A 66,513-nucleotide genomic window follows, 5' to 3' on the forward strand; every position below is an offset into this window, starting at 1 on the left:
CGTCGGTATTTAGGCACGCGGCAAAGGAGTTTCAGTCGATTGCTCACGAGCAGTTGGGACGGTTTCGTCGTTAAATTTCGTTCGCGGCATGGCGGACAACGAAAAGTGTTTAGTTTCAAATCGGATCGCTCGGGCGAACCGATCGCTTGCCGCGATCTAATAAAAGTCGATACTTAAAGGGGCTGTCGTCACACGAGGCGACTACTCGCTACGACTACGTACCAGCGAGTAAAGTCGCTCCGCCTGACAACGTATTCGCGGCGAATCATTCAAGTCGTAGCTATGAATGGTCGCGGCGAATGGAATAGAACATGTTCGATTCTACTCGCTAGGAACGCGCGACCATGCTGGTCACGTGACCCACTCGCAACTAAAAATCGCAGAGTCGCCCCGTGTGACATCGACACTCGCTGGTCGCTACTAGCTATTTTATCAATATTAATGTTACTATCAACTCCTCTATCTATTGTTATTATATTGATATTATTATATTTCAATGCGTTGCATGAGTTAACTTATTTAATATAATAACATATTATATTTGTCAATTTTTCGTCGACTTATTTTCATTTATTTTCGTATTATGAATAACAAGCAAGAACCGGCCTTAAAATGGTCATCTGATGATGTATGTAGATTTTCACTCGTATACAGAAAATACGAATCGTTATGGGATGCAGCCAATGAAAATTGCATGCGAAAAAATGCACGTCAGAACAACACGACTAGTCTGCGTATGGAATTAATTGAAATGGGTTTTCAAATTTCAAATGATGAGCTTCGGAAAAAAAATAATTAAGAACATTAAAGATGCGTACAGACATGAAGCCAACAAAGTTAAAAAGTCCATGAAAAGTGGCGCTGGAGCTGAAGATGTCTATAAACCCAAACTAAATTGGTTTTATGAATCTGATTGTTTTTTGAGAAACGTCATGACTGGTCGGGAATCTAGCTCAAATCTTGTAAGTACCTTACGGTAATTATTTATTACTTCATGTTATAATAATTATTTTGATTTCAATGATTTATTTTTCTTGTTTACGACTGTTTAAGCCTCGATTACACTGAGCGAGTTTACACGCTAGGCACCGGCGAATTAACCCGCTGCGACTAAAGTCGCTCAATATAATCAGCTTAGTCGCTTACTCGCTACTCGCTCGCGATTAATGTTAACGACCGGGCTACTTTAGTCGCGCTAGTCACTGACGTTTTTACACTCCAACGAGTGAAATCGCTCAATGTAATCGCCCAAGCTGGTGAAATCGCTAGTGTGCCAGCGATTGGTGACTGGTCAAAATGTTGGAAGCTGTAGTTCGCGCGGGAGTTATTGTGATTTCTCATTTATTGCGACAGGAGTTGGAAAAGAAAAAGTATAAAAAGGAAAGGTTATGGATCAGAAGTTGGATTTCAAGGCGAGAGAAATATGGTGCATCCAATACATTATTAAAAGAACTAAAACACGAAGACTTTGCAGCCTATCAAAATATTCTAAGGATGAATTTAATCGCTCAATGTAATCGGACAAGTCGCTACATGCTCACACGCGCGCGACTTTAATCGCTAGTAAAATCGCTCAAAGTAATCGAGGCTTTAGACATGGCTCTCGCGGCGAGTGTCCGGTTTGCCGCGGACGAACATGGCGCGCACCGTAGTCGATAACGCAGAAGTTCCCAACCGGGGTGCCGCGGCACCCCGAGGATACCAACTATCTTATCTCGCGGTACCCCGACCGGGGTACCGCGAGATTAAGTTTAGGGTGCCGCAAAAATATTTGAAATATATATTTATTTTTAAACGACTTCATGAAAAATAAAGCACTGTGAGTAATAAAACAGACTACACTCCATGTCTACAGTATAAAACCTATTGTGTATAATTAATTAGGTGCATGCGATATAATTTAATGAATTAATTATTAACACATATAATTGTTACGCAGTAATACTGAGATGTTCAATCTATTTCAATTTTCATACTGGTTCGATTGCTATCGATATGACGTGAACTGTTTTAAAGCGATTTACGGCGATGTACTTGTGACTTTATCTAATATCTTTATTGTTTTCACTAATGCTAAATAAAACCGTAGCTACAAAATGTAAATTTAAATACACGATACATCAGTATTGCGTATTCAGTATAAACTATAGAGCGCAGGGCATATAGGCTGTAGGGTGCCTCCAAATGTTTAGAAAATAATAAAGGGTGCCGTAAGTCAAAAAAGGTTGGGAATCTCTGCGATGATGACGGATCGAACGGCGCTCGTAATATTCGGCCGCGGACGTCTGGCACCGCTCCCGTCGGACGGGGATGGGCTTTGAAAGGTTACTTATTATTGAGATGAGGTCGCGGAACAAATGAAGTCCGCGTGTGCGCGCAGTGCCGGGCAGTGTTCGAGCGACACGCATACTACGTGTATAAATATTACGTGCGCGATGGCGTTTTCGTCGAAGGTCGGTCCCGGGAGTTTTCCCTTTGCGCGCTCGTACTATTGTTACGCTTATTATTAGGGCCCGGGTTTTCATGCAAATGCACATTCTTCTACAGCCCATCTACAACAGCTTTCAATACAAAATGTCGACGTCCCGCCCTGTACAGATTCCGGTGTATAATCTGTGTTCTCTCGCGTGTCCCGCATATTTGAGTATAAACGAATTGCATATTTTTTATGGAATCGCGTAGAAAAATGCATATTTTATAAATAATAAAATTGTTTTATTTGTGTCCGTTTAAAAACAGGAGGAAATTCCTGCGTACTTTTCTTTTCGCCCCCCCCCTCCACCCTCCCCTCGTGGAATTGAACTGAAGGCGCCTCTGGGAGGAAGTGGCATAGAACTCGCTTAACTTAAACTATCGCAAACATCGTACAAACATCCAGTTGGATATTCTTAAATTGAAACGGTTTATGGTTTATTATTAAGCGGAGAAATAAGTGACGAAAATGAAGGCATTGTAGAATTGTTACCCGAAGACGTATCTTGTCTTAAACATGCGCCAATAGTGTTTCGGAACGTAGAAAGACGTTTTTCTAAGCATAAATTCTATGCTTCGTGACGCTTCCATTTTAAAAATCTCAAATCAAATTTTGTAACTTCGTTTAATATTATATTTATATATTTAATAGTTGGTCCAAAATTAATATTATTTTTTATTAATCCTGAATTTGTGTAATCGATTAATATTTACTTATTCTATTATTTGTAAATAAATATTTTTTTTTTTGCATATTTTTCAATCTTCGTTCGCGCGAATATGTGCGTATTCGAGAATACTTTTCGCATACAAATCCGAGCTTTACTTATTATACTTCTTATAATGTAGAGCATGTGCACACGATTACGTTTACGAACATTTATTGGAAACAAACATTTCCGTTTTATTTGCACAGCCCGCGGCCAACGCGCGCTACACAATGAATATCGATTTTACGAATTCTGAGTGTTTTATATTTTTAAACATCCCCGGCACCCAATGGGTCACATGACGACGGTTCTTTTGTATGTTTGATTTCACACGGAAACATTTTCGCACAACGTAATGTCCCGAACAGTCCTCGGCTATTTTCCGTTATCGCACCGTACGACATTACGGCGTTGGCGATCGAAGGGGTAGAGGGATGTGCACGATTCGGGGGTAGGCGGGTTTTCGGGTGATCGACACGGTCAAGTCTCGTACGGGTTTTTTTTTTTGTTACGTCTCGATTCCGTCTAGAGACGTTTTTTTATCCGTCAGATTGCTACAGTTCAGCGCGCCGGATCGCGTGCCGTTTTCCAAAAGAAACGACGACGGCTGGTCGACTTGTGCGAGCGGAAACTCTGTGCGAGCGGAGCGCACAAACGCAAGCGATCGGAACCGGTATTACGCAGTGGCGTCCTTAGACCGTTTCGTATTGGAGGCGCGAACTTCGTACCGTGAATTTACGTTTGTACGTATTCCTAGGGCGATACGAACAATAAATAATCAGCTTTTGAAGAAAAATAAAAGCCGGGAAGGGGGACGACTGCCCCATTTGCCCACCGGTTTTGCGTAGGGTTACGTGACGAAACCGACTAAACGGTCGTTCGTAAACGCGCGGGTGGATCCATTGAACACTGTCATCGACAATTTATTTATTTGCTCGTACGGCATACAGACTTTTCACCCATTCGATAGCTTCAGGGGTCGCGTTAAAAAATGTCCTCGAGATTTCCTCCGAACTTCCTCTTAGGGCACACTTGTCTGATATGGTCTATGTTTTGATTGGGGGCACGACTATAATGTACGATTACCGTATTTGTTGCTATTGTGTTATACCGGGTCGATGGTATTTCGCATCGTAAGCAAGTCGATCGCGTTGTTTACGAGCATCGGCGGTCGTCGACATTTCGCCTTTTGAACTGCGGACGAACAACTCGCGATGACCACCGGCAAATCGACGGCGGATTCAATCGTAACTCTGGCCGGCGTTCGCGCGTTTTCGCGCAATTATAACACAATGTTGATCGTATTTATACATCGAAAATATTAGTCGAAAAACATGACGCATTTAGAATGCGTTACGATCGAAAGACCATGTTTGTTCTACGTAGCTTAATTTTTACAGAGGTATAGATTTTTTTTTCTTTCATCAAAACGCTCGAAAAAAACCGGTAAATTTATACACACACACACACGCACACGTATTAATTTAGTTAAAATAATTAACATAACATTTACGTTATAAAGTTTTAATGTAGCGTTCTACACAGTTTTACGATTAACACGACCTCATATGCATTTCGCACATTATAACATTGTTTTACGCGTAAACTACTCCGCGGCGTGTGGTCGTTCATCGTGTTATATTATTACTTCACATGACTTATATTATAAATTTTGGGCGGAAGTAATGGGACTGTACCCGCTCGATCCTCGGTTCACACGAAAAAAAAACCTATATTATAAATTATGGTTTACACTGCGCGTTGGTGCCTACTACATACTACCCTTATCGCACTCGACCATCAACGTACGGGACGCAGAACAATTTCCCGTTAAAGTGGTACATCCCCAAGAGCCGTTTAAACATAATACTCACTTAATAAAATCATATTGCAATCCGTTGAATTAAATTTCAAATTAAAATTTTCACCAGCAGATGACGCCATTACTTTGTCGAACAATACGTTTATTGATAATAGTACGACGATAGGTGTATTAGTTAATCACATGTATTTTTTTCATTTAAAATCGTAACGAGGTTTTGTATCAAAAAAAAAAGAATTCTACTGGCATTGTGATCAAACCATGCTCGTACAAGCGTAGCCGTAATTAACGGATGTCCCCAGTGGCATGAAGGCGAACTGTGCCTACGCCATGGACGCGAATTGCAAATGGACGCAAAAGCGTACGAAATTCGTATTTTTACTTTATCTTCGAAACGAAAATTGTCCATTATACTATTTGAAATATGTAGATTTTGTCTAATCGCATATTTTAACGATGAAAATATGAAAATAGCACAAGGGAATTCATATGGGAAATTTCATGTGAAAAAATTATCGATGGATTCACCGTTTATAATGGGAGAACAGCAAATGTCAAATTTTGATTTGGTTGAATTGTGTTTTCTCCTAAGTTTGCCAGGGGTGCTAGCGAGTACGCTAGTCCTTGGAAAACGGCGTGATTATGTGTCTAGCTGTTCCTTAGTCGTAAATAAAATCGAAAATAATATAATAATAAAAAAATGTATATATATATATATTTCTTACATTTCATACGATAAAAAGTATGAGTCAGACGTAAATAATCCGATGCGTCTGAAATTGAAAACAAAACCCGCGAAAACGAAGCGACCCATGCAACGCGGGCGGTGTTCGCACTCATCGCAAGGTTTGAAAAATAAATAGTTTTGTTTTCCGACACGCGTCGGTCGCAGAAAAAAAAAAAAAAACGTATCAACGTTTATTTGATACAACCAGTGGCGTACATACGGGGGGTGGGTGGTCCGGGTTAAAAAGAAAATCGTTTTATTATTGATGACGTGTAATGTATTCGTAGTTTCATTATTACGCTTTGTTCTTAAAACGTACAAATATTATGATGATTAAATAATTGATAGGCGTTTGAAAAGTTTTGTTAACCATGCTGTTTTTATATTCCAATAGCTATTAATTTACTGTAATGTAAAAGTGAATTGCAAACTGTTGTATAAAACAATATCAATTTATAGCGGTTATTTATCTTATTTATCTGTGCAACGAAAAAAAAAAAAAAAAAAAGATAACGATCACTTTTGTTAAACCTTCTCCCCTCCCCCCAGAGCAAGATTGAATGTACGCCATTGGATACAACTAATGCTCATCGGACGATCGCGTTTCCGATTTCCCGAGAACGTACGCGGCGCGTGTGCCAGTCGGCCGTGTCGAGCCGATACGAAGTGCGCGTCGACGCGACTCGGTCGGGTTCTCGGCCGGAACGTTTTTACGCGTTTGCCGCGCGTAGTCCCCGCGGAAAATCACAACGTACCGCACTAATTGAGTTATAATTTAATCACCACCTATAAAATAGGTGTAAACGTATTAATTAGGTAATATAATTAGGTACATCGTTTCTTAGGGCATAAACTGTCGGTGCGACGCGCGTTGCAAATGCTAACGGTCGACAGCGCCACGCCGTTCGTTCGGACCAATAACGTCCCCGAGGCACCCTTTTGTAAGGGCGACGGGGCACGAACACGATCGGCGTACTCGAATTCATGTGTTCTGCCAGTGCGATGCGAACAATAAACGGCAACGGATTTTAAGTGAAAAAAATGACCAATTGTGGAGAAGGGTCGAGAAGTTTTGTTAAAAATAGGGATTCCTTAGAAATTCCTGTTTTTCCGTCACTTTTTCCTTGCGTGTATATTAACTGTTGTAAATAGGCAAAAATCAATAGTTAATGACTTTAAAGTTCAACCCTGGTTCAATTAACTATCAGGAAACGTTTTAAATCCAAAGATGAACGCCAATAACTTCTGGTTCAAAAACTGTCCACAAAAATAACACCATTGACAACCGTTTGGATCGTAGAAAAAATTTAAAAGGAATTGGACCGCGTTTTCTTTTTCACTACAGAAACGAGTTCGTTTTTAAAAAGAACTTTCACAACGCTGACAATATCTAAGCGCGACCGTAGCGGAGGATTATTTATGAGAGACGATCGCCTCCGAGTTTTTCAGCCATTGATGCGCAATTAACTAAGCTACAGTTTTTCTACTACAAAACGTTACGTAGCTATATTAAGCTATTGGTTATAGAACGGACAATTACGTAATGGAATATAGCACGATAAATTACAGTCTGTACTCTACGTTCTAAAATCATTCATAAACCATAGATGTGACACGAGAGAGTTTTGGGTCGGCAACTGGGATGGTCACTTGTCAGTAAAATGTCAGTTGCCGTCCTTTAAGTTCACTGCGCTTCACTATCGTGCACACGTCGTTTTACTGCGAAGAGGTTCCGGAAATTGAACATTAATATCTTCTGCAGGCGTACAAAACAAAATTATCATAAAATATTATTAATAATACGATTTGTCCATGTTCATCATAGTCACACGTTCCACCCTTTTCTTTGGCCACGACCTTTGGGTAAATACAACTTTTTTTTCTATAATCTTAACCGATCACATTGAATATCAAGCGCCGCATCTAAAATGTACCTATTAATTTGTAAGCATAATTATAATTGCTCTCATTTCGTCCGTTTTACGGACAGTATTAAATATTCTTCGATTTAACGGAGTGAAAACGCCGAATATCTACTGACTTTCGCCGAGGTACGTGGATAGGACGAGGACGTCCAGTGGTCCCCCCTTCCCCGTAAATGGACACTCGTTGCAACATGTACAGAACGTGAACGGAAAAATTATTTGTACGCAAGTCGATGTTGTACAATAATTACGGAGCAGAGACGAAAAATTTTATAAAATCGCGTGCTCGGCGATCACGAAATGCCGGCGGTGTGATCCAAAGGAGGCGTTTGGAACCTCAGAAAACGTAGCGAAGAGGACGAAAGGATTTGTGATCGAACGCGTTAATGCATAGAAATAGGTACGTCTTTACAGTGCGAACGGTTCACGTGAAATAACAATCACGACGAAGCTACTGCCCGCGCACTTCTTGGTGAAAATGTTCATCGCCGGAATAACGACAAGGTTCGAGTACCGTTCTACGTCGTTTCAGTCCGAATACACAGATATTTTTTGTACGTATTATTATTTGTTCGTTATTCGTAACATTTTTTTTAAATACATTTCGCTACGTCCATGGACGAGAAGTAAAATAAAAATAAATCACTAATCAAACTGTTGTTGACATTTTTCATAACATGTTCGTAACAGGTATTTAAATTAATACTTACCTACTCGAGGGTTTTTTCGTCAAAATGTAAAACTTTGAAAATCATAAACATTTTGTTATCCTAAAATGTTTAAATTTCATTTTTACAGACATAAAATAATACAAGACATCTCAAGTCAAAATCGCTCATAGTATGATCTAATGATCGAATTCAGGTACACACGTTTCTTTTCTATAATTTATTTTTATATTTGAGCGAAAAAAAGTTGGTAATGCTACATAATGTATAATTTATGTATTTCGGTAAAAATAGGTAATTAAAGATCAACTAAAATAATGCATATATAAGTATGAATTCTAAAATATATATTATAATAATCGTAAAATATTATCACAGTGATAATATCGATTTAACACAATTACAAAATTTCTTTACACTCCTAACACACAAGTACATATCATTATCAACATCAAATGTCAAGGCATACAAATTTTACACAATAATTAACATAATACATTTTAAAAAAAACTGTATAACCAACCCACATCATAATAATATACTCATTAATAATATATGAAAATGTTTTATTGTGCAAGTATAAATATATATGTATATGTATATAGTATATAATATACATATTTATATATATATTATACAAAGATACCATTCAAAAAGCAACATTACAATTTTTTTAAAACTAATTTACAATAATAATCATCTACCGAATTACTTGGACGTAAATTAATTGTGTTTTCAAATATTTAACACATATTATGATTCTAAAAGCAATTTGCAATATACCAAATTTTATATGAATTTATATATATATATATATTATAAATGTATATTTACTTATATAAATATTATATATATATATATATATATATTTATTTATTATATTAATGAAATATTCTTTATTTTTACAATAGTAATGTTTTTTTTTTTGGACAAATTTAATAAAATACATTAACTATGAAATTCAGATACATTTCAACAGAAAAAATTTGAAAAACTGATAGTCCATGTAAATTAATCTAATAATATTTAAAGGCATCTTGTAATAATCATAAAACATGATAATATTAAAATGTAATAATTTAATTTCAAAGAAAAATTGTAATTTGTTTTTAATAGCTACATTTTGATTTGTTTTTATAAAATTAATACTTTAATCATAGTTATGAAAAAAGATGTTTAAAATTAACATAAGTGTCTAATTTAAAAAAAAAAAAATCAAAAACAAGCGAATATTACAAAGGAATAACCATAATTTTTTTTAATGTGTGGAAATGTCATGTATATAATTTATGATATTTAAAACCTATAAATATTATTTATCTTGATTTTATGTGAATAATGTAGAAAATGTGTACATCAAATAAACATTTTGAGCATACACAATTATCATAATAGTGTTTATGGTATTGAATGTTAGTTTTGAATAGTAAATTAGTACCATACATTAAAAGTTATACACAAAATATAAGTACTCCTTGAAAAAAATGTATGTAACAATTGGATATACTTAAGGAATATGTTTTACTAATTGGCTTAACTTTAATCTAAATCAACTTTCTTGTTCAATTGTAATATTTTATATATATAACATATACATACTATAATAGTATATGTATATATTATATATATTTTTTCATATCCAAAATCATAATAATATATTGAATTAAACCAACTTATTTAATTTCATAAAAGATTTAAACGTATTATATGCTTGACTTTTAATTTATATATTGTAAAAATTTTTCATAAGTAGTAAAAATATATGCACTTTCTATTTTAAGTGAAATAATATTAAAATATAAGACTACATAAAATAATAGCATCTAAATTTTAATATATTATTTAGGATGTTTTTGGTATTTAAATTACAAATTTTTAACTGATTTGAAGAACTTAATTTTAATTTCAACCAGTATGTCAGCATGGGAGTAAGTGTTCTCTTTCAAATTTAATTACAGATGATTGCATATTTTTAAGCAAGCCCATGCACCTACTAAACTCGTACTAAACAACAGCAGGTCGTACTTCACATTCACCTTTACTCAACCTGTACTCTGCCATTTTAGTTATGCCATGGTAATGGACAAATGCTGCCAGTATTACAAGTACATGGAATATCTGATGACTTTGGAACTAAATATATAACAAAAAAAAAAAAAAAAATTAATAAAAATATAAATTTATAAATCAATAGCTGAATTTGTAATGGAAAATTGGGCAAGACCTGTTATATTATCACTGATTAAGTAAAATAATTAGATGTTTAATGGACTATCATACAAAACTAGTATAATATGGACAAATATTAAACATGATTGTTACATAGAAGTTTCACTAAATAATAAAATTAAAAAATAAGGTAGGATAAAATAGAGTATAAAATGTAAAAACGCAAATAATTTTGATTTGAAAATTCTGTTTATAAAATATCAAATTTTCTCAATAGTAAAATAAATGTATTAATTAAAATAACTATAAACAAAAATATATTTTCCATATAATATTGAAATTGTGAAATGGCTATCCTTAGTCTGACAAATTTAATTAATTGGCAATATGTTGACTAAAAGTCAATCTACACAATCCCAATAACAATCTTTTAAATCTCCATTCTCAAAATCAACTTGACTATAATCCAAATAATTAAATATAAATATTACATGTAATATGTACATAAACAATTAAACCAATTTTAATATAATTCGTCTAGATTGTCTGCCAATAATATTAAAAATAATATTGAACTTATGTTCTTACCAATAAATCGCATTTTCCAGGGAAAAATCGTTCTGGTACTCGTAACGCATATAATAAAGCACCACATATATATAAAAATCCCATAAGTAACAACCACCCAAGGCTAATTAATGTGAAATTCGAAAAAAATCCTTCGACAGCTCCATAATGAAGTGCTGGTATAACACCAATCAACCCAAAAGTTGTAAAAACACCTGTAAATAAAATGTTGATTGTACACTTATACATATATTAATTATACATTTTAAAAATTTAAAAAACTATTGTCTACATTTATATCTAGGTAGTAATATATTTTCTAAAAGGTATATTTTAAAATAATAAAATAAGCACTGTATAGATTAAAATCAGATAGATATTAAGATAATATAAGGGTGTAAAGGTGGATTTGTGATAGGAAGCATAGATTTTATATTATAAAATCAATATTGAGTAAGTAAATTAATTTTTTTTAATTAATTTTAAAATTTTACAACTAAATGATTTATACTTTTTTAAAGTAACAGAAATAATATATAAAATTTTAATCTAATTTGAAAAGAATTTACAATTATTTTTGTTTACATAATATATAAGAAAAGAAATTTTTAGTTTTATGAAATAATATTTTTTTTTATTTATTAAAAACAATTATTAAATTATTTTAAGTTTTATAAAATGAGTATGATAAAATATACTTTATTAATTTTCTAAGAATAAAATCAAGATAAATTTAACACAAAGGAGGGTTTTCTTTTTATTATAAACATATATCTAAATATTTCCTGAGTATGGACAGTAATTATTTAAATTAAACTATTTACTTAAGTTGTATATTGTATGTAAGATTATTTTAAAATTAATTTACCTGCTCTAAGTGGTCTGAGATTGGGATCACTGAATTTGTCCCATAGCGCTACAATCATTGACACCAATCCCAAGGCAATAATTAGTACTAAATACAGTATCCATGAATAAGGTTCACAGTAAAATCCATAATACAGCCATGGCACAAATGAACCCATAATCAGTATAGCGATTCCACAATAATCCAATCTAATAAATTTGTAATTAATTATGTACCTGTTAAAATAATCAAAATATTTTATTTACTTGCTGAATAACTTTCCAACAGTTTCTGAATGACAATGAACTGTATGAAATACAAATGAAAAACCCATACAAGTAATAGCTCCAATAAAGTAAATAATAAAAACTAATTTATCTTGAAATGATAATTCTTCTTCGGGTCTAGATGCAAAGTAGAGTGTCATAAAAAAAAATGCAATACAACCTATATTAGAATAAAAAAAAAAAAAAAAAAAAAAATAAAAATGTTTACTTATTTTAACAATATAATAAAAATTGTATTAACTTATACAAGTAATATTAATTTAATTACGTTAATTACCTAGCAAATGTGTCCATATATTTCCAGTTTCAGTGTGAATTCGGAAAATAGATTGAAAACAAGCCTGAAAAGAGTTTAATGGAGGTCTGTGTCCCGTGTGCAAGAAATCATTATCCTGAAGCCACTGAGGTAAGTTGTGGAAATGGCATACATTCCACATTTTACGACCAAGATCACGAGCTTGAGCAGCAACATGTTGAAATTCTGCTTGAGCCATAGTACCATATGAATCCATGTTTTCATTTGTTTCATTAGATATATTACATACCATCTGAAAAAAAATTGATGATAACCAATTATTATTTTGTAGACATAATAATCAATAAGTTTGAAAATAAAAATAAATAAAAATAAAGTCCTGTACTACCAAACTTACTAAATGTCATATATATTTTAAATATGTTTTATACAGCAAACAATTTAAACTACCTGAATGTCCCTACATCACTTAGCAATCATCCAAAATCAATTAAATTAATATAAATTAATATAATTTAAATAAACATACAAATATTACAATTAACTATTGATTAAATACTTAATTTATTATCATAACTTCAACATTGTTAAATAAATTATGGTTTATCTTTAATCTTTATGCAAACATAATTATTAAGTTTTTTTCTTGCCACTGCTTGTAAATTAAAGATATCAAAATTATAAAACAATATATACCTCACCGACTTATGTAGCCAAGGATTATTAAATTAATTAAAAATCTAACCATAGTAAAATAATAATATAGCGAATGATGTTTAATGTACTACGCGATAAAAGAATATCCTTACATCATTGTCTTCTTTTGAAGGACCAGATAATAAATCGGTTTTCTCTGCTATTAATTCATCAGACTTCTATAAAACATACACATAAAAATAATATAAACAATTCAACATACATTTTTTTTTTTTGCTATACATATAATTAATAGGAATGGAGCTTGTGAGATCAAGGTAAAAATAAAACTAACTAATATATTGTAACTTTCTAAGATTAAAAGACTTCAAAATGTTAACGGTTAAATATAAATATTATTATTTTAAATGTACTAAAAGAAGAGAATAAAATGTAGGTTTATATTATGTAATTATACATGTAATATAAATCTTTTTATGTTAATTATGTTTATATATGTATATAAAGTAGTATGTTGTTACCACAAACAATCTTTTAAATAAACAATAGTAATAAATAATCTCGTCACCTCATAATTTTTTTTAGATAATAATATTTGACAACATCGTTACATATAATTAAAACCCTTAAATAGCATAGACAAATTTTAAATGAGAATTTTTTAACCATGAAAATAATCAGACATGTATAAAGATAATATATTTTTTAACAAATTAAGATTAAAAATAATAAATTTAAAAAAATCAGAAAAGTAGTCAATTATATAATTATTATAACCATAGAATTATATTAACTAATACATTTTGTTTTGATTCTCTTATATTTGTTTAATTTTTTTTAATAAATATGAATGAATTTAAATTACAGATTACATTTAATTAAATATTTTCGGAAGTGACACTTTAATTTTTTCCACAAATTATAAAACTATAGAGTCTTAGTTAAATCATTATTTAAAATATCCATTAATCATATTAGTAACATTATAAATAAATATTATTTATCTTATATTTAAATGAATCTATAAAATCTGATTCCTAAAGAAATTAATATTCAGTTTTTAAGCCAACATAATATTATGTTAATTTAAACATTATACTATTATTAAAAAATATTAAATAAATCTATTAGTCACTTGAGTATAATATAAAAGAATAATATACATTTTTTTTCCGATAAATAAAAATATACTTACATTATTTAAATCAGTAGAAGGTATTTTACGATGTCTAAGAATACTACTTTTTTTAGCAGTTGAAGGAGTATCGGCAACTTTATTTTCATTTGGTGTTATTGTTTCAGTCTGAACACTTTCTGACATCTTGGTAACCGTTTCTATATCACTCATGAATCTATAATAATCAATATTTTGATTTATGAAGACTTTATTTTTATTAAGTTAAATAAATCTTTATTATGCTGATAACACATTTTGATATTGTAATGTTAAGTCTAACTTGACATTTTGTTAACCTTCAAATTTTTTAAAATCAATTTTCCACTATTAAATCAATATTTATACATGAATTATTACTGAAAGACTGTAAATGTTAACTATAATTTTTAAAACCTTGAAAAAATATGCTCATATTTGTTGGCAAAATATGTACATAACGGGGTACATAATAAAATAGTACAAACATTGTGCCTATCAAAGTTAACATTTAATTTATTAAAACTATAACCATATACTATTATACAAAAAAAAACTAATTTTTAATAATTGAGAATTATAATAAATTTAAAACCTAATATTAACATAATTACAACAATAATTTAATTTAATATTTTTAATTTAAAATCGGGTTAAAGTTTTTATAAATTAATAAAATAGTAAATATACAAAAAAAAAAAAAAAAAAAATTAAAGCAAATTCAATTTTTTGCTTATAGTTAAAGAAATAAAAATACTTTGTTCTGTTGAAATAAAATAAAATCATGTATTTCACATAAATATAATAAATCTGTAAGAAATTAAATTTTGTTTTTAAAAATGTATTATTCTTCAAATATAATTTAAAACTTCTAAAAATAAAAAAAATAATGTTTATTGATATCTGATTAATTTTATGAACAAAAATTATGTAATAATGATACCAACTTAAAGCAATAAAACCTAATTAATTTTATATATTTTATTGCCATTACACATAACATAATTTCAAAAATTATTAAGTTTTTTTTTTTAAAGTAATACTTATTTATAATTATTAAATTAATCAATTACCAATTTTTATAATCATAAAGATTAATAAAATAAACAATATTCAAATATATTTCAATGACTGAGAAATATATTTTGAAATCACTAATATAAAGCATTAGTCACAATACATAAATACAAAAAATGATATAGAAATCAAATTTTACCAATTCATTTACAGCCAATTGTAATTATCAAATCAGTTCTAATTACTTTAAGTGACACTAATTCATTGAATTTAACTAAATAATATGAGAAAAATTGTATGCAATAAATTATTAAAATTAATTTTTTAATTTATAAAAAAAAAATGAGAATCTTGGTGAAAACTGATTCATAATTCATCAAAAATATTTTTTATAATACCATATTTTAATTAATAAAAAATTATAATAGTATCAACTGCAATGATTTAAATAAAACATTCAGTCAGTGGCATAATTGTGGGGGGGGCAAGGGGGCAAGTGCCTCCTCTGACCATTTTTTAAGAGATAAAGGTATAATTATGCCCCTCCCCCCAGATAATCCAACAGTACAATAGCACCTTTTATTAATGAACTCTTATGGATATTATTTAACAATAATGGTACCTAGTACCTACTACCTACAATTTATGTTTATTTAAACCATAAAATGAGTTAAAAAACTTATGTAAAATAAAATAATTAGATATAGTGTATAAAATACATACAATAAAAATATGTTTTATCTGGTGAAGGGGAGAGATGTCAGGGTTTTGGTAATAATAAATATATTATATTACCCCCCCCCCAGGTTCTTTCTCAGTTACACCACTGCATTCAGTTTTTACAAAACAATTTAATTTACTTAATTAAAAAATAATTTAAGTAATAAAAAACTTGTATAAGTAATCAAGTACATAGTTTAAAATGTTATGGTTATATAATAATTTATTTATTATTTTTTTAAACATTGATTTTAACGAGCATTTTTACTATTATGAATAGTATTTAATATGTTTGTACTAATATTAAATTAAATAAATCAATTATAGATATTATTAATAATCATACTTAATTGATTTTTTATTAAAATTTAATATTTCTAAACATTTGTCAAGCCTATTAATATTAATTATATATGTGGGTACATTTTAATCATAAAAAACAAAGTTTCAAACAAATAATTTAATAAAGGCATACTATCATACTATGAATATAACGAGGAATATAACTATTGAGTAATCTGAATAATAAATGGTTTTTTAATTATAATAGCTTCCAGAATAAATCACAGAAAATATACCATAACTATAAAAACTATCAGATTAAAATTTAAAATTAAAAACTAATTTAGAACAATAGAAGACAAAGTAACAAAACACATAACTTAGAACAGAAGGCACATAGGCTAATATAAAAATAATAAAAACCAATTGTAAAAAATTGAACCACCTTCAGGCACAGCTGATACAACCAGTGTTGAAAGAAAAATAAAATAATGTTTATTAATCAATATCAAAAACTTGAAAGTGGAGAATATCTCAGAATTGGAAGGTTGAAATGTATGGAAGGTAGGAAGAATTGGAAAATCCATGGATCCCTTCTTTTGAATAAACTAGGAACTGACAAAAGGAATTTAATAGAACTTTATAATATGGTGGAATTAGCGATAGTGATAAACTTTGTTGATAGACAAAGGATACAATTGTTAAGAGCAAGAATAGGAGATAGAATAAAATAGCACGGGTAATAATGGAAAGAGAACTTCAAGAGAGAAGATTCAGGAAAGTATGAACTGACATAATACATTTAAGAAGTTAGAAACTGAAAATATGAGAAGAATAACACTCAAAGATACACCGGTGAAAAAAAAAAAAAAACAATAAAATAAAACCAATATTATTTGATAATAATTTGTATAATGGAATTAATGAATTATTGTACACAAATATTTCAAGCTTGAATATTAGTTAGGTATCTCACTAAAGAATCACCCAAAGGTAAAAGTTTAATATTATCGAAAATGTCAAGATTTAGTTGAAAAGAAGTATTAGTAGCTCATTTAATAAATGTTAAATTTGAAAACTAAGTATATAGTAGAGAATGAATAGAATTCCGAAGAAAAGTTTCCAGCTGATGAGGATACCGTGCTAATCTGGAAATTTCTATGCTATTCTCTCCTGTATGGAAAAACAAAAACCAGGATTGCAATTCCCTGGAACCGTTTATAACAAATTAAGAAAAACCTTATGAAACGACTGTTGTTGCCAATTGGTTTTCACTACTAAAATCACTACGTCTAACCAGTTGACCGCAATATCAACCCATAGCGTTATCGACAGAGGGGTTTCACTGATGGCCCCATAGCACGCGGATGCCATGAACTACGCCGCACGCAAACGTCCGAAACGGAACATTCGGTAAACCAGTTGCCAGAGGTCATTCGCCTACCGTAACACCTCGATCGTTCGGAACCGCAGACGTCGCCGTTACAGTAAGATCATCGTCGGCTATTCTGTGACGTACCTGTTGTGCGGGAGATAAATTGAGCACCGACGTCCGGCTGGGAAACCATGCGCCCAAAACGAAGTCGACGACCACGACGACTCAGCGTACTTCTTGGCGGCGATCGAACTGCGTGTCTCCTGTGCGACGCGTGTGCCCCCCGTCAAATTCTACTGCGACACGTTATCACGACGACGAACGATTACGTAAGCTGACTTAGTCCAAACGTCCACGGTGCCGAGAAAACCGTGTATTGAATTTTAACTTCGTTATCAATTAATGATTGGTGTAAAAATAATCTAAAAATATTATAAGCAGTATTGATGAACCGGTGCCGACGAAAAAAAAGAGGGAGAAAAAAAAAAACGACGAAAACCTATGAAAGTCGAACGGCCGTCGTGGTCGTGACAATAATTATTTTTTCTGTCGACCGGCGAGCGCAGTGTCGAAAAACGCGATCGGAGTGCGTAACTAGACGAATTTTCAGATGAAAATAATTACTAGAGGAACTTATTTTAGGAGAATCCGGTTTACGTTTTCGAAGTCCGACGAGAAAGTCGTAAAAAATATAAATGACAATACGGTGTTCAATAATGTGAAACGTTTGACATAATTGTCCAGAGCAGCCGCTGCTACTGCAGGTATTTACGACCCCCCGAGGCGGTGAGGTACGAGATAACGCGAACCTGTGATCGGTGACCCGTCCGCCAATGGCAGCCTTAAGCTGGCACGCCGTGTAGATGGCGCCGTCAATAGCGATAATATCCTTATATATATCCCTGCGAATTCCACCATAATTACAAATTGTAATGTATAACATTTTCAATTCGACGATTGCAGAAGTTTTTCGAAATCTCGGAGTTAACTATTTAAACAATTTCCATTTGTAAATGTATGTTTTGCTCCAGTACATTATTTGAATAACTCTGTTACGTTTGTTATTTATTTAATCATCAGCACGTCACGTGTACTTAAATATTTATTGGTAGAGATTATTAATATTTGAGATTATTAATATATAATAGTATTTATTTATAAATAATTTAATAGTATTGGTTTATTTTGAAATAAAGAAAATCAATTCCCAGATACATTACTCAAGTGTTTTAAGAAAAGTTAAGGCTATATATTATTAAATATATTTTGAACAAAATTAGAAGATGAAACTGCAATAATTGAGGATGCAGAAAACAGAGATCGATGGAGAGGCATAGTAGAAGCAGCGAAAGGCCTTAATGGCCTGTAGAAGCTACAAAAAAAAAAAAAAAAATTTTGAACAAAAAATTGTAAGAAATGTAGTTTTTAAAAACGGAAATAGTTAACAAATGTAAAAAGAATAAGACAAGTAAAATTGGACATAGATTATCTACCTCATCGTTGTTACTATCATGGTTTGCCGTAGAAAAAAAAAATTCAATTTTTTTTTTATATACAACAATTTATTTTGATTATAAAATACATTAACCGGTGAAATACTAAGATTTGTTGTAGATTTAATCAGAGGCGTACTCACGGGGGGGGGGGGGGTCAAACCCCCCCTGAGTCAAAAAAAAAAAATTGTTTTATTATTGATGACGTGTAATTTATTCGTAGTTTCATTATTACGCTTTGAACTTAAAATATACAACTATACAAATATTATGATAGTTAAATAATTATATTGATAGGTGTTTGAAAAGTTTTGTAAACTATGCTATTTTTATACACCAATAGCTATTAATTTATTATAATGTAAAAGTAAACTGTAAATTGGTAAAAAAGTTGTATAAAATAATATCTATTTATAGCATTAGTTAATAGTAGTCCTACGATATAAAAGATATAAAATATTTTATGTAAATTAAATGAATTTGATTTTTATACCATTAAATATTCAAAGTGTAGAGTTCAGAAGCAGAAATGAAAAGAGGATCCCCGGCTCCCGGAGGAAAATTGATTTGGGTCGGTCCAAAAAAAAAAAAATCCAAGTTCTGAAAAAGAAACATAAAAATAAATGAATTAAAATTTGAATATTTTGAAACAAAATTAGAGTTAATAATTTAAATTGAATTATATTTTACATTCTATGAGCAAAATTTATTAGAAGTTAATTATTATTAGTTAATTTTAATCAAATGATTTAAAAGTTTCAAGATATTTTATGTAAATTAAATGAATTTGATTTTTATTCCATTAAACATTTATTGTATAAAATTCAACAAAAAATATTATAAGTGGTTACCCGGGACTCGAAGGACACCTCATTTAGATTGAAACGATAAAAAATCCAAGTTCTAAAAAGAAACATAACATACTTATTAAGATTTTGTTGTGTACATAGGTAAGCAAATCACAAAATAAACTTTACACTAAAAAACAATACGAATTTATAATTATTTAAGCTATAAAGAATTATAAAAATGTTTAAGTATTTATTGGAAAACTATTTTCCCATTCAATGATCTTGAAAACAAAGAATCTGAATGGAAGAGATTGGATGAATCAATTTATATTTCTAGGGTTCATTGATGTATTAGTAGAATGGTTTTTAGTAGATAGTAAAATACAATAAAATAAAATACAAAATACAATAAAATGCTATTATAACAATTGTTACATCATTATTAACTGGTTATCCCAAACACATTACACTATTATGTCATTCCATAGTGTTAGCAAACCATAACCAATGAAAATTTGGGAAAAAACAAAAATTTCATGTACCTATAAACAGCACAAATTTTTTTGAATTACTATAAAAATTATGAAATGCCTTTCAAATTATACTAATTACACTATGGTAAAACCAATATATTTCATTCAGAATCTAATATTGAAAAACTAAAATCTAAAATCGGTAAACTTTGGTTGAACATTGGTGAACTTAGAGGGGAAAAAAAAAGACATTTTTTTAAGATTTTATAACATAAGTTTTCAAAATATTAATCAAATCAATATACTGGATTGGTACATAGGAAATAGAAAATGCATACATTTCTTTATTGCATCTGAAATAACAGAAAGTTACAGCTTTTGATGACTATAAATATAATATCTGTTAAAAAAAACTCCATGATTTGAGAATTGATTCTTTATCATGTGAGTCTTATGATTCAAATTTTTATAATATACATTTTTAAAAATAAATATTACCTTAGGATTAGATGTAATGATTTTAAAGGCTTCTTTTACTTGAGAAGCAGTAGCGCCACCTCCGACATCCAAAAAGTTAGCTGGATTACCACCATGCAAGTTGATTATATCCATAGTTGCCATTGCTAAACCAGCACCGTTTACCAAACAACCAATAGTACCTGTTTAAAATATATGAATATATTTAATAATATATTTTTGTTTAACCTTATTGATTTTGAATAAATACAATTAAGTGCAATATAATTAAGATTAAACTTCGAAGCGTCTACTTCTTTTTCATCTTGAGTCCAATTACGCAAATCAAATAATTCTTTTTGTCTGAATTCAGCGTTGTCATCAAAACGAAATTTAGCATCCAAGCAGTAATCTATAAATTATAAAAATTATGAAAAGTATCATAATTGAATGCACTTAAATCTTACTTATATCCTCCAGTAGAAATACTCTCTGCATATGGGTTAACTTCAATTTAGAGAGCATCTTTTTGTAGAAACAAGTCATATAACTTCAAAATTACATCTGCAATTTCATCTTTTTGTTTTGTCAATCCAACTTTAGTGACCACTTCTAAAGCCAAATCTCTAGATACACCTAAAAAAATAATTAATAATAAAAATAAATTAACTTCTCCTTCTACTCCTTTACCTTTCTTCCAACTATTTGGGGTTGTCCACCCTTGTCTTTAACCTTCAACTTGCCTTGATTTTCTACATCACCTACACACACATCAACAGTCTCTTTTTTCATTAATACCCACTTTAAAACATTTCTTGGCACTCTGTCATAAGCCTTTCTAAATCTATAAACACCACGCATAATTTTTTCTTTTTTTTTCTTAAAATTCTTTACCGGTTGTCTAACACAAAATAATGTCTCCATAGTTGATTTTCCGGTTATAAAAACAAACTGATTATCTGATATTAATGTATCACTCCTTATTCTCTTCTTTATAATCTTTTCCCAAATCATCATATTATGACTCATCTGCATTAATCTTATATAGTTCCTACATTTCAGTATGTCTTCTTTGCTTTTAAATACTGGTACAATAAAACTCTTTCTCTGATCTTCTGGCTTATTACTTTCGGTTTCATGAACAACCATTATTGTTATATTCTTAACACAAATTTTTTTCCATACCCAATTTATATTTTCTTCAACATTTTACACAGTTGTTCTTTTACTTTCTCTTCTCCATTTCTTTGTTTTCTATTAATTTGCACCACCAAATTCTCAATTCCTTTCCAGTTTTTCTATTTTTACACCATACCTCCATTATCATCCATTATACACATCCATAATCATTTGGTTATAATAATAAAACTCAATAATAAATAAAAACAATTTTTCAAGATATTCTATTATTCTATTATATTGTATATTGAAATCTATTTAAAAATTAAAAATTAACTTTTATAAAGCAGTATAGCCAAATCATAATGTTTTAATTTTGAAACCACCTTACTACCAACCCCTAATTAATATCTATGTATATTACAAGTACAAGTATGATTTAAAATGTCCCGTGTTTAAAAAATAAATAAATCTGGGATCTCTATCACAGGGGTAATTTTCATTAAATTATCACCTCATTTTAATTAAAGTAATTTAAAGCAATATTACATATTACTTAATTTTATTGTAAACTCAATTTAAACAACAAAAATATAAATGCTTTATGTATAGAATATAGTTAATACATAGATTTAAATACTATCACAATAAATAAATTAATCAATGATCTATATTGTACTTTGAACACATTTTGTTACAACTATAAATATTATGATTCATAAATAACATTATAATCTATATAATTAGTTATACAATTAAAATGTAAGTTTCTTTAAAAAAGATAATCAACTGAATTATTTAATAATTAATTATAAATATTGTTTTAGTCTTATCAAAATGCAAGTAGTAATTATTTTAATAAAGTTATTTTTTGTTTATCTAGGATTGAAGTATTTAATAATAAGTAATTTATGTTAATAACTTAATAAAAATTAAAAAGTTATTTATCTCATTTATCTGTGCAACAAAAAAAAAAAAAAGATAACGATTATTTTTGTTACCCCCCCCCCCCCTAGAGCAAAATTGAGTGTACACCACTGGATTTACTGGTTTATATTCGCCCTCACTTGAAAATCCATTTATACTTATTTATTTTTAATTTTTTCAACTATTTTTCTCGAGTATATACAAGAATAGAAGGATCAATATAGGAATTTATTTGTTACTCATAAAATGATAACAACTATTACAGCTATTTCTCAATAAATTTTTTTTGAAAATCCTGACGCTCCATATGAATATAATCAAGCAAGTTGTTACGTATCGTATTGCCAATGTCTTCATTTTAAAATGTTATCTTTTATTTTTTATACTTTTCGCGACCCTTATGCGTATTAGACAACCCAGTATGCCACAGCGTGGCTCTTGAATATCTAGTTCTTATTGGCCCAATTCAAATTTCGCGCGTTTTTCTAATATCCACATGATTTATCATTAATAAACTAATTTTTTTTATTATCAATCAACTATCAATATAAAGGATAAATTTCATGACCTATCTAAAATACTTGAACACATTCTAAACACCATTATCCTGATTTTAATTACTATCTAATTTGTTTTAATATATTATAATGTTACAAATTATATTGTAATTATGTTTTGTCAGTATTTATATGTGGTGTATGCGTAGGTGATACCCGCGGATATAGAAAATTATTATATTTATTTATTATTATTATTGTTTATAGCCGTGGTCGTAAGTATTTAATGTATTTTTTTGACATTATTCGTGTTGTTTTGATCGAGAAATCATGTTGGTCAACTGTTTGCGTTTTCTGGTACTTTGCAATACGTGTTATCAATAAAACTTATCATCCATTGGCAGGCTATGCACTCCTGTTGTAGTTCAATACATTCTTATTTTACAATTAATTTAAATATATTCGTTTACTCCGTAAAAAATTTAAATAGATATATGTATTACTATTTTTCGTTTTCATCCACCAACAATAATTGAAGAAATATTGTTGCTGAATTCGACTCGTCTTTCGTTTCGTTAACAATTCCCTTTTGGTCGACGATACACGCCCCCCAAAATCTAAAAGAATAATTCCTGGTATGCATACAATTACTTTTGCTATGGACGTATTTTTACGTCAAAATGTCTTCTTATTTGGTTTTGCAATTCAATTGTCATTAAACATGCTTTTTTAGAATAATTGAAGCATCAAGATGACTGATAGCAAATATTTCACTACTACCAAAAAAGGTGAAATATTTGAATTGAAATCAGAATTAAACAGTGATAAAAAGGAAAAAAAAAGGGAAGCCGTGAAAAAGGTATGACATTTTTTATATTATTACTTAATATTATTTAAAATGGTGTACATGTTTGTATGAAAAATAAAATGTTACATGATTGGCATATAAGAAAATTATTCATTAAAATATGGGCTTTTAGAGTTGATATTGTTTTGTTTGATTGTACATAAGTATGCAATATAGTTGTATTTGAATACATCAACAATCAACACTTTATTTTGTACTGAGGTATTATTATTTAAAGCTTATTAAATAGTCTATTTGAGCTTAATAGTAGGTAATACTCTAGTATATTTGTATAAGTTATTATCATTGGTTAACTGGAGATGGTTAAACCTTCTTACATCATAGGGATATCTGTTAAAAAATTAATATTATTATTAAGTAGGAGTTGAATTATTGTATTAACCATGCAACCCATTTTTCTTAAACTTTTTGTTTCATTGTAGAATTGGATTATTTTCTATCAATAACTGATGATTATTTTAAGTCTAATATTTTTCTTAACATTTTTAATTTAAAAATATATGTGTATACTTATTTTTATATGTTTGTATATTGTTTATTCTAAAGTAATCTTTGAACATTATATTCAACATTTGAAATATGTTTAAGCTAAACTTTTTCAGTAATACAGCTAACTATATTACCATACCACGCCCTGCAAAAAATAACATTGTACAACTAACTCATGCAAACTAATTTAAATATATTTATAATAATAATAAACTTATCAATAATATTAGTTTGTTTTGTTGTAAGATTAACATTTTTAATTTCACTATTTGTTTATAGGTCATAGCATCTATGACAGTTGGTAAAGATGTTTCTGCTTTATTTCCTGATGTTGTAAATTGTATGCAAACTGATAACTTAGAATTGAAAAAACTTGTGTACTTATATTTGATGAATTATGCTAAAAGCAATCCTGACATGGCTATTATGGCCGTCAATACATTTGTAAAGGTATCTATTGATATATTAGTTGTCTTAGATTACTATGATTGTTTTAATTTATAATTTTTTAAGGATTGTGAAGATCCAAATCCATTAATACGTGCTTTAGCAGTTCGTACAATGGGTTGTATAAGAGTTGAAAAAATAACTGAATATCTATGTGAACCGTTGCGTAAATGTCTGCGTGATGAAGATCCATATGTACGTAAAACAGCTGCTGTTTGTGTTGCTAAACTCTATGATATTAATGCACAATTAGTTGATGACCAAGGATTTTTGGAACAATTAAAAGAACTTTTATCGGATTCAAATCCTATGGTAATTTTTTAACACAAATTAAAAATATTAAAATGTTTACTATATAGATTTGAGTATTAATTTAAATAGGTGGTTGCCAATGCTGTTGCTGCTTTATCAGAAATGAATGAAGCTAGTATAACTGGTTCTCCTTTGATTGAAATGAATTCACAAACCATTAATAAACTTTTAACAGCTTTGAATGAATGTACAGAATGGGGTCAAGTATTTATACTTGATTCATTGGCTAATTACAGTCCAAAAGATGATCGTGAGGCACAAAGGTAATTTTAAGTATAATTATTTTTTTGTTTGATTGTATCATGTTAAGATAAATTTTCTAATGTATTATATATATATTATGATATATTATTATTAAACATTTGTAGATTTGGAGAAAATGTAACTTTACAGTTAGCATTATAATTATTTTTAATACTAATTTAATGTACTTTTAATTAGTGTTATGTATTATTTTGTATAAGTTATTAGTTTTATGTTTTAAATATTTTAGTATATGTGAAAGAATAACACCACGATTAGCTCATGCTAATGCTGCAGTGGTTTTGTCTGCTATTAAAGTATTAATGAAACTTATGGAAATGTTACCAACTGATTCTGACTTTGTTACAACATTAACCAAAAAGCTTGCTCCACCATTAGTTACTTTATTATCTACAGAACCAGAAGTAATATATATATACTTGCATTAATAATTCCTATGTTTTACATATAATAACTGTACTGATTGTTTTTCTAGGTACAATACGTTGCTCTCAGAAACATTAATTTAATAGTGCAAAAAAGGCCTGATATACTTAAACATGAAATGAAAGTATTTTTTGTTAAATATAATGATCCTATTTATGTTAAACTTGAAAAATTAGATATTATGATACGTTTAGCATCACAGGCAAACATTGCACAAGTTTTGTCAGAACTTAAAGAGTAAATATTTTAAGTAAATATTTTAATTTAATACAAATTATTATAAATGTCAAACATACATTTTTTTTAGATATGCCACCGAAGTTGATGTAGATTTTGTTCGTAAAGCAGTTCGTGCAATCGGTCGATGTGCTATTAAAGTTGAACAGTCTGCTGAACGATGTGTATCTACTCTCCTGGATCTTATACAGACAAAAGTTAATTATGTTGTTCAAGAAGCGATTGTAGTTATCAAAGATATATTCAGAAAGTATCCCAACAAATACGAAAGTATTATATCTTTGTTGTGTGAAAATTTGGATACTCTAGATGAACCTGAAGCTCGAGCATCTATGATTTGGATTATTGGAGAATACGCAGAACGTATTGATAATGCTGATGAGTTATTGGAAAGTTTCTTGGAAGGTTTTCATGATGAAAACACTCAAGTTCAATTGCAATTATTAACTGCTATTGTTAAACTTTTTTTGAAACGACCTACCGATACTCAAGAACTAGTTCAACAAGTTTTAAGTTTAGCTACGCAAGATTCAGATAATCCTGATTTGCGTGATCGTGGTTTCATTTATTGGAGATTACTCTCTACTGATCCTGGGGCTGCCAAAGATGTCGTTCTTGCAGAAAAACCATTGATTTCCGAAGAAACTGATCTTTTAGAACCAACTTTACTTGATGAACTTGTGTGCCATATTTCTAGTCTTGCTAGTGTCTATCACAAACCACCAAATGCATTTGTTGAAGGAAGACCAGGATTACGAAAATCTTTACCTGCTAGGTATATATTTTAATAATAATAGTAAATCTATATGTATATACTAAAGTTTATTATTTTTTAGAAATGACAATTCTTCTACCAGTAATATTCCCCAAGCTGCAGTGATACCAGCACCTCAAGAATCATTGATTGGAGATCTTCTTAGTATGGATTTAACCACTCCAGCTGTTATTCCTACATCAGTTCAACCTCCTTCTGTTGATTTACTTGCTTCTGGATTGGATTCATTGTTAACAACATCTGATTTACCAGCAGCTTCAACTTCAAACACTGGTTTGCTTGGTGACATATTTGGATTCACCCCTACACCAGTTTCTTATTCTCCCCCTAAAGTACTTTGGTTACCCAGTGAAAATGGCAAAGGATTAGAAATTATGGGCACATTCTCTAGGAAGTAGGTTTTAAAGAAAAATATATTCTCAATTAATTAAAAGATAATAATGAAAATAAATTAAAAAAGCTTAATAATTGTTATCATTTCAGAAATGGTCAAATTAATATGGATATGACTTTAAAAAACAAAGCTATGCAACCGATGACTGGATTTGCTATTCAATTAAATAAAAATTCGTAAGTATTTATTACATTTATTTTTATGTATTTGATTATTAAAATTTACTTTTTTGTTAACACAAAATTAAGAAACATTTTTTTAGCCATTGATTCATTACTATTTGAAAGAAAAAAAAAAAATTTCTTTGTATTTAATAATACACATAATAGGTGAGAATTCTATAGTATTTCACTAAACATAATACTTAAGGTTCATCCATTGAAGTTGTATAATTGAACTATTATAATATTTTAATGTTAAAATTAAATTTTGTCTCTTCAAATTTCAACGATTACTTAAATATGTATTAATAAGTATTTCCGTTAAATACTATTAGATAATATCCTCTATAGCATAAATTAGAATGTTTTCTAATTTTCTAAAAAAACTACTAATAATTACTTATGAATTAATCAAAACTACTTATTAATAATTTGTTACGTCCAATTAACAATTTATTGCACACTCAAAACTAATAATTTAATTAAAGTTTTTGGTAAGTTTAAATAACTTAAATCTATAAACAATAATTAAATTTAATAAATTATTTAATATTATTATTAATTAAATTTAAACAAATAATCATAATATAATAAACTTGTTGTAGTTTTTTTTATAGTTTATAAAATTGTATACATAAATAATTTGTATAGATTATTTTGAACTAAAAAAAATATATATATCTTTTACAACTTTTTTCAAACTTTTCAGTTTTGGGTTGACACCAGCTCGCCCTTTACAAGTCTTGAATCCATTATTGCCTACAGTGTCTTGTGAAACCAGCTTACCTCTTGCAACTACTGGTCTTGTTCAACGAATGGAACCCATTACAAACCTTCAGGTAAAAACTTATTTATTTCAATTAAAATAATACAAAATTATATATTGATTTACAATTGTGTTATAGGTTGCAATTAAAAATAATATTGATGTGTTATATTTTGCTTGTATCATTCCTACAAATGTGTTCTTTGTTGAAGATGGTCAAATGGATAAGCGAGTGTTTTTGACTACATGGAAAGATATACCCGCAGAAAATGAAGTGCAATTTACTTTAAAGAATGTTTTATGTAATACAGGTAGAAAATAAACGCTGTGCTAATATGTTTATAAAAAAGTATAAACTTATTTATTTATATTTATGTACAAAAAATAATTCAACCTTTTTTTTCAATCTGGAAACATTATTTATTATTATACCACTTTTTATTTGTATTAAGAAGTTTACTTTTAGTCTATACTTCAAGATATTTTTAAATTATTATTAGTATATTATTTAACTTTTGTTACAGAGGCAATTGTCATGAAGATGTCACAAAATAACGTATTTACCATAGCTAAAAGAAATGTCGAGGGTCAGGATATGCTTTATCAATCATTAAAATTGACAAACGGCAATTGGGTATTGAATGAACTTAAAATTCAACCAGGAAATCCAAACATAACTGTAAGAATATTTGATTGATATATGATTCAAACATTAAATTAATCTAAAACCTAATAAAATTATATTTTGATAAAATATCTTTAAAACTATAAAAGAACAGATTTATAAATCTTTTATAAATTCCCATATTTTCTTAATGATTATTGATTAATTTTACTGTGTTAATTTAAATTTTTAAAAATTAATTAGATCAATGGATTTATAACATTATTTTGGTTACAAAAAAAATTTTATGTATTATTTATACATTGCATTTAGAGAAAATTTAGTTATATACTAATGACAGTTTATTTTCTTTTAAATTTTTAAAATTAAATTCAAAATCAAATTTAAATTATTTACAATTTTTAACAATAAATATTCAATTATGGTCTATCAAAATAAAATCAACATATAATATATAATACTGTACTTATTAAGGAATGCTTTTTTTTGTATAATTTTACTTAAATGAAAATATTATTTGTTTAGCTATCATTAAAATCACAAGCTTTGGAGGTTGCACAAGGAGTTTTCCAGGCATATGATGCTATTCTCCACTCATAGATAATATTTGCATTTATATTATCTGATTTCATTGAAGTATTCTTAATAATTTTATTTTTTAAGTAGGTAGTCTAAGTTTTCATTATATTATACTCATAATAAATATTCATATTAGCTACCTATTTTTTTTTTTTTTTTTATTATTATATATTCACAGTAATAATAAACAAGTGAAAGTTAATAAACTTTTCAAACTTTTATATTGTGTTAATTTTTTTTTTTTTTTTTAGGATGTCTTGTTATTTATACAAAAAACTATTATTTAATGTGTTCTAAAAGTATTTTTTTATTATTATTATTATTATTATAAATATTTTTGTTTGATTCAAACTATATTAAAAAAAAAAAAAAAATTAAGTATTATATGAAACTATAACCATACATTTATATATTAAACACAAAAAATACATTGATCATGTAGTAAACAATTATATATAATATTATAAACTAGGTACAAAATGTATTTTTATTTTAGTGAGAACTCAAATATTCCTTTTTTATTTTTATCCGTTCTTCTAATGGTGGCAAAACTGGCTTTATGTTATTGGCTTTTCGTTCCTTGCAAATATTATACTAGAAAAATAAAAAAAATAAAATATAATTAAAATGTTAAAGTAACATGGAAGTCTGAATATATTGTACAATTGAAAGTTTTTAAATTATATACTAATAAAAAAATCAAGTACAGTTAAACACTCATTGTCAGACTTTCAATATCAAAGATAATTCATGTAAGATTGTGTGTATAAATATCCAGATAATTTAAAAATTACATATATGTAATAATTGAATAAGTGACAACAAAAAATATTTTATTAATCATACTCTCATATTTAAATAATGAATATCTAATGGTTTTGTGAAATTATAAAATACAATTATAAGTTTTTAATTAAGACTTTTCTGTCTATATTATGACAATTGGCGTTTTACTGCAATTTGTAATAAATTATCTTGAAAATACTATATAATATAATATTTTCTTTCTGATAATGTAAAACCATGTATACCCAGAATGTTTTGCAGTCTTTATAATTTTCTATTTGCGGATCACATTTAGTTTTATCTCCAAAGTGTTCTTGTAAGCATTTCAAAGATATTTTTTGTTCCTTTAAAGGAGAATAAATTATTAAATTGTTTTTTAATACAGGTGTCTTGTGTTAATAAATATAATTACAATACAATATTTCAATTAAAAAAAAAAAAGAAATCGTTACTTGAATATCAGTTAAATAATATTAACTATTTTAGTCAAAAAATATTGAGATGAATTTATGTACATAAATTATCACCATGAAATAATGCTAGTAAACATTTAAAGAATATATACCTGCAAACAAGGATTTGAATCTCCATTTTTAGCCATTTCAAAGAATAAATTATATTATTCTATTATTGAAAATACTATAAGAAATCAGATTAAATCATAATACAGAAAATAAAAATTATAGCACTGCGATTATATGCAATCTTTTATCATTTGATAATATTATGATATGTCATCATTGATTAAACATACATTTATGTATTATGACACTGTTATCAACGAAAAGATAAAATCACGGACCGGTAAGATTATTTTTGTTTATAATTCATTTCACAGCAACTTAAATTTAAGATCTCTATTCCTTATTGAAGAAGCTTTTAAATGTTTTATTTTAAATATACGTTTTGAATTGCACACAACTATCGGATTAAAAATTATAATCTACTTGATTTAGGAGTAAAAATGGAGCCCATGGAAGTATGTGTCACCGACGAAGAATACATGATGACCAAAGCCAAAAGTTTTCTGGAAACTGATTGCTATAGGTGCAGGTCGTGGCTACTTACAGCCAAATCGATGTTTCCCAATAACTTTGGAATTCATGTACGTTAATGTACTTTCTATCATTACCCAGTCATGACTAATACACCTTGTCCTTAAAGATAGTTATATTTAATTTTTGTTTTTGTTCTTTTACTCTTTTTGCTATTTACAGTTTGAATGTTATGAAATTGAAAAAAATTTGCGATGTGTTCATAGAGCAGCCAGATGTTTTAGTAGTCTGTAAGTACTAAAAAAAATCAATTTTATTCATGCACCCTTTAATTGCATATTTATTTTCAGACTGGAAGATTTCCCTAATGAACCTATTCTTTGGAAAGAAATTGAAAATTTTACACCAATTTTATGTATGGACATATCTTGTTTATCAGAAGAACAAACCTTTTTCCGAGAAATGTTTTCGGCTTTACCATTGTGTAAGTAAATTTTTATGTTTGTAATTAAGTTGATTTAACATTATATTAATTTAAAATTATAAAAATTTAAATTTTTCTTCACTACATTAAGCTTATTATTTATAGTTAGTTTTCTAATTCAATGATTATGATGTAAAAATATTTTTTGTTTTATAATTTTAAATCATCAACAAATGTATTGATTTAAATATTACTCTAGCTATTCAACAGAAATTATTATCTGTGTGTGCTGAAAGGAGTGAAGACACGATGGAACATTGTCGCTTAGTACTTTTACTCCTAAATCGTTTTCCTCAATCGTCAACTGAATTAGCAGTAAGATAATATTATTTAAATTCATTATTTTTATATTGTATGTTTGCCAAATTATTTCAGTTAAAACTGATGGACACAATGATAACTGCTGAAAAACATAATCAGTGTCCCAATGTTATAAATTGCTACAGAAAAATTTTAGGTAAGATTGATAAATATAGTAATACATAATATATTTAAATTAAAAAATGAATATAGATTTTAAGTATCTTTATTAGTTTAAGTCATATAAATATAATTATATATTTTTGTAGTATGTGATCTTGGCCCATTATTAGTGTCAACAAGTACCTTAAATCAGAAAAATCTGTATAAAATGTTAACAAAAACTACTGAATTTTATATTACCTATGCTATGGGAAAACATTCTATCATTCAGGTAAAATATTCATTTTTTATATTTTAATTATAAAATTAAATTTTACAATTCTGTTTAGAACTTGCCTGATACAGAAAATAGTATTAAAACACCTTGGGAAGACTTATTTGCTTCATGTGAACGTATTGGTAAAAAACTTTCTTGGGAATTAAGATCTGTTCTCAGTCAAAGGTAAAGTTTTAAGATTTTGTTTTACATAAATTATCTTCAAGGATATTATATTGAGAATCTATTTTAATATAGTGACAAACGAAAAGCATGGAAAAAGGTATCAAGTTTTGCAAAGAAGTTCGTTATTGCTTCAAATAACAGTGAACTTAGTAAACAATTAGTTTTTTGTGGTATGATACTATTTGTAAGACATGTTTATGATTATAATCAATCTTTACAACCGGGTAAGAAATCATATTTGTAATAGTTACTCTATAAAATTTTACAATTCTGTTTTATTCTTTTTTTTTAACTAAATTATGAACATTATTAATGTTAAATAAATTTTAATTAAGTATATAATACATTTTAATTAAGTATACATTTTTTCTATAGTCTTAAAATATAATTAGAATAAATAGTACTAATATTTTTGAAGTAAATTTACTTTTAAGTATGAATTAATCATATTTAATGAATTTATTTCGACTATAGTTGGTTTTATGTTGTGTTAATTGTTTTAATTTTTAGATGATGGTTCAGAATATTTATTAGTTAAAGCAATTAAAGGACCCAAGGTACAAATTAATAAACCTCCTTTAAAGCAAGCTGTACTATCCATTGCCACAAAATTAAATGAATCATTAATTGGTATAACTGACGAATCCTCTGAAGTTCTTGATCATTTCAAAATGGCTTTTAATTATTGGGAATTGCTCACTAATAAAGAACCAATGTGCACTGGTATAATAAGACTATATTTACATATTTTTTTAAATATTATTATATTACAATGTACAACATATTTGCAGATTATTGGAAATTAAGTGCTCAAATTAAAGTAGATACATTCATTGGCCAGTTTCTTAATGACATTACGTTTTACCAAGGGAAGTACAAAAACCTTTTCAAAGCTGTTCCAGTTCAAGAAAGTATTAGAAAATCATTATCATTAGTAACTTTATATTATTGTGTACAAGAATTTAAGGTAATAATAGCAGTAAGTTTATATATTTTAATTTAACATTAAAAATTATTCTTTTTAAATTTATATAGAAATGCACTGAGCATATTTTTAAAGTAGTAGAACAATTAGAAAGTCTAGAATTGTGTGGAGAAGTTTCTATGGAAATAGCTAATCCTCCAGAGGATAGAGAAATGTATTATATTCAAATAGCAAAATTGCCTGTTCTACAGTATTGTGTTAAAATAATGATTCAAATACTCTATGTTAGTAACATGTATTAATTTTTAAATTTAACTAAGTTAAAGAAATTGAATGAAAAATATTGAAATTATTATGTTTTGGTTTAGAATCAACTTTCAAATTTTTCATCAGCTAGTGATCTTCTTATTGGTCATCTTTTAGTTTTGTCACAAATGGTTTGGCCTGAAGGTAAAGCAATTGCTGAAGACATGTATAAACGCATAGCTGAATTGCCTGTGTTTACATACCCTCAGTTTATAGCTTACATTACAAATATAGACATAATTGAACAGTTTATGGCTATGTTTATGGAAAATGATAAATGTGTCTTAAATATATTTCCTTGTGTTGCTTCTTCATTAAGGTGAATAATTTATTTTTGATATTCAAATGTCTCTTTTTTTTTTTGTATTATGAAAAATATATTTTCTTCAATGTCTAATATTTGCAGTCCACGAATATCAACAAGAGGTGCTGGTAAAGGAGTAAAAGATGAATTTAGATTAGCAGTAAAAAAACAAGTTTCACGGTGGTCTGAACCTGTTGATGAAACAATGTTATTATTTTTTAAGAATGAAAAAGATAACTTAATGAACACTGCTACTCTCATGGAAAAATCATTAACTTATTAAGTAAGTTTTATTCCATTCCTAAATACTATATGTTATTATTTAAATTAACAATTATAAATAAGCATTCAAAAGTATAAGGACTAATATACAAAAAAATGGAATAATTAATATTGAATAAAGTAAAACTATTAAGATTCTTATAATTTTTGCATTTAATTTCGTTATTTAATCTACCTAATAATTAATAAGCTACAATATTTTGATAAAAAAAAATTAATATAATTAAATAATAATGGATTAATATTATAAAAATTATTTTGATTGTAGTAAGCTTGTATATAAAGCTACTTTATTTAACAAAAAAAATAATGTATTTATATTTTAAATATCTAATAAAATGTTCGTGCTTAAAAAATATAATTATTTTGATTTCATTACTTTAATTAATCTTTAACATTTATGTGGTGATATTTAATTGAAACATATCATCTGGCGAAATATTAATTACCAAGTACATAATGTTTGAAAAAGTTAGTAAGTTAGTGAGATTTGTTGATTCACAGTACCTGTTAAAAAATAAGAAATAAAATTTAAAATGTCATTGATTATTGTAATCATTTATCACTTACTCTCCTAAAGGAACAAATGTTGTATTACTATAAAAATCGTAAAATTTTAACCAGTCTGTACATTCTTTATTATCTTGTATTTTTAATATTGAAATAGTTGCATTTAGTTGCATTTTTGTTCCTGGTGGACTTTCTATTAAAAAAGTGCAGTCATCTAAAAAATAAATCGTTTTTTACCATACTGTTATTAAATATAGAATATTAATGGTTTACATTACTTACTTTGATAATTTCCAGTGACTTTAGAATCATAATTCAATATATAATTGCCTGAAGTTATTGTGTATGTTGAATGACAAGGAGTCAATTGTATATTGCTTTCCGGCCATTTATAATCTAACTGTATGCTTTTACTATATAAATTAAAGAGTATAATGTAAATCTTTAAACTTAATTTTTCGTTCAACAATAACATTTTCGTTTTAAATGGAAATAAAATAGTTAAAAATGAACGTTAATGTATAAAGTTTTTTTTAATACTAAATAGTGAAAGTTAAAAATTTATGTATAACATCAAACACTTATAAAAAAATTAAAAACCTATATGGGCACTTTTAAACTTGAAAATATGAGGGTTAATTTACATAAACATGTAATATTTAATTAATTTTTTAGATTATTTGTTAGTTGTTTCACTTTCTTTTTATTATTCTATTTACAATTATAATTATTTTGAAATACTAAGATAACAATAAAAACTCATTAGTCAAACTGTAATGAATATTTTCAATATTATCATTATTTGAATTCTCATACAAAAAAAAATGGTAAAAATAATTATTTCAAAAGTTTAAGCTGATTTACATGTTAGATATATTTATTTTAACCTACATTACAAATTATAACCAATGTGGCTGTTAAAACGAATACCAATATTTATCATAATTATTTGAACTTAATTAGTGTTTGTGAACAGACAATAACAATTTTAACACTTTCATTTCTTAATCAGGCACTTATTTTATTGTTTTGAAGCCTTTAATTTTTATAAATTTTATTTTTAAAATCATTTTTTCCTCAAGTCAATTTGATATTATTCATAATAAGTACATTTTAACACATGTTTCTTCTACTTTTATTTACTAAATAAAACTTAAAGCAAACCATGTATAGTTTTGTAAAAAAAAGTAGTGAAAGTAGAAATAGAATGTTATGTCTATAAAAAATTCTAATTCCATATTTAATTCAACAATTTGTACTCCTTATTATTCATTCAAGTTTTTTGTTGTAGTTTAATTTCTACCTGATAAGTGTACATTTTTTTTTTAAATAAAATTTTATTAAGCAATATATACATTTATTTTTTTTATAGCTCTGTCAGTCATTTTAAATAGTTTCTTAAGATGAAATTAAATATATAATTTTCTTTTAAAAAAAAAAAATGTTGGTATTTGACATAGTATTATCATTAATTATAATACTTCATTAAATATAGTATTTATTAAAGTATTATACATTAATAGTAGAGATTTGTGTTACTGATTTCAGATAATCATTTTCAAATAAAAAAATACGTTTTGATATAAATATATAAATATATGTATTGTATATCTTTCACATTCAATTTTTCCAAATAAAATTCATTTTACGTATTATAATTTATTATAATTATTAAAACAAAAATGGTCATATAATATATGTTAATACTAATAATGATAATATCTTATATAAATTAGTTTTCTTGAAGTCAAAAAATTTTAATTATAAGGTTATGTTTTAGTAATAAAAGATTGATAAGTATATACACTTAATGAGAAATTTATATTTTGATCAGCTTTTATTAGTAGTATTGCGGTATTTGATTCAGCCAGTGTTAAACCAGGAACATCATTTGATCCACAGCTACTGTAACAATTTAATATAATATTAAAAATCTAGGTTGCAAGTGTACTATTTATTATTAAATATAGTTTTTGAATTACTATTCAGAATTAAATAAATTTCTATTTGAAGTAATTTTAAATCAAAATATTTTGTTAAAAAACAACATTTAAATATTTTCTAATATTAAAATTATTTTTATACTTAAATAACAATAATGAATAATTATAATGCTTATTAAATACAACTAAGAATAATATCTTACTCGTGAATAAGTTTGACATTTCCATATTTCACCTTAAACAATTTGATGTTTTGATTTAATAAGTTGTTATTCACATCAGTCAATCCTTGTTCTATTGCTATGGCCAAACTAGAGTTTTCCATACTAGTTAATAGTATTGCGCAAAACCCAGCTGGTAATGACCCATTGATCAAAGGTATTTCCACATTATAATGTTTACTTTTATAAGTGTTAAAAGACATAACACATGATCCCCGATACATTCTTAGTGTTTGAAATCTTTCGGGATAATTACCTAAGTAAAAGCTAGGTACCCATTGACTATCATATGCTAAACATTTACTGATTGCTAAAAGTAAAAATGAAAAAGTGGAGGCCAACATTATTGAATGACTATGTAATGACAACTGTATTAATTAAGTGATAGTTCCACTCTAATATATGTTATCAGTTTGTGAAATTTTTTTGTTGGATTTGGGAGGGAAATAATTAACAATAGTAGCTATATTATAAATATTTAGTTACATCACATGGTATACAAACTGAAATAATTGAAGATTAAAAAAAATGTTTGTAAAAAAACATGATAAATTATTAAGTAAAATCAATCAAAAAGAGTTAATAGGTTTATATGATATTGTGCTGTTTAAATAATTACAATTATATGTAGAAGCAGACAAAATCAATCAGTGTTTACAATTTTTGCTAATGAATCTGCATATAAATCTAAACGCCGAGTCATCTAAAAATTAATTAATTAATTAATTTAAAAAAAAAAAAAAAAAAAATGAGAAAACAATACTTGAAATCCCCAATGATCCTTCACTTGTCTACAAAGATTCAAGTCAATTTCTGAAATTAACAATCCATCACTAGTCCTGGAAAGGCCCTTGAAAGAGAACAGCAGATTTTATTAAAACTATTAGTAATATTAAATTATTTCCATTAAATATTAATTTATAAATTGTGAAAATTAATAAATAGTTACAAACTTAAATAGGGATAATCATTTCGGTTTAATTATTACAAAAGATTTTTTACTGTGCCAATAAAGAGTTTTCCTCTAGGTAATTTTAAACCATTTTTATATAGTAAATTGCACCTATCCTAGGGTATATTTTGATAAATTTACAATATTTTTTTATGTAAAATAAATGTCTTTATGTAGATTTTAATTTTAAAAACAATTAATTAAAATTTTTAGGTATTATTATAAAAAACTTAAATATATTTTAATTTAATCAGTTATTACTTATTAAAATTGGTAATATTAATTCAATTTTCTTACAGGAGTTCTTGAACCATCAGGAGCAGTTATATAACTGGAACCATAAAAATGACCAAAATCTTGGTGCGCTGGTTTACCATCACCACTAGTAAACTCTGTTGGGAAGATTTCTGTGCCCACTCTGTTGATGGCACACGAAAAATAACTATTGGCTACAGCAGCCGTTCTGGCTTCAATTCCCCACAATGTTTCACTACATGTAAAATATAGTTTAAATATAGTTGACATTTTGTATTCTGAATAATTTTGTTCAACAATTTACCTTAGACCATCGATTGTGGCAGAAGGATTAAAAACTATTTCAGCTCCATTCAATCCAAACATCAACCAATTCAAAGGATGGTGACGACCATAACAAATATTAATGGCAATTCGACCAAAAGCTGTCTAAATTAAACTTATTAAACTAATGACCATTTTATTGTTTTTATTTTCTAATTAAATTTCAAATACGAGTTTAGTACCTCAAAAACGGGATGGCCCGTGTTTCCTTCCATGTAATAAGTAGACTCATTGAAATCACCCACCCTAGGAATATGGTTTTTTCTGTGCTTTCCTATTACTTTACCAAAGTTGTCTATGACTACAGCTGTATTCCATATGACCTCATGTTCATCACGTTCCAGAATAGGCGAAACAATCACCATATTGTACTGCTTACAAAACTGTTTGAATTCATATAACTTATAAAATTATTAATTTCAAACCTATTTTTAAATTTATTATCTACATCTTTTAGAAACATAGTAGTCGGTCCATCTTCAACTGATTCAGCAAACTCACACCAAGGAAATTTTTCTCTTGTACAAAACACAAAAGGCATTGCTGAAAAATATATCTATGTTTAGGAAAATATTCAACAACTATCTATCACTACCTTACGCCAAGCTTCTTGAAGACATAATACATTTACATTAGCCTCAGCTGCAAGTGAAATTATTTTACCAACTTTGTCATAAATCGCATTTCGTTGTTCAACTAATGGAGCAGTTGTAGGGAGGACAATTTGATGTTGAATAACGCCAACTCTAACTATCCTAATACATAATATACATATATTAATATCATACAAATACATTTCTTTGAAAAATATTTTGTGTTTAAACAACATTCATAAATGTACTAATTTTTAACCCAGTTCTATAATTTCCTAACATGGATGGAAAACCAAATAGTTCATACCGTTTTTCTCGTAACTCTTCGGTTAAACTGTCAAACTTGAAACCTTTCACTTCCACATTGTCCTTATTGCTTATACACGTTGCTGGTAATTCAAGTTTTCTGTGACAAAAATATTTAGAAAAAAGTTGTTTGAAAATGTTCTTTGCTCATAAGTAACTGTAAAAGTTAGCTTTTATAAAATAAATGCCAATTTTTTGGTTCGATACATTTTCTTTCTTCAATTTCATTTTACGCCAAACAATATATTAAAATGACTTACTGTAATTTTTTCCCATACAAAATCCTCTGGACATGACTCAATTCTTCTTGTGGGATATATTTTTCCAGGCAAGTGTCAATATTGTGAAACATTTTCAATCGCAGAGAGAGTCAATGGAATTCCAGTCAATATCGTTTAAATTAACTTTTATAAAAAATAATAGTTTTTGCAATTCTTTCAGAAACTGAGTATCTACTCAAACGAATCGGTAATAAAAGTGTGTGTATACGAACATCGGAATGAATATTCGATTGCTGGTAAGAACGATTAAGACCAGTTATTAAGGAACGGTCTTAAGTGTTCGATTTCATATTTGCATTTTATTATCTCAATTAATAATAATAATGTTTACGACAGCCGCGGTATCTCATCACAAAATAGATTTAATTTTAATAATTTAATCTATTTCATGATTTCACCGCCCGTTCGTTGGCATTGAATAAAATTTTAAAACGTCTGATAAGCGGACTTACGGGAAACTTTGATAAAGAAGAAAAATAATACTCGAGCACTTGATGTTCAGAAGTATTCAAAATTATAGACTTAGATTATACTTTAGATTATTACTCAGATTATAGACGGATGTCGCGACACGTCATGAGTGAGCTGTGGAAATAAACTTGACGACCAAATCCGTTTGCGGTACGCGAAAAAAAACCACTTGAAGGTAACTTTACCGCAACAATATTATCATATATTGTCGCGCACCCGTTTTAAGCAAAACAGATCTATTATGTACCGAAAAAATTAAAAAAGGTCATGTTCGCATGGAATTCAATAATGAACAATACTATAACTTATTTTTTTAGTTTTCCTCATTTTTTAATATTTTATTTCCGCAAGTAGAACAAGTAAATGTTTAAAGTCAATCATTGTTATATAATTTCTTACCGTTCAAGATGTGTGTGTTATGTGCACAGCTAACAGCTTAATCGTTATTTTAGTAATTAAAATAAACAACAATGCTATGAAAAAAACCACAAATGTATTTAGTGATTGATTGGATGGTTATTTTTAGGTGTACATATCAATATGACCACTGATGATTTGCTCTTCAATTCAAGTCGGTCCATAGAAAAAGAAGATTCAGTCAGTACTAAGAGCCTTCACGGCTTGTTTCTGGTTGGACTAACAGGTATTTTGTTTGGTTTCTTGTTATTATCTCATTGTACATAAATTACATTGATATGCAGTGTCAGCCTAGTACTTAAAGAACCCCAAATGCATTTCTTTATAAAGGTCCCCGAAAATGTCATCTTATTATAATAAAATAGAACATAATATAACTTATTAATTGTGCCTTATTAAGAATACACAAACAAGTTAAATACGTAGTTAGCATAGTTATTTATAATTTTATAATGTTACATAAATAATATAAATAACACCTTATAATATACAACTTAATATTTTTTTAATAATGTACAAATTGTAAAATTAATTTTTTTTAGAACAGTAATATTTTTAGTTAACTTAAAAGATCACCAGTAAGGAATATTATAAAAAATCTCAATTACAATGATTATTATAATAAATCTTTAGACCTCTTGACACAAATTTGCCCAGGGAATGCAGATGTATTTGCGGTATTACAGCAATGGCCAGGCCAACACTATTGATATGTGTTTTGACATGATAAGTGCATTACTTAACAATTTTAATATTTGTCGTGTATTGTTTTAGGTGGAGCTTCAATTGCCTTGAGCATAATTTGTTATCCATTTGTATCGCCAGCTTTACGAAAAGTATGTTTGCCCTATGTGCCAGCAACTAACATACAAATCCAAAATGTTCTTAGTGTAATCAAAGGACGCAAGGGAAAATTGGTAGATTTGGGTAGTGGCGATGGAAGAATTGTACGTTGAATTTTCTTTTCTTTTAATGTACTATTTATTGATAAATTTTATGTTAACAAATTATTGTATTTATACGTATTATCATTTTTGTTCAGGTCATGAACACAGCTAAAGCCGGTTTTGAATCAGTTGGGGTGGAACTAAATTTTTGGTTAGTGTTATATTCGCGTTTTGTTGCAATGAAGTCTAAGATTCAGCCTGCTCCAAAATTTGTTCGAACAGATTTGTGGAAATATCACTTAAAACCATTTTCAAACGTCATTATATTTGGCGTTGAAGAAATGGTTAGTAATAATTAAAAAATAATATTATATACTATTGGTTTCACAGTGCTGAGTTTTTTATGGTTTTTATGTGCGTTAAATTTAATTCCTATAAAATTAACTTGATCATACCATAACACCGTCATAAATCTCTATTTATTATTTCCTAATGAGCTGCATCCTGTAGTCAGTATCAAATTTTGAATTATTTTACTATTCAATAGAATGTATATAATATAAGTTTGTACTTATGTATAATGGACAGTTGGTCAAAAACTTTTTGAAAAGATGAATAATGGGAGCCGTGATATTTCATTATCAATTTCATCCAGATCATCTAAAATGTGTTCATTGTAATAAAAAAGTATTATCTTGAAGTCTAGACAACTGGCTTGTATTTATATCACTTGATGTATTGTAATTTATATTTCTAAATATTTTGAGTGAAACGGTAAGTCATAAAATGTGATATTTAAAAAACTCATGGTTTTAGCTTATACAATAATTTTAGGTCTTTGATACCTACTACTTTTAGATCTATATAAACTGATGGTTGGAATTCCTACTTACCAATAGAAATACTTTTCTGGGTATGGTCTCAAATGTTATGTTTGGTTGCCATAGACTTCTCTCATTTGCAGCTCTAACTTAAGTATTGATTGTCTATTGATTTATTGATATTATTATGTTCTAAGGTCTAAAATTATGTTTTATTGCTAATTATATTAAATTATATTAAATAATGTTTATCTTAACCAAATTGTGAATTGAAAATTGTTTTTGTTTTAGATGTGTGATCTTGAAAAAAAATTCATAACAGAATTATCTGATGAAACTGTGATAGTTGCTTGCCGGTTTCCTCTTCCGAATTTAGAACCTTATCTAATCATCGGCACAGGAATAGACAGAGTTTGGGCTTATAAAATATGTAAGACCAAATCATAAATACATCTGAATTTATCTAATGTTATATTGTTGTTAATTTGTACATCGAAATATAAATATAAATGTATGTTAAATTGTAGAAAAACTGATTATTGATTTTTAAAAGTATTCAATATGAGTAACAAATAATAATAAATTTGAACTGCTTGTATTTACATAATATGTTGTTGTGTAACACACTTACAATTAAATAAAAACACAATCATTTTTGCTTATTTTATCTTGTATTAGATAAATAAATAATATATAATAAATAGTAGCTTCACATAGTATAAATAGTATATGTTTAAAAAATACATAATAGAATGCCAATAGATATCACACTCTTGTCATTAAGAGATCACAGTTAAAAAACTGCTTTATATGAATGTAAATTTAATGTAAGAGTATTTATGTTGATAAAAATGAACAGTTATAAGTTAAAAGCTCAAAGCTGTTCTTTAAACCAAAAATTGTGCTATTAGATTAGCTAAACCGAGTATTGATATTGAAACATGGAATATGATTGATCCTATTGTTAAAAGATTTCGCCTGTTCTGCGATGACAAATGCAACATGGTTGGTAACGTATATATGTATACGAATCCACAAATCGCTCCACTGAATCTGAGAAAAATGTAATTGTACTTCGTATATAAACTGACTATGTTAAGTTGACCTATGTTTTATTAGATAATTATTAATTTATTGGATTGACTTACCTTATGACAGTTCCTATGTGGGGCATGAATATTGCAAATAATACACATATAATAATAACTAGGCAATTAAGTGCAATGACGTGTAAAACACTAGGGTAAATTGATAATTCGAGAGCTGCAAACACTTGAACTCTTAGCATGTACGATATTAAAGGGTAGACAGTCAATAGTTGGAAGAATAGGAAAATTCTGGCGATAATGCTGAACACATCTGTTCTGGGGAAGTTGTTTAAAAAGTTCTGAAAAAAAAAAATAATAGTAAGACTACATTATTAATAAAATTATCTATGTATTTCAGTACACATAAAATTGAAGGACAATTATGTATCATAATGGGTATAAACATGGCCTAATTATTGTTTACATATAATTAATTGTGTGTAGGTACCTAATTGATGGACACTTAAGAAAATTGTATGAAATTATGTGCAAAATCTTCTCTCAGTGTGGTTAACATTAACCATTAATTATAATTAATCGTGTATTGGTACATTTTACTGTAATACAACATTTCATAAAGCATGTTAATGAAAGTGTTTAATTAATATAGTGGAATTGCAGATCATTAGTCTATATTAACTATTATGGACATGACTTTTCAATATTTTAAATTATTGAAAATTGTGTTGTTAAAGTTGCCAAATTTAAAAAACATTAAAACCAGATATATTGGATCAAAAAAAAAAAAAAAAAAAACATTTAAGTATTTATATATTTGATATTTATTAAGTAAGTACTCAATTTTTAATAATTTTACTGAATGATTCAATTATTAATTTTTCAATCTTATATTTTATCATGTTTTTTTTATTATAAACATTATAAATTTTTACTAGTATACAATAAAATGTATTTTTTAGTGACACATCAAATTAAATATTTGTATAATAACCGTATTGTATAAAATGATAGTATTAATATTAATTAAATTATTTTGTGTTGTTAATACAACAGGTGAGAAAATACAAACTAAACAAGAACATGAGTACTCAATAACCAATAGTACCTATTGGGTGTTTTTTATAAACAATCATAATGCTATTACACATATTAAAATTTAAAATATTTATACGCAAGTATGGATTGTTCCGAATTGATAAATTAATACTGACATTGTTATACAATATACTGCAGTGCTGTAGTTAGATTAATTTTTATTTTACGAACCTAAAAAGGAAATTAATGATTTTGTTTGTGTGTAGTATTATTCGATTAAAAAAAAAGCGTAAAATAACAATATTTATCTTCGCAAAACAAAAAATTGTGCAATAATAATCTGAATTCTAGTTTTACAATGCTTTCGGTTTAAAGTTTAGTATGATAAAAAAAATGATTTTATACTTTTTCCGTTTCGTTTCAGAAATCGGAATACATTTAATTTTCTTGCTTACGATGTAGGTACAGTTGCAAATAATATGCAATGTTTTATGTATGTTTTATGTTTTATGTACCGCATCGTATAGTCGGGTATATAAACACATCGTTTGATTGAGTGAACGTTATTAGCAGTTTGCCCATTGTAAGTGTTCCTTATAACTAACGTTATATATATATATATATATATATATATTAAGTATAGATAAATTCGTCAATACTTGTTTTCACAAATCAAATTCGTCAATTGACTAATTAACCATGATTTCAATGTTGGTGTTACAATTAAGAACCGAAATATCATACATCAAAACTAGTTTTAACTAGTTATACTATAAAATTAACCAGGACTTCATTATTGTTAATAGTTTTTAAATAAAATTCTGTAATAAAAGTAAATTTTAAATAAGTGTAATTTTTATTATTTGTTATGATAAAGCAAACTATTGTAGAATTACAGTTCTCTAGCCGTCTCTATTAACTTGAAAATTATTCCAGTTTGCTTCGCCTCCTAAGTTTTCTATATCTTTCTTAACTATATCTTCCCATCTCAATTTTGGTCTTCTCAAGGGCCATTTTCTTACTGGATTCTGTTCCAGCACTATTTTTAGTAGAGAGTCCTGGCTTCGCATTACATGTCCTACCTATCGCAACCTTCTTTTCTTGATCGTCTCTGCTATGTTATTTTCATTAAAAATTTCTTGTAGTTCTCTATTCCTCCTTCTTCTCCACTCACCCGTGATGTCGTCTTTTATATAACCGAAGATCTTCCGTAATATTTTCCTTTCTAGAATTAAGAACTTATTTTCATCTGATTTTCTTAGTGCCCAGGTTTTCGATTCGTATAATATCACTGGTCGAATTAGGCTGGTATACAAACGTCTCTTTATCTCTATTGATAATGATCTAGAACTTAATAGTTTTACTATACCATAAAAAGTCTTATTTCCCGCTTGGATTCTCGCAGCTACTTCTTTGGTGATATCATTTTTTTCACTCAGAATTGAGCCAAGGTATTTGAACGAATTTACTCTCTTAAATTTAAAATGACCCACCTCCAAAATGTGGTCCATCCAATTTTGTCTACCAATAATCATTTATTCAGTGTTTTGTTCATTAATTTGTAGTCCTTCACAGAGCTATTTTACTCCATATTGAGATTCGTCCATCAACACTATATCATCGGCATATGCCAATAAAGGAATAGCTGAGTTCTGGAGTTGTATTCATTCGTGGGGTTCAATTTTCATTTATCTTATTACTTTTTCCAGAACCAGGTTAAAAGGAATAAGTGAGATGGAATCACCTTTCCTGAGTCCGGATCTTACTGTAACTGGATCCGATTTCATATTTCTGACTTTAATTTTGACCACGGTTTTCATGATGCTGATTGAGATTAAATTGATCAACTTCTGGGGAAAATCGAACGCTTTCAAAATATTTATGAGAATTTCCCTATGAATACTGTCGTATGCTTTTTTGAAATCAACAAATAACGTATTTATCTCTTTATCGAATTCCCATGTCTTTTGGTATGATTGTCTGATAATAAATATTTGGTCCGTCGTTAACTTTCCCGGTCTAAAACCTCCTTGATACTCACCAATTGTCTGTTCTGCTTTTTCCTTTAGTCTTGTTAGAATACAATTTGAGAACATTTTATACGCCACATTCAATAGGGCAATCTCCCTATAATTATTGTGGTCTTGTTTATCTCCTTTTTTGTGTATTGGGCAGATTAGGGACGTTTTCCAATCTTCTGGAAATTCTTCCGTTACCCATACTTTTTTAATCACTTGCCAGATCCATTGTATCATGTCCTCTCCTCCTTTTTTCAGCAATTCAGCCTGGAGACCATCCTTGCTTGGAAACTTATTGTTTTGTAGATTCTTTATTTGTAATTTTATTTATTCTAGAGTTGGCTCTAGGCATTCTTGGTCATTTATATTTTCTAGGTCAAACGTGAACAATTCATCTGGTTTTTCACAGTTCAGTAGCTCTTCAAAATATTTCTCCCATTCCTTAGTTATATATTCATCTGTAGTGACTAAGGATCCACTACAACCTCTAATAAGACGTTCGTTTTTTTTTTAAATCCCTACTTAAATTCTTAATAGTCTTGTACATGTCTCCGTGTTTTGCTTGCTTTAAAATCTTGTTCTGCTCTTTCTAACAAGTTACGTACAAATTTTTTTTTCTCATGTCATAAAATGTTATTTGCTTCCTTTTGTCGTGTGATAAACCTTGTTTTCTTTATCTCATTGTTCGTATCCATTAACCATTCTTCGCGAGCAAATTTTCTTCTTTGTAGTACTTTCTGTCACATATTATTGAACCAAACTTTTGATACATTTCTTTTTGTTCCTATAACTCCTGTCACTGCTGCTTCTATAGTCAGGAAGAAGAAGTTAGGTATATTGTATGACAGTCGATTTTTGACCGCCGGCCGATCGAAGTTATTTTAATTTATTTTCATAAATTATGTCACGATAAATGCCATGATAGTTTACCTTTTAAAAACAAATAATAAAAATAATACTAATTTCTGATAGACTTTTGTTACAAAATTATATTTTAAAATTAGTATTAAAATTGATGTCCTGGTTAATTCTAGTTTTTTTAGAATTTCGGATTTTAACTGTAATATATATATATATATTTGTGTGTATATTAATACTTACATCCTCGATGCACGATTTGGCCAATGGGAAACACACGTAAAAAGTGATTCCGATGAGTATGTACGTGAAGAGAACCAGAGAGAATGCTATCGACAGATCTCGTCCCTATAACGATTGAGAAAATTCGTACAGTTAGTATTTGAAACGGTTTTTGCGGCTAAACGAGTACTCGCGTTATGTTTCTGGTGCTCGTTGTTCCTCATAATCGTGATGATGATGTTGTGTATGAACATCGACAGGGTGAGCATGCCCGAAGTCGCGGGAAAAGTGTTCTTGTACAGTTCTGAGTAGTCCGTGGACCCGGCCACCACAGGTGTGGACACGTTTATGCCCCAGCTGTACGACTTGATGATGACGAAAAAGAACAGGTACAGCACCGACAGGGTTCCTGCGAGTTAGAACAACAGTCGAATCGACGTTATTTTGGCTATAAGTGCTACTTCAGGAGTGCTCTGGATTCACCTAAGCAATTGAACTTCGTGAAGAACGTCGCCGACCGGAAGTTCAGAAGCGGGGCCACGATGGCGATGAGGAACACCGGCACCGTCGTGTGGAGATCCCAAATCTTCTCGTACAACGTCCACGGCCTCGTCGCGCTCACCGTGGCGTTGTTGTAGGCCGCATTGCTTGGACATAATACTGAAACGAAACGAAACATTTTGCCCGTGTCACATTACAATACAATAATTGCGAACGAAAATTCAACGTATAAATCGTGTGTGTCACTCACGTTTGGTGGTGTTGAATTCGAACGCCCCGGTGTGTTCGTCGGCGAAAAAAAAATCTACCTCACAAAACAAAACATAACTATAGTGATAATAAAAAAAAAAATTGTGACAATATCATAGTAATACGATTACAGTAATAATAGTTAGAATCGGGAATCATATAATGTTCCGATCGAACGCCTAAAATGCTAAAACGTGGTTACATTATTTGGATGTTTCGTAAGTAAAAAAAACGAATTATTCTTGAACTAAGAAAACAAAGTTTTATTAGACTTTATAACTCCTGCACCTATAACTAATATTTATTAAGATCATACCACGACGGTCGTTCAACAACGAAAAAGATATTTTCATAATTCCCAATAGTAGATATCTACCGTTATGATAGAAGATATTCGCAAAAATAACAACAACGAAAAAATTGTACGATTTATACATGTAATTGGTTTTTGAATAACAGTCTTGATTTTAAAAAACTATTTTGATCGCAATTTTTTCGCTTAGCATTAACATTCTCGTAAGTTATATAACACGAAATTATTCGTTTTATCAAAGATTATTAAAATATAAGTAAACGGTCCTTAATATTGTGCTCCAGTTTTATTTTACGTTAATATACAACATTTATTAATATTATTCAATTAATGAATTATTTTAATAAAATTAACTCTACTACAGTTAATGTCCAATTTCCAATCTAGAAATTTGCCAAATGAAACTGTATGCACGTTTCCCGAAAAAAATTAGACGAAATACTATATTTTAGAATATTTATCGGGAAAATAGAATATTTAATAGATTGTACAACGTTTAAATTCAATCCTACAGCCCCGGTTTATTGTAATTATTCCAACAATATAATATTTTATGTTTTGAATCTATCAAATGTATTTGGTATAGTATTTGAAATACACTTCTACGTGAAAAGTAAAAATTTCCACGTGCCACGTTCAATTCGACAAATCGTTTGTTTATAGACTTGTAGAGATTTATTTTTCTCGTTTAAATGCACACGTGATGCAAGACGCATGACTGTATGTTGAGTATCTATATGACTAACATAAAATCAAAGTAAATATTTTATCGGGAACCTAAACATAACACTATTCCACTCAGATTATTCTGATGTTATTCATCGTTCATAAGAATGACCGCTGTCTCTTATCGTGAAAGTATCCGACTGAATAGTATAAAAAATTTGACATCAATATCCAGTAGACTATGTTGGCGCCCAGCAAAATCATGAATGAAAACAATTTCGATATGACTTCGGCCCAAGGACCCAGTAGTTTTCTACTCAATTGGGCTACTTCTCCGGTATCGTTTCCTTATAAATCAAACACAACGCATTAATTATACCGCTAATGGTCTGAATTAATTATAATATGATATGGCTGATACGGTAATATTAACCGTCGTATTGATTGGACCCGATGCTAACACGTTCGTTGTTTAAAAATATTATTTACCGTGAAGTACTTGCACTTTTAAAATGCAATTGGACGTGTACAGGCAAAGCCCGGCTATGAGAAACATGAGGAACAGACCCATTACTAGTCCTGCTTGTTCTACACTCCAAGGCATCGCCAATATAGACGTTCCCATAATAGTGTTCCATATTGAAAAACTATAACAACAAAGTTGTGTTTTTTAAATATTAAACGTTTATCATTTATAATAAACAACAGCAGTTTATGTCCGTGCCATAGATTAATATTAAATTTTGTTAAAGGTTTACGGGTTGTACGAAATAGTATTGTCCACTGCAGGCGAATATCCCCGTAAAAATAGGACGAGGTTGCAAGCGGTAAATATGTTTATGAAGAATAAAAAAAAATGTTAAAGATTTTCATGTGAATTCCACGAACAAATGGATACGTTGGTGTACGACAATTAATGTTATGATTTATGTTTGAACATTTTAAAGTATGCCTGCATAGTAAACGAAGTTGTTGCCGTGGCCGAACTGGCAGGGCGGGTAGATCGCCATGCTCACGCAGGCTCTCTAGAAATTGTAAATTGTATGCTTAGACCTCAAGTTAGGTTAGGTTAGTTGTATCACAAACTAACTGATACCCACCTGGGCCTTCAAGACCTCAGTCCGCCCCGGAATGTTACGTGTCAATCATCGGAGAATAATTATTGAATACCTCTGTTCAGGTATTTAATAATATATTAATAAAATAAACAAAAAAAAATACCATAACATAATTAACAGAATATAGTCGGTCGTTGTTTTCCTTTCGGTAAATTATATTCCGAATCCGGCAAAACGCTCACACAGACGATCGGAGCTCTAGAATAATGCGTACGGAAGCTTTTTGGTTTTTATACACCGCTCGACAACGAGTATTGTCCCTGACCCGGATTTAAAAACTGTATCGAAAAATATGCAGACACGACACACGTCAATATAATATACACACATAATATAATGTACATGCATGTACACTGTACATGCGTATATGGACCTAAGGTCAATGCCACCGCGGAACAGTACGCCTTGATAAAAGATACGTTTTGTTCGTTTCTTCAGAAACGTAAATATTTCGCGTGTCGTATACTGCAGTGTACACACAATCGCATTTAAAACGTCATCGTCTAGAACAATAAAGCCTTAACATGGGTCATACAGCGTTGCAACGATACACGGTGTTTTTTATAAAATCTTTCGGGGCCCGTCTAAAAATCTTATTTGTCATGTCAAAGTAAAAATTCGAACAATGTGTAAACAACAAAAAAAAAAAAAATAAATAAAAAAAAATACGTTTCGATCCAAGAACATATGGAACAGCCAGACATTATGTATTTGACTATCATAATATTATACTATATCATCATTACTCCACTAAAACTTTACGTACGCCCGCAACTCGCAAGTGATTAATAATAATTTCTTTTCCGAAAATCTTGACCTTAAGTTGCGCTTTACATACGTACGAATGAAATATGCTCATATTTGATTAGGTTGCAGTGGCGTATATAGGAGGGGGGAGGCTAGTGGGCTACAGTCCCACCCCCGAAATGTTTTAAAAAACTTAAAAATTATTTTAAACGTATGTTATATTTTAATGGTGCTTTATGCTTATTTAGAATTTGCGTCAAATCGTTTTGGGACATTCTGTAAATGAAATGTAGATAAGTACCTACTGTGTCTTGTTCGTGATTCCTGGATAGCAGTGGTAATTAAACTCTGTCTATAGTAGCCCCTCTCGAATATATTTTCTATATACGCCACTGTTAGGTTAATCAAAACTCCGGTGAATATCGTGAACCCTTATTTACCCGGTTTACATGCGGATAGATTTTTTGAATTTTAACGAGTAATCGATTAATTTCGAGTGGGATTCGTTTTCACGAGATGTGTGCCTTTCCCTTTTCCACCAAATGATATTTTGACCGATAACCATTTCCACCAAAACAATTTCTACTACAAAACTCACCAGTTAAACGTATTTAGCACAGTATTATGTGTGTTAGGTATTTATATAATTTTTATTGAACTCTGTAATGAATTTGATTTTGTTGACTTGTTTAACATTAAAATAAAATACGATAGCAATAAATTAATAACTCCCCATCAGTACCGGAAAGGTTATCATATATATATCTATACCATAATATATTATGTCTATATATTTAAAAATCATAAACTTAAACATAGTACTAAAAAACGAGTTTTCTCATGTACTAATATGTACTTTTAAGTCGATTAAATTAGATAAATCATAAACAATCTATTAACTTGATTTGTTACGACTCTACGAGTATTTCCAGTCTATAAATAGTGTACTTTTCATATTTATAAAAAAATAATTCATGTACTTGTAAGTGATATTGAAATCGGTTCGGCGTAAACAGGTATCAATCAAAATATAATTTGGTGGAAAAGGGAAAGGTATACTTTTGGCGTAAACGTGTTACGCCCCTAATTATTGCGACATGGTGTTCATCAAAAGCCAGTATATATTATACTCATACGTACATCGCGAGAAGTATAATTTACATCCGTTTTTAATGGCATCACGGTTATAAAAATACTGCGCCGGCGAAGTAAAATAGAAAATGAATATCATTACGAGTAAATTTGTAGGCAGTATTACGAAAACATTGCTGTTGTCGACATTTTCCGTTCAAAATTTGAAGTTTTCAAATTTAAAAGAAGAAAAAAGCAAACATTAGATTACCTGAGAATCTAAAAAGTTTGCAATCTTAACGGGAAAACCTGTTTAGTGATAAATACGGTATACGAACGGGCTTAAGGTAGAACACCGGTATATCATTAGGATAATATTTTCAAATGTTTGAAAATATTTCAAAAGGTAGGTAAATATTACAAATAATTTAAAAGATCATTGTCCTTTTTTCCGTAATACTGTTGTACGCGGGCGCCCTAACGATAATGACATGTATATCGTATAAAAGCGGCGCGAAAAATTACATAGCAAATAAGTTTTTACACGTTTAAGCACTGTAAACACGTATATATAGATATATATATATATCGATGGCATTTTGTTGAAAGGGCGTATACCACAAAAAAAACGAAAAATGTGTTTTTGGTATCAAAATTTTCAGAAAAAATAGGCGCATAATCTGTTATATTGAGGTGGTTAGAAATATTAAGAATTATTCTCTATATAGTGGATATAAGTTATCCAAACGCCCTAAAGAATATATATATATTTGAACGGAGAATTTTAAAAGGGCGTATACTACAGGAATTGCTAGTGGTTTATCGAATAAACTAAGCATTTGAATGATAATTGTTATCAAATTATCAACATGCCTACTAAATGAAGGTATATCCAAGATCAACCGACCTTAGGTTAGGTATCATTTAGCGGTATCATTTTTAAAAACACTATTTTGTTCCTCCTGAACAATTTCAATTATGTGGTATACGCCCTTTCAACAAAACACCATACTATATATATATATATATAAGTGCATAAGAATACGTACGAATACATAACAGACATCGATGTAATAAAATGTACGAGTGTTACGGCCGCGAAACCCTGCGCGACCGCGCACCGGCCGTTGAACCCGAACGACGACGGCGAGCTCGGTGTATAAGGTGCAACGACCCCAGACTCTCCGGGGTTCGTTTGGCAGATCAATAAACCCCTTTTCGCCGTCGCCGTAACCGTCGATGGACGTTTGGCGCGCGTATATACGGTCACGGGGAACAGCGCGCGTTCCGCCTCCGTCGTCGCGCCGCTGTTTCAACCCCATTCATCAAATGCCGGCCGGCCGGCCTACCGGTCGGCGGTCACCGCACGTCGTCTTACGCTCGTTCATCACCTATTTTCCGCAGTCCTGTGCACCCCCACCGACCGCGGTTGAGAATTTTACGTACAACCGTACATCAGATCATCTCTCTCGAGTAACATCGATCTCGTACCACGTGAATTCGATCCACACAACACCACAGCGTATTTATTACACATAAAAATATCTCTCGTGTTACACGATTCTTTTGTGTCGTTGTTTTAACGCCTTCACTTCCGGACGCTGTGCCGTCGAACACCAAAGAATCTCGCAGGTTCCGAATAATAAGGTAATACTATCTCTCTCTCTCTCTCTCACACACACACACGTACACGTACACGTGTCACCAGCAGTAGACGTAACGTGTAGTGCAGTGCACATATTATATACGCGCGTATGTTTATAATAATATGTTTTTGTTATTTATGAGATTCTCTTATTGTTGCCTGCTCTGCATGTATATAGCTACAATATTTTACTCGATATTACATAGATAGTACTGATCGTACTCATAGTCATGCGCACGGGAGGTGCCAATTGTGCCGGGGCACCTCCCGAAATGGTGTAAACGGAGACCTGCAGTTTAAGCCTAAGAGTAAGGGGCGCACATTATAACTAATTTTTTTTAAAGATGTTTCGTAGTAGAAAAAATAAAACTAAATTTTCGTGCAAAAACTTCCGATGATAATGTAACAGCTACAATTGGCTACAAAAGTACAAATCATAAATATTTGAAGTAGTCTGAGAAAAAACATCCGAGATTCAAGGAAAACATATTCATTGGGATTAATATATCACAATGTTCAATTTAGAGTAAAAGTTATGTTTATTTAATTATTTATACATTATAATTTATTAAATACACCTACCTACACGTTTTGATAAGATAGGCCTCAAAAGTATTATAGGCACCCCCTGAAATACAGATCTGCGCATGCCTATGATCGTACTCTTCTCCAACACTATCCAATACGTGTTTTAATCGAATCTTCACATCAGTTTATGTAAGTTATGCGCACGCGGTGATTCAAATGCAAAAGTATTTTCCGATTTTACTCATGGTCAGAGCTAAATTCTGCAATAAAGATATTTTTTTTTGATAACAAATCTGTAAATACCTACTTCCTGTCGTATCTATTTCCCAAAATATTTATAACATTAACTAAATAGGTACGCAAGACGTTATTTAAGTTTGTTAAGTTAATTTTTTAATAAATAATATAGTATATTATCTTACGCAAAAAGCCTTTCAAGTAAAATATTTCCCATAGAATGTTGATATTTCCGTGGTCCGCGCAAAACCTATGTGAATTTTTACTAACATAATTTATTTGTATAATAATATTTTTTTTATGATATATCTATTAAGACTTTATTTTAAGTACTTTTAGTAATTAATATGAACAAATTAATAATAAAAACCATTAATCATAGAGTTGTGGCCTTTAATATATTATAACAAAAAATTGTATTGAATATATACTTACATTGTAATAACACTATTTTGGGTGTACGGTTCAGTGGTAATCTAAAATTATAAAACAAAAATATAAGAAATTATTATTGAATAAATAAAAAACAATAATATTGGTGAAGTTCAGATACAAATATAGGTGAAGTTCGTTATAAGTATATTAGTAAATTTTATTTTTATTTTTAATTAGTTTTTTATTCGATCTACTGCACGCGAAACAGCAAGAATAGTTAATAAATTATTATTTTAAGAAGACAGATGTACGAGTAGTATATTGTAAGAGCCCTCCTAGTGGTGGTACTATACCACATAATTAAAAATATTAATACTATTAATAATGATTTATAAAATAATTATCTAAAATTAGAAACTTAGGTTTCATTTATAATTGTATAAATTAATTTCAAATTTTTTTTAAATTACACTAGGTGGAAGCCATTTATTTAATAAATGTTCAGCCAATTTTTAATTTCGTTATTACCTGAAGGGGATCTAATAAAATGAAAGTAAGAATACTGTTAAGGAATTAAAAAAAAAAAAATGTTATCTTAAGTATGTACTTATATTTTTTAAAAACGTTGCTGAGAGAAAACGTTTGCACAAATTAACTACCCCCCTCACCCCATAAATCCATATATTCACTATAAAAATAAATAATTTCAAGAGGAGTCAAAAGAAATTATTGACTTTAGTTTTAATATAAACAACTGTTTATTTATTATAAATTTATTAAAAAAACAATAAAATATTTTCGGCAAAATACGGTTAACTTAATTATATATATACGATTTATAAATTTGTACACTCATTCCAGAAATGGTATTCAGTATCAACTATTAGCTATTAGTTATTTATTATATATTTATACTAGCTGAATTACCCGTTATTGCCGGGTTGTATTGTTTTTATCTGGCAAGATTAAATATTGTCTATTTAAAAAAAATTTAAATAAGATTGTTTAAAAAATATTTAATTAGTTATTAAGCTGATTATTATCATTATTTGTTTTATTTATTATAGCTTTTGACATCAACTTCGCTTGCGCTAGTATACAGATATAAATTGTGTATACTGGCTTCACGCGTGGTTTAAATTGTTAAATTGATTAATTGTTTGAGTGTTGATGTTGTTTAATGTTTTATAAAAATCCGAATCTTATGAATTTAGAAAAATGTATTACACTGTGACTATGTGCTTCACTCATGTTCACTTTTTTTTTCGTTATCCTAATATACCTATAAGCTTTAGTAGGTATATAATAAAAAATAATAATTTATGACAACAATTTGGTTATAAAACTTTTCTGTAAACTACATTTGATGTATTTACTGTTGGTGTCAAAATAACTAAGCTTGTTGGGGTACTGACTTTGTAGCATGCTACATAAAATATTCCATGTGAAAAAACCATCTTCTCTTATATCGATTCCTGCAATTTTCAAAGTTTGACCTTGTAATTTATTAATTTTTCATAGCAAAACATACTTTGACAGCAAACTGCATTCTCTTGAATTGGAATGGATAATCTGATGGTATTATTGATATGTGAGAAATAAAAACTGATTCACCTTTTGCAGATCCAGTCATCAATTCAGCTTCTATCAAATTTTTTTGAAGACCAGTAATACGTAGAGGTGTGCCATCGCACAGTTTTTGTGAACTATGATTTTATAGAAAGATTATGGGAGTACCAATTTTTAGTGTTAATAAATGTGGTGAAAATCTAGGAGGTTTGAGTGAATTAAAAAATTCAACTAAATAATTAACTGCATCATCTACTTCTAATACTAAATTCACCCAATCTGTATTCCACATTTTTTTTATGTTAAAATGGCCCTCTCATATAGGCAGTCCATTGATATTTCTTTGAGGTTTTTCGATAACAGGATATATTTTGTCTGTAAGTTCTTTTAAAGTTTTTACAACAGTACCTAATCCTGTCGGCAAAGTAATTTTATCTTCATACTCTGGATATTTTCCATCTTCTATTCTTAAAAGTAGCTTAAAAAACTGTTCAGCAGTTCTGTCTCCTTTTAAATGTAATCGCATATTTATAGTCAAAGAAAATTTTTCTATTTGAGGCCATAAATATGAAGACTTGATGCATGTTGCAATTTCATTAGCTCGAGTTTATCTAAGAACGACTGGTAAAGTTTGTCGAAGATTTCCAGCTAGCAGTATTGTGACTCCTTCCATCAATAAATTTGAATTCTCCACATTCTTCAGACAGTTGTTTAAAGCCTTAAATCCTTTCTTATGAGACATTGGACTTTCATCCTAAACTATGAGCTTAAATTTTTTCAGAACTTTCGCCATATTAGATTGTTTATTAATATTGCACGTTGGAGTCTCAATGGTGTTCAGATTGAATGGCAACTTGAAAACAGAATGAGCAATTTTTTCTCCATGTAAAAAAGTAGCAGCAATTCCTGATGATGCAGTTGCAATTAAAATCACATATGAGCTTCTTACTTTAGCCAAAATTAGAATGATTAATTAGGGTTTACCAGTTCCACCAAGAGCATAATCCATATAAATATACATTTTCCTAAATTTAATTTACTACTGATTTACTTAAAATAATTTCTTTTTTGTGATAAACATATTTAGATTGTAAATAAATAATTCGTATTGTAATGATTAATTTAGCTATATAGTATGTCCAGAAAACTAAATCTCGTATAAGATAATTGTCATTGTAACAAATGTATGTACCTTAGTTACTATTAAAAAGTAAATTTTAGAAACCATAATACAATTTTAGAATTTAAAAATATCATTATTTATTACAATCAGCTATTACAATAATAGTTTGAAAATTAAAGACTACGCAGGTCGTTATTAATAATAACAATATTAATGATATTACTAATTTTTTTTTATAAATTATGGAACTTTGAGCTTTAAATGTTCAAGACAACGTTTTAGTACAATCCGTACTATTCAATTTTAATTATATTATATGTAAAAAAAATATAAAATTCTTAAAATAACTATTAACTAATAATTGTTATGGAAAATTTAAACTTTAAAATAATAATTTTAGGATAGCTTCAATTGAAGTAATTTTTAGTAAACTTTTGAACATTATTTAATTAATGTTTTTATATAAAACAATATAAGTATAACAATTATAATTAATAATTGACCAGTGATATTTTTTCTTTTATTTCTATGTTAAAATAATATATACAATAAAAATTAAAAATACAATCGCTTGAATAAAACAATTAACTAATCATTCAAGATAAAAACGGGATTATTTCAGTGACAGTTAGATTTAATATGTTTAAAAATGTTAAAAATGTTAAAATATCATAATAGTTCATCAATTATTTACGTAAATAATAATATCATGTTGTAGATAATATTTATTTATTAATCGTTTAACTTAATATTTGTATGCGTTGTAACGACAATTCATTATTACATTGTAACTATATAAAATATGAAACTTACTGTATCGCCCAAAGGTATATAAGGCTGTAATTTTCGATAAAATTTTGGTCTATTTAATATGTCATAGTCCAAACTAAACGATCTAAAATTGATAACAGCATTAATCAACACAGTTTAACTAGTGATTAGATAATTTATGAAGAACATGAACTTTACAATGTCTCTGAATGTCGAGCATACCTCAAGTAATACGGATATAACAATTCATTAGCTTTTGAATGCGTAGTAGGGGCTTTATTGTTTTCTAAATCGCTATTTTCCGAATCATATTTAAATATAAATCCATTTTCTCTAGAAAAAAAAAAAATGAATAAATGAAATAATTGTTGGTACAATAAAAACAAAATGTTAACGTGTAGCCGATAAAAAAATGTTTAAATAATATGTTTTGTTAAACTCACGCTAAACTTGTTCTGCTCAAATCGGAATTTAAAAGCGGTTGAATTTCGCAATCCGTGATCATAGACTTTGCTCTTGGTCTGGTAGACCTTTTAAAAGATTTTTTAGAAACTCGGCCCATTATAGGTATTTACGCGATCATAATTAAAACATTGAAAATTGTTACTTTGCGAACGATACAATATAATATTTCATACACTCCACACAGTCGTAAATCTGACGCACTTGTAAGACTCACTCGGAGCTATGCTGTAGTCTTATTTTTACGTTACACTACTATAATGTTATGTTGTTCGGAATTTATCGATATCAACGTTGACCCTTATACCCGCCTATTCACCTTGTTCTGGTAGCCTAATTTGTGAAACAACGTGTGTTCCGTATGCTATTGTACAGACGGTTAATAATTTTCGGGCTTGAGAGTAGAGATTTAATTTCAAATGAGTTTAGTCAAAGGCTTGGAAAGGCGTGGTTGTATATCAAATGATTATAATATCATCCACGTTTATTTGTGCAAAAAATTATTGAGAACAAGGTTACATTCGATTTTATAGTCAGTTACGATTTATTTTTATATGGTAGGTAGATGATAGTTGTGTGATAGTACGTGTAATTGCTAATTATTTTTATAATATAATACTAACCAACATATTTTATGCAATATTAGATAATACTGATTGATTTTCAAGGCCAAATATATTTTATTTTATACGTAAGAAATCGAGTAACATATTGTTATCGCATGATGTGTAATAAGTTAATTCAAATAACCATCATATGCCCAATATTCCCATAACCTATTTAATCATATCGTATTACTTACTATATTTTTAGAACAATAGTTTAATTTACAATAATTGATTTCTTTAATTGTTTTGGGTAGGTACTAGTAGACCATATCTCAAAAACAGTATTTGCCTATGAAATATTATAATTACCATTTCATCAGTTATTCATTCATATTTGCTACTCACTTTGTTGTAATAATTATTTTACTTAATTTACATTAAACTACACCTAATCGGTAAACCTATCCTCAAGGGCGGATTGATCAGGGAGACAAAGGTGCAATCGTTTCCAGGGCTCTCGATCGTGTCATATTAATAAAAATTTAAATATAACAGTAAAGCATCATTAATTAATTTACTATTAAAATGTCAGAAATTTAATTAATTGTATACTATTAACTAAAAACATTTATTAGTTGAAATGTGATAATAATAGTTCAAGTTGATTAACCCTCCGGCCTCGTTATACCCAGTCCGCTTCTGCATATTCTACTTAGAACCTTAACATTAGAATACGTTCAATACAATTTTGTATTATAATATAAACAAAATAATCGTATTTATATTTACAAAGGTTGTTTAGAGACTGCTGATTTTCCCGCCGAATATCTAAATAATCAAATAAAAAATATGTTTTGTTTGTATACACTATTGGCATTCGTTGTTTTTCGATGTTTGCAAATGTATTATGACTAGGTATTAGGTAAGCACAGCTGGAGTAAACATTATACATAACATATATATTTAAATGTCGTTTTATAAAAAAAAAAGTCCGTTATTTAACCGTAACATTGTTGATTTTATAATACGTTAAGATATGTAGTCAATGCTGTAACTATAAATTTTTACTGAAATAGTTTTTTTTTCCATACACTTTACTTGCATTGGTTGAGAAACGGATAGATATTATCTTTCTATATGCCATAATAATTTAACATCAAATAATATCGATATTAAACGACTAAAAGATAGATTTCGAAACGTTTGATCATATTTTATACAGTGTTAGTATGAGTGTATTTTATTTTGTAAGCAAGTCTGTGCCAGATGAAAATTTCTATTTAGGTTTTAAATATTCTAGATAAAGTGAAGATTAAGGTATCTACCTTAGAATATTAACATACAAAGAAAAAACCTAATAACATTTTGTACTAATATTTGAGCCATATCTATTTTATTTCTTGAAAGATTTCATTAAACTAGGAAAATATACTCTGATGAGCAAAGATTTGAAGTATAGTTAAATTTGAAACTTGATCAAAAAGCAATGCATTTGGAAATTCTTCGTCCCTCAAAATGAATCCTTTATTTGAATTTTTCCTTATACTACTACATGATTGTATATTATTCAAGTATTCAGAAAACGTTGTGTTAAAAATTATTGTTTAGAACTCATTGATTTTAAATATAGTAAGTTATACTGTTTATTACTTACTTAAAAATAAAACATTTTTCAATTTATTACATAGGTTCACATATTAATTATATTATATTTTAATACTAATCACTATAAATTAATCTTCTCTTTTAAAACTATAGCTAATTAATTTAATAATTACTATATTTTATGGACACAAAGTGATCGTACTGAATGTATTAGTTTATTACATAAGAAAATAATTGTTGCACTCTTTTTTTATAAGTCTATATACTTTTCTTCGATGGACTTTAACCTCATTACAAGATATGGTAAAATATATTTTTACTTCAACGTACTAATTAATATAATATATTTTTATTAGCAAAGGATTTAGTTAGTTTATTGGATTTATAAACAATATGTCATATATACGTCATTAGTTTGTTTACTCCACAGTTTTTGTTGTAGATAATGCTCAATTTAATCGGGACGACACGTTCTAATTAATAATGCACGATGCAAAATAATTAAAAATCTTATAAATTTAAATTACAAAATACTGTTTTCCAAATACAACGCTAGAACTTATTTAATGACTTAATTAAATCTGTATTAATGTTTATCTAAAACTTATAATTCATTGATAATAATATAAAATGATATTATTATCCATTTAGTAAGAAATTTAAATTTTATAACGCAAATAAGTATAATATAATCACGAATTCACCGTTCAATGTATATTATACATCAATAACTTGACAATTTTATCCAATTATGGTCACGCGAATACTTATGTATATTATGTATATAACTTTTATATACAACATTTGTATATTATGTGATTATTAGTACATTATAAAAGTTAGTATTAACTAAAAATTAATAATAAATCGTATTTATATCATTTAAGTTACAATACATGTGTGTATGACATTTTTTTAAACTTAAGAAAATATAGTAAATCAATTTAACAAATGAAAAATTTAAATATTTTACTGGTTGCAGAGTCTAGCGAATAACATTTATTCGACCATAATATTTGTATATTGAAACATATTGATTAGATTTGTATTTATACACAACGCGTTGTTTATTTTCTAAAATATTGTATTATTATTATTAAAATGTAAATTTTTTAAGGTTACTTTTACAATACCTACTGGAATATTTTTTTTGGGGGCACAGTTCCCAAGGAAATGTTTTTGTATTTAAACTCGATAACTATAAATAAACAATAACAATAATATTATTATTTTTATAATAATACTTGAGTTTTAATATCATTCGTCATTCATTTATGTAAATTAAGTTGCTTACTCAATAACATTACGGTGTACAATTACTATTAATCGATTCATTTTAATTTCTACAAACATAGATAATGTAAAATATATTCACAGTTTATTCACAGTTTTCCAAATTAAATATTTTAACTGTAAATATCAACAAACTGTTCTTTTTAATAATAGTATAAAATTAAACTCTAAAGATTAAAACCTATTTTTTAAATTTTACTTTACTTACATAATACATAATATATTAAATTAGCTTGTTTTCCTTGAAGATATAAATAAATACTTAAAAATATACTTCTACATTGTAATGTATTAAATACAATTTCTTAATATTTTGGCTACGATTTGTTTACGAGTGAATTAATTTATGTAAATATGTATCAATAATATTTACTGGCAATCGAAAAAAAACTAAAAATTATTCTACAGAATGCATTACTAGACTAGATATATTTAAATGTGATTTCAAGGAAAAATAGTCAAATGTTTCTTGTAAATTGCTTACATAATTAAATGTTTAGGACCTTAATTTTGCCTAGTATTTCATTAGAATTTGGCATTTTTAGTTAAATTTGATGTGACATTTAAGTCAATACAGTAGAATCTCGATTATCCGTCCCCCGATTAACCGTCTTTCTCGGTTAACCGTCAGGCCACTTGTGTATGAGTAGGTTATAAATAATAATATATATAATCCGAAATTTTCCTGCAATATCTACAAGATAAGCGATAGGTTATTGCGATAGTGATCGCCTTTTGTTTTTGAAAAGTCAGTCAGTTATATATTGCACGTGTGTTCGTTCGCTTGACCGTTCGCGTTTTTAGTCTCTTTGTGTGCAAATATTTTAAGCACCAAAAAATCACATAATATGTTAAAACAACAAAAATTAACCGATTTTTATAGTGTTAATTGTTAAGCATGTATGTAATTGTAAATAATAAATTTTTTTAATAAATTAAAAAATAATAATGATAATAATGTACCAATAAGTAATAGTACCTACTTAATTATATCAATATGTATGTCATAATTATTAAAAAAAATAATAAATAATATATATGTATATTTAAATTTTTGTTGCTCGCTTAACCGTCTTTTCGATTATCTGTCAAAGCTCTGGTCCCGAGACTGACGGTTAATCAAGGTTCTATTATACATGCATATTATTGCAGTATTTAATACAATTTTGAATATTTTACACTATATAGAACCAAAAAAATGTAAAACAATAAATTATCTATATAAATTACAAGTACAATGTGTAAAAATTATTAAATAGGTACCTATGGATGATGCGTATATGACTTACTTAAATGTTATTATACTAATTAACAAAACAACTTAATCAATATTATAGATTACTTTAATTGTATTTTAGATGATAAAATGTTAGCAGTTTATATTATTTTTTTTTTTTTTAGTGCGAACGGTGAATATAATATTTTTAATTCTTGACCATTTAAGATCATGATAATTTTTTATGTCTAGCTGACTTATTGATCTTATTTTTTATAACTATTTAATTGGTGATTAAAATAAAAATGTATATTAAAACTTATCGTGTATAATAAAATGTACCTAGTAGTCTTCATTGTGTATTTATTTTATAGTTATTTGATTCCAAATTCCATTGATGGTTAACAATATACAAAAAAATTAATTTAACACAAAGAATTTAATTTATTAAAACATTTTTTCGAGCATATAAGATTTCTGATAATATTCTTAAAATAAAAAATGTACACAGAATGCCATTACCAGAAAAATATTTTTGGGGATAGGAATTAGAGTTTATGTTTTTGACAAGCAAATTTTAAAATTTAAAATTTAATATAAATTTAAAATCATTCAAATATATTTTAAGAAAACATTTAGGGTAGGGGTGAATCCCTAAACCTAGCTACGGCCTTGTGTACATATAGTAGTTGACAATTATACGATATTGAAATTAAATTTTATAAAGGTGGTATTTATGATCTTAATTACCTGTTTAATTTGATTAGTTTAATAGCAATAGACCACTGTCCATTCAACAACTTGTTTATTATTTATAAATTCTTTCATAGTTTTAATGTAACATTTTTTTATGACTTGAATATGAATAATAATAAATACATTCTAAAGACTTATTATAATATAATTTTAATTTTTATACAGAATTTTTTATAGTTATAGAGGTACAAAACATAAATATTACAATAATTTTAATTTTATATTATTATCTTTGAAAATTTCCAGATTTTGTCTTTAAATGGATAATTATTCAATATATAAATTATAGTTACATTAATACATCGTAAATATAATCTTTTTTTGGTTGTAAATAAAAATCGACGTATGGAAACATAACAACATATCTGAGAGAGTTACACATTTGGACGTGCTTGTTGTTAATCCCACGTATAATGAATTATTAATATATTTCATATAATTATTATATAATAAAAAAATTATATAGATTTAGGATAAAGATTTAAGTATTTTGGACTGGCATGTATATACTTATTATAATTTTTTTACAAATTTGTTAATTTAATACAAATAAATTTGATCAATTTTCTGTAATTTTTGAACTACATTGCAAATTTTCCATGTGTATCAAATTATTATTATTGTAAAATTATACAACATTTAATTAGAAGAAGCCAGATTTTATTAGCATGTACATTTATTATATGTATATTTATATTTATATTCATATTATAGGAGTATTATATGTACATTTATTAAATGTACTGTACTTTTCAATCAGTTCAATGGTTATTTTGCTGCGTAATGTGTCCAGTACTATAGCACTTAGTATATGTACCAGTGGTGAATGGAGTTTATTTACCTAGAAATATAAATTATTTGAAAAAAACATTAAAAAATCGAAACGTTTTCACACGAAAACTATAAAGTGCCATAGAAATTGGGATGTAATTAATTTATCGAAAAATGTTCAACATGTACATTTTGATTTCATATAATAGTATTTATTATTTTTACACTTCAACACATTCACAATATTAATATTACAAGGATGCAAAGAAAACAAATAAAAAAATTGAGCGAAAATATAATGAATAAAAATCAACTTGTATGTGGTACGCATCTATATGGCTTTATTCTCGTTTCAAATATTAATTTTCTCTCGATGTTGTAGCAATAAAATTTCAATTACATTTTTGTCAAACGTACCACAGGTACTTGTCAAGTTTTATAAAAACCACGTGATAAATATTTATAGATATTTATATTTTATACAAATATACGTAAAATCCTTCAACAAATTGTCTCATTGTCTAATTATACTCGTATAATTTTTTACTATCAATATTATCCTATATTTTTTAAATTGTATTCTCGACGAATTCTATTGTTTGATGAAAGTTTAATGTGTCGAGTACCTAATTACGTATAATTTTTATTTTTTTTTCGTCTCATCGTTTGTGTGTTTTATATTATAATAACGCAACGGCAAAAAATATTTATTTTTAGAACGTGAATGGAGTGTTCACTGATACCGTTGCATTATAATAACGTGTCATATAAATATACCATAATAGTAATAAACATCGTATAATGTTTAATGAGAATGAGAGTAGGTGTAGGTACTTGAAATGTCAGAGAAATAAAAAAAATAATCCAACTGAAAATAAACACACGTTACGATGGTATGTTATTATATACAGACATTAGACTCTTGAATACATTATAATCCCGACGAAATGTAATTTTCCGTTTTAAATATTGTTAATCTTGAAATGTCGAACTTTGTTTTGTTCCTATCGACCTTCGATTTATCGGACCCATAGCCATGGAACCATACCACAAAATAATATTACGTTTATATACAATTTATTCCAA

At 28.3% G+C, this 66,513-nt stretch overlaps 9 protein-coding genes and 1 pseudogene across 13 annotated transcripts; 3 read left to right on the forward strand and 7 right to left on the reverse strand.

The window, feature by feature from the left end:
- Positions 1–10,159: 10,159 nt before the first annotated feature.
- On the reverse strand, positions 10,160–18,426 carry LOC112687122 (adiponectin receptor protein-like). Of its 2 annotated transcripts, XM_025559680.1 has the most exons (9): positions 18,154–18,426; positions 17,799–18,076; positions 14,303–14,459; positions 13,260–13,325; positions 12,472–12,742; positions 12,174–12,354; positions 11,929–12,116; positions 11,082–11,275; positions 10,160–10,457 (listed from the first exon to the last, which is right to left on the reverse strand). In XM_025559680.1, the coding sequence occupies exons 3-9, from the start codon at positions 14,453–14,455 to the stop codon at positions 10,329–10,331; spliced, it is 1,182 nt and encodes a 393-aa protein (XP_025415465.1). In that variant the 5' UTR covers positions 14,456–14,459; positions 17,799–18,076; positions 18,154–18,426; the 3' UTR covers positions 10,160–10,328. The 2 variants fall into 2 exon arrangements, with proteins under 2 accessions (XP_025415465.1, XP_025415467.1); XM_025559682.1 differs by lacking the exon at positions 13,260–13,325 and having other exon boundaries at positions 17,799–18,426.
- A 2,329-nt stretch (positions 18,427–20,755) lies between these two features.
- On the reverse strand, positions 20,756–22,016 carry LOC112687130 (annotated as a pseudogene).
- Positions 22,017–23,731: 1,715 nt separating this feature from the next.
- On the forward strand, positions 23,732–29,851 carry LOC112687120 (AP-1 complex subunit beta-1). The gene is made up of 14 exons (XM_025559678.1): positions 23,732–24,045; positions 24,144–24,269; positions 25,047–25,217; positions 25,281–25,526; positions 25,596–25,789; positions 26,020–26,194; positions 26,266–26,453; positions 26,524–27,228; positions 27,290–27,622; positions 27,712–27,798; positions 28,493–28,622; positions 28,689–28,860; positions 29,074–29,228; positions 29,700–29,851. Exons 2-14 carry the CDS (start codon positions 24,162–24,164, stop codon positions 29,772–29,774), a joined length of 2,739 nt encoding a protein of 912 aa, XP_025415463.1. The 5' UTR covers positions 23,732–24,045; positions 24,144–24,161; the 3' UTR covers positions 29,775–29,851.
- Positions 29,852–30,209: 358 nt separating this feature from the next.
- Positions 30,210–31,243, reverse strand: LOC112687123 (coiled-coil-helix-coiled-coil-helix domain-containing protein 7). Its single transcript, XM_025559683.1, has 3 exons — positions 31,105–31,243; positions 30,785–30,883; positions 30,210–30,347 (listed from the first exon to the last, which is right to left on the reverse strand). Exons 1-3 carry the CDS (start codon positions 31,138–31,140, stop codon positions 30,246–30,248), a joined length of 237 nt encoding a protein of 78 aa, XP_025415468.1. The 5' UTR covers positions 31,141–31,243; the 3' UTR covers positions 30,210–30,245.
- A 53-nt stretch (positions 31,244–31,296) lies between these two features.
- On the forward strand, positions 31,297–38,714 carry LOC112687113 (integrator complex subunit 10). The gene is made up of 15 exons (XM_025559671.1): positions 31,297–31,343; positions 31,496–31,644; positions 31,757–31,824; positions 31,885–32,018; positions 32,218–32,333; positions 32,394–32,475; positions 32,588–32,712; positions 32,771–32,883; positions 32,956–33,107; positions 33,394–33,606; positions 33,675–33,850; positions 33,919–34,092; positions 34,177–34,433; positions 34,521–34,701; positions 38,626–38,714. Exons 1-14 carry the CDS (start codon positions 31,298–31,300, stop codon positions 34,699–34,701), a joined length of 1,986 nt encoding a protein of 661 aa, XP_025415456.1. The 5' UTR covers position 31,297; the 3' UTR covers positions 38,626–38,714.
- Positions 35,048–35,691, reverse strand: LOC112687117. Its single transcript, XM_025559677.1, has 3 exons — positions 35,493–35,691; positions 35,271–35,424; positions 35,048–35,207 (listed from the first exon to the last, which is right to left on the reverse strand). Exons 1-3 carry the CDS (start codon positions 35,683–35,685, stop codon positions 35,099–35,101), a joined length of 456 nt encoding a protein of 151 aa, XP_025415462.1. The 5' UTR covers positions 35,686–35,691; the 3' UTR covers positions 35,048–35,098.
- LOC112687116 lies at positions 36,902–37,744 on the reverse strand. 2 transcript variants are annotated; one of them, XM_025559676.1, is made up of 2 exons: positions 37,357–37,744; positions 36,902–37,112 (listed from the first exon to the last, which is right to left on the reverse strand). In XM_025559676.1, the coding sequence occupies exons 1-2, from the start codon at positions 37,716–37,718 to the stop codon at positions 36,980–36,982; spliced, it is 495 nt and encodes a 164-aa protein (XP_025415461.1). In that variant the 5' UTR covers positions 37,719–37,744; the 3' UTR covers positions 36,902–36,979. The 2 variants fall into 2 exon arrangements, with proteins under 2 accessions (XP_025415461.1, XP_025415460.1); XM_025559675.1 differs by having other exon boundaries at positions 36,902–37,115.
- Positions 37,837–40,451, reverse strand: LOC112687114 (beta-ureidopropionase). The gene is made up of 9 exons (XM_025559672.1): positions 40,065–40,451; positions 39,806–39,904; positions 39,506–39,660; positions 39,354–39,448; positions 39,088–39,288; positions 38,886–39,010; positions 38,624–38,816; positions 38,138–38,224; positions 37,837–38,077 (listed from the first exon to the last, which is right to left on the reverse strand). Exons 1-9 carry the CDS (start codon positions 40,154–40,156, stop codon positions 38,018–38,020), a joined length of 1,107 nt encoding a protein of 368 aa, XP_025415457.1. The 5' UTR covers positions 40,157–40,451; the 3' UTR covers positions 37,837–38,017.
- Positions 40,452–40,560: 109 nt separating this feature from the next.
- On the forward strand, positions 40,561–43,213 carry LOC112687115 (protein N-lysine methyltransferase FAM173B). Of its 2 annotated transcripts, none has more exons than XM_025559673.1 (5): positions 40,561–40,731; positions 41,083–41,199; positions 41,748–41,920; positions 42,016–42,204; positions 42,973–43,213. In XM_025559673.1, the coding sequence occupies exons 2-5, from the start codon at positions 41,097–41,099 to the stop codon at positions 43,126–43,128; spliced, it is 621 nt and encodes a 206-aa protein (XP_025415458.1). In that variant the 5' UTR covers positions 40,561–40,731; positions 41,083–41,096; the 3' UTR covers positions 43,129–43,213. The 2 variants fall into 2 exon arrangements, with proteins under 2 accessions (XP_025415458.1, XP_025415459.1); XM_025559674.1 differs by lacking the exon at positions 40,561–40,731 and adding an exon at positions 40,772–41,007.
- A 175-nt stretch (positions 43,214–43,388) lies between these two features.
- LOC112687128 (sodium-coupled neutral amino acid transporter 9-like) lies at positions 43,389–59,498 on the reverse strand. 2 transcript variants are annotated; one of them, XM_025559688.1, is made up of 12 exons: positions 59,220–59,498; positions 58,975–59,109; positions 58,819–58,900; positions 55,374–55,414; positions 50,082–50,239; positions 49,778–49,939; positions 48,615–48,668; positions 48,347–48,523; positions 48,058–48,272; positions 47,885–47,989; positions 43,830–44,068; positions 43,389–43,734 (listed from the first exon to the last, which is right to left on the reverse strand). In XM_025559688.1, exons 1-12 carry the CDS (start codon positions 59,336–59,338, stop codon positions 43,569–43,571), a joined length of 1,653 nt encoding a protein of 550 aa, XP_025415473.1. In that variant the 5' UTR covers positions 59,339–59,498; the 3' UTR covers positions 43,389–43,568. The 2 variants fall into 2 exon arrangements, with proteins under 2 accessions (XP_025415473.1, XP_025415474.1); XM_025559689.1 differs by having other exon boundaries at positions 58,999–59,109; positions 59,220–59,497.
- Positions 59,499–66,513: the final 7,015 nt, after the last annotated feature.

This window comes from Sipha flava, unplaced genomic scaffold, assembly GCF_003268045.1.
Source record: "Sipha flava isolate LNK unplaced genomic scaffold, YSA_version1 332_pilon_pilon, whole genome shotgun sequence".
NCBI classification, from domain to species: domain Eukaryota; kingdom Metazoa; phylum Arthropoda; class Insecta; order Hemiptera; family Aphididae; genus Sipha; species Sipha flava.

Coding starts and splice junctions, on each gene's coding strand:
- LOC112687120 (XM_025559678.1), top strand. CDS start 24,162: ATGACTGATAGCAAATATTTCACTACTACCAAAAAAGGTGAAATATTT. Junction 25,790..26,019: donor GATGATCGTGAGGCACAAAG/GTAATTTTAAGT, acceptor TAAATATTTTAG/TATATGTGAAAGAATAACAC. Junction 28,623..28,688: donor AACCCATTACAAACCTTCAG/GTAAAAACTTAT, acceptor ATTGTGTTATAG/GTTGCAATTAAAAATAATAT.
- LOC112687117 (XM_025559677.1), bottom strand. CDS start 35,685: ATGTTATTGTTGAACGAAAAATTAAGTTTAAAGATTTACATTATACTC. Junction 35,425..35,492: donor AGTCACTGGAAATTATCAAA/GTAAGTAATGTA, acceptor TTTATTTTTTAG/ATGACTGCACTTTTTTAATA. Junction 35,208..35,270: donor ACATTTGTTCCTTTAGGAGA/GTAAGTGATAAA, acceptor ATTTTTTAACAG/GTACTGTGAATCAACAAATC.
- LOC112687115 (XM_025559673.1), top strand. CDS start 41,097: ATGACCACTGATGATTTGCTCTTCAATTCAAGTCGGTCCATAGAAAAA. Junction 41,200..41,747: donor GTTTCTGGTTGGACTAACAG/GTATTTTGTTTG, acceptor GTATTGTTTTAG/GTGGAGCTTCAATTGCCTTG. Junction 41,921..42,015: donor GTAGTGGCGATGGAAGAATT/GTACGTTGAATT, acceptor ATTTTTGTTCAG/GTCATGAACACAGCTAAAGC.
- LOC112687128 (XM_025559688.1), bottom strand. CDS start 59,338: ATGGGCCGAGTTTCTAAAAAATCTTTTAAAAGGTCTACCAGACCAAGA. Junction 55,415..58,818: donor ATATACCTTTGGGCGATACA/GTAAGTTTCATA, acceptor TTATAATTTTAG/ATTACCACTGAACCGTACAC. Junction 43,735..43,829: donor CACATAGGAACTGTCATAAG/GTAAGTCAATCC, acceptor CATTTTTCTCAG/ATTCAGTGGAGCGATTTGTG.
- LOC112687114 (XM_025559672.1), bottom strand. CDS start 40,156: ATGTTTCACAATATTGACACTTGCCTGGAAAAATATATCCCACAAGAA. Junction 39,661..39,805: donor GAAGAGTTACGAGAAAAACG/GTATGAACTATT, acceptor ATTATGTATTAG/GATAGTTAGAGTTGGCGTTA. Junction 38,225..38,623: donor CTGATGGTTCAAGAACTCCT/GTAAGAAAATTG, acceptor TTCTCTTTCAAG/GGCCTTTCCAGGACTAGTGA.
- LOC112687113 (XM_025559671.1), top strand. CDS start 31,298: ATGTATTATGACACTGTTATCAACGAAAAGATAAAATCACGGACCG. Junction 32,884..32,955: donor AGATCTGTTCTCAGTCAAAG/GTAAAGTTTTAA, acceptor ATTTTAATATAG/TGACAAACGAAAAGCATGGA. Junction 33,851..33,918: donor ATTGTGTACAAGAATTTAAG/GTAATAATAGCA, acceptor AAATTTATATAG/AAATGCACTGAGCATATTTT.
- LOC112687123 (XM_025559683.1), bottom strand. CDS start 31,140: ATGGCTAAAAATGGAGATTCAAATCCTTGTTTGCAG. Junction 30,884..31,104: donor ATTCAAATCCTTGTTTGCAG/GTATATATTCTT, acceptor TCTCCTTTAAAG/GAACAAAAAATATCTTTGAA. Junction 30,348..30,784: donor AAGACTGCAAAACATTCTGG/GTATACATGGTT, acceptor TTATTTTTCTAG/TATAATATTTGCAAGGAACG.
- LOC112687122 (XM_025559680.1), bottom strand. CDS start 14,455: ATGAGTGATATAGAAACGGTTACCAAGATGTCAGAAAGTGTTCAGACT. Junction 13,326..14,302: donor CTTCTACTGATTTAAATAAT/GTAAGTATATTT, acceptor TATGTTTTATAG/AAGTCTGATGAATTAATAGC. Junction 12,743..13,259: donor CTTCAAAAGAAGACAATGAT/GTAAGGATATTC, acceptor ATTTTTTTTCAG/ATGGTATGTAATATATCTAA.
- LOC112687116 (XM_025559675.1), bottom strand. CDS start 37,718: ATGTTGGCCTCCACTTTTTCATTTTTACTTTTAGCAATCAGTAAATGT. Junction 37,116..37,356: donor AATGTCAAACTTATTCACGA/GTAAGATATTAT, acceptor AAATTGTTACAG/TAGCTGTGGATCAAATGATG.